A 72,089-nucleotide genomic window follows, 5' to 3' on the forward strand; every position below is an offset into this window, starting at 1 on the left:
AATCAGTCTTGACCCTGTGCCTCATGGGAACAGTCCAGCCCGAACTGCCAAGCCATGTCTTCCCTGGACCGGAATCAAGCATCCTAGGACCGGTTTCTGGCTATCAGCCGTCATCAGCCAGGATAGCTTGACTCCAGTGGCTTAGTGAGCACGGGTCCCACGTCTGGGAATACCCATCCCACTTAGGGCGAAAAGCGTTACAACAAACAAATGATGGACGGAATGCTGACAATGCAGACATTCTACCCCAGTCTGGGTTAAATCCATCGTTCTTTTGCCCACTACGCCACCCCAGTTCAGACATGGCCATATGCAAATCAGTCTTGACCCTGTGCCTCATGGGAACAGTCCAGCCCGAACTGCCAAGCCATGTCTTCCCTGGACCGGAATCAAGCATCCTAGGACCGGTTTCTGGCTATCAGCCGTTATCAGCCAGGATAGCTTGACTCCAGTGGCGTAGTGAGCACGGGTCCCACATCTGGGAATACCCATCCCACTTAGGGCCAAAAGCGTTACAACAAACAAATGATGGACGGAATGCTGACAATGCAGACATTCTCCCCCAGTCAAGAGATCTGGGTTAAATCCATCGTTCTTTTGCCCACTACGCCACCCCAGTTCAGACATGGCCATATGCAAATCAGTCTTGACCCTGTGCCTCATGGGAACAGTCCAGCCCGAACTGCCAAGCCATGTCTTCCCTGGACCGGAATCAAGCATCCTAGGACCGGTTTCTGGCTATCAGCCGTCATCAGCCAGGATAGCTTGACTCCAGTGGCGTAGTGAGCACGGGTCCCACGTCTGGGAATACCCATCCCACTTAGGGCGAAAAGCGTTACAACAAACAAATGATGGACGGAATGCTGACAATGCAGACATTCTCCCCCAGTCAAGAGATCTGGGTTAAATCCATCGTTCTTTTGCCCACTACGCCACCCCAGTTCAGACATGGCCATATGCAAATCAGTCTTGACCCTGTGCCTCATGGGAACAGTCCAGCCCGAACTGCCAAGCCATGTCTTCCCTGGACCGGAATCAAGCATCCTAGGACCGGTTTCTGGCTATCAGCCGTCATCAGCCAGGATAGCTTGACTCCAGTGGCGTAGTGAGCACGGGTCCCACGTCTGGGAATACCCTTCCCACTTAGGGCGAAAAGCGTTACAACAAACAAATGATGGACGGAATACTGACAATGCAGACATTCTCCCCCAGTCAAGAGATCTGGGTTAAATCCATCGTTCTTTTGCCCACTACGCCACCCCAGTTCAGACATGGCCATATGCAAATCAGTCTTGACCCTGTGCCTCATGGGAACAGTCCAGCCCGAACTGCCAAGCCATGTCTTCCCTGGACCGGAATCAAGCATCCTAGGACCGGTTTCTGGCTATCAGCCGTCATCAGCCAGGATAGCTTGACTCCAGTGGCGTAGTGAGCACGGGTCCCACGTCTGGGAATACCCATCCCACTTAGGGCGAAAAGCGTTACAACAAACAAATGATGGACGGAATGCTGACAATGCAGACATTCTCCCCCAGTCAAGAGATCTGGGTTAAATCCATCGTTCTTTTGCCCACTACGCCACCCCAGTTCAGACATGGCCATATGCAAATCAGTCTTGACCCTGTGCCTCATGGGAACAGTCCAGCCCGAACTGCCAAGCCATGTCTTCCCTGGACCGGAATCAAGCATCCTAGGACCGGTTTCTGGCTATCAGCCGTCATCAGCCAGGATAGCTTGACTCCAGTGGCGTAGTGAGCACGGGTCCCACGTCTGCGAATACCCATCCCACTTAGGGCGAAAAGCGTTACAACAAACAAATGATGGACGGAATGCTGACAATGCAGACATTCTCCCCCAGTCAAGAGATCTGGGTTAAATCCATCGTTCTTTTGCCCACTACGCCACCCCAGTTCAGACATGGCCATATGCAAATCAGTCTTGACCCTGTGCCTCATGGGAACAGTCCAGCCCGAACTGCCAAGCCATGTCTTCCCTGGACCGGAATCAAGCATCCTAGGACCGGTTTCTGGCTATCAGCCGTCATCAGCCAGGATAGCTTGACTCCAGTGGCGTAGTGAGCACGGGTCCCACGTCTGGGAATACCCATCCCACTTAGGGCGAAAAGCGTTACAACAAACAAATGATGGACGGAATGCTGACAATGCAGACATTCTCCCCCAGTCAAGAGATCTGGGTTAAATCCATCGTTCTTTTGCCCACTACGCCACCCCAGTTCAGACATGGCCATATGCAAATCAGTCTTGACCCTGTGCCTCATGGGAACAGTCCAGCCCGAACTGCCAAGCCATGTCTTCCCTGGACCGGAATCAAGCATCCTAGGACCGGTTTCTGGCTATCAGCCGTCATCAGCCAGGATAGCTTGACTCCAGTGGCGTAGTGAGCACGGGTCCCACGTCTGGGAATACCCATCCCACTTAGGGCGAAAAGCGTTACAACAAACAAATGATGGACGGAATGCTGACAATGCAGACATTCTCCCCCAGTCAAGAGATCTGGGTTAAATCCATCGTTCTTTTGCCCACTACGCCACCCCAGTTCAGACATGGCCATATGCAAATCAGTCTTGACCCTGTGCCTCATGGGAACAGTCCAGCCCGAACTGCCAAGCCATGTCTTGGCAGTTCGGGCTGGACTGTTCCCATGAGGCACAGGGTCAAGACTGATTTGCATATGGCTGTGTTCAAACTGGAATGGCATGGTGAGCAAAAAAACGATGGATTTAGGCCCAGATCTCTGTACTGGGGTGAATGCATGACATTTTTCTGCATTCTGTCCATCAACTGTTGTTTTTGCATTAGTCACCCCGAGTGGGACGGGTATGCTCAGACGTGAGTCCCGTGCTCTCCATGCCACTGGAATCAAGCTATCCTGGCTGAAGAGGGGTGAAACCCCGAAACCGGTCCTAGGATGCTTGGTTCCAGTCCAGGGATGACCTGGCTTGGCAGTTCGGGCTGGACTGTTCCCATGAGGCACAGGGTCAAGACTGATTTGCATATCGCTGTGTTCAAACTGGAATGGCATGGTGAGCAAAAAAACGATGGATTTAGGCCCAGATCTCTGTACTGGGGTGAATGCATGACATTGTTCTGCATTCTGTCCATCAACTGTTGGTTTTGCATTAGTCACCCCGAGTGGGACGGGTATGCTCAGACGTGAGTCCCGTGCTCTCCATGCCACTGGAATCAAGCTATCCTGGCTGAAGAGGGGTGAAACCCCGAAACCGGTCCTAGGATGCTTGGTTCCAGTCCAGGGATGACCTGGCTTGGCAGTTCGGGCTGGACTGTTCCCATGAGGTACAGGGTCAAGACTGATTTGCATATGGCTGTGTTCAAACTGGAATGGCATGGTGAGCAAAAAAACGATGGATTTAGGCCCAGATCTCTGTACTGGGGTGAATGCATGACATTGTTCTGCATTCTGTCCATCAACTGTTGTTTTTGCATTAGTCACCCCGAGTGGGACGGGTATGCTCAGACGTGAGTCCCGTGCTCTCCATGCCACTGGAATCAAGCTATCCTGGCTGAAGAGGGGTGAAACCCCGAAACCGGTCCTAGGATGCTTGGTTCCAGTCCAGGGATGACCTGGCTTGGCAGTTCGGGCTGGACTGTTCCCATGAGGCACAGGGTCAAGACTGATTTGCATATGGCTGTGTTCAAACTGGAATGGCATGGTGAGCAAAAAAACGATGGATTTAGGCCCAGATCTCTGTACTGGGGTGAATGCATGACATTGTTCTGCATTCTGTCCATCAACTGTTGTTTTTGCATTAGTCACCCCGAGTGGGACGGGTATGCTCAGACGTGAGTCCCGTGCTCTCCATGCCACTGGAATCAAGCTATCCTGGCTGAAGAGGGGTGAAACCCCGAAACCGGTCCTAGGATGCTTGGTTCCAGTCCAGGGATGACCTGGCTTGGCAGTTCGGGCTGGACTGTTCCCATGAGGCACAGGGTCAAGACTGATTTGCATATGGCTGTGTTCAAACTGGAATGGCATGGTGAGCAAAAAAACGATGGATTTAGGCCCAGATCTCTGTACTGGGGCGAATGCATGACATTGTTCTGCATTCTGTCCATCAACTGTTGTTTTTGCATTAGTCACCCCGAGTGGGACGGGTATGCTCAGACGTGAGTCCCGTGCTCTCCATGCCACTGGAATCAAGCTATCGTGGCTGAAGAGGGGTGAAACCCCGAAACCGGTCCTAGGATGCTTGGTTCCAGTCCAGGGATGACCTGGCTTGGCAGTTCGGGCTGGACTGTTCCCATGAGGCACAGGGTCAAGACTGATTTGCATATGGCTGTGTTCAAACTGGAATGGCATGGTGAGCAAAAAAACGATGGATTTAGGCCCAGATCTCTGTACTGGGGTGAATGCATGACATTGTTCTGCATTCTGTCCATCAACTGTTGTTTTTGCATTAGTCACCCCGAGTGGGACGGGTATGCTCAGACGTGAGTCCCGTGCTCTCCATGCCACTGGAATCAAGCTATCCTGGCTGAAGAGGGGTGAAACCCCGAAACCGGTCCTAGGATGCTTGGTTCCAGTCCAGGGATGACCTGGCTTGGCAGTTCGGGCTGGACTGTTCCCATGAGGCACAGGGTCAAGACTGATTTGCATATGGCTGTGTTCAAACTGGAATGGCATGGTGAGCAAAAAAACGATGGATTTAGGCCCAGATCTCTGTACTGGGGTGAATGCATGACATTGTTCTGCATTCTGTCCATCAACTGTTGTTTTTGCATTAGTCACCCCGAGTGGGACGGGTATGCTCAGACGTGAGTCCCGTGCTCTCCATGCCACTGGAATCAAGCTATCCTGGCTGAAGAGGGGTGAAACCCCGAAACCGGTCCTAGGATGCTTGGTTCCAGTCCAGGGATGACCTGGCTTGGCAGTTCGGGCTGGACTGTTCCCATGAGGCACAGGGTCAAGACTGATTTGCATATGGCTGTGTTCAAACTGGAATGGCATGGTGAGCAAAAAAACGATGGATTTAGGCCCAGATCTCTGTACTGGGGTGAATGCATGACATTGTTCTGCATTCTGTCCATCAACTGTTGTTTTTGCATTAGTCACCCCGAGTGGGACGGGTATGCTCAGACGTGAGTCCCGTGCTCTCCATGTCACTGGAATCAAGCTATCCTGGCTGAAGAGGGGTGAAACCCCGAAACCGGTCCTAGGATGCTTGGTTCCAGTCCAGGGATGACCTGGCTTGGCAGTTCGGGCTGGACTGTTCCCATGAGGCACAGGGTCAAGACTGATTTGCATATGGCTGTGTTCAAACTGGAATGGCATGGTGAGCAAAAAAACGATGGATTTAGGCCCAGATCTCTGTACTGGGGCGAATGCATGACATTGTTCTGCATTCTGTCCATCAACTGTTGTTTTTGCATTAGTCACCCCGAGTGGGACGGGTATGCTCAGACGTGAGTCCCGTGCTCTCCATGCCACTGGAATCAAGCTATCCTGGCTGAAGAGGGGTGAAACCCCGAAACCGGTCCTAGGATGCTTGGTTCCAGTCCAGGGATGACCTGGCTTGGCAGTTCGGGCTGGACTGTTCCCATGAGGCACAGGGTCAAGACTGATTTGCATATGGCTGTGTTCAAACTGGAATGGCATGGTGAGCAAAAAAACGATGGATTTAGGCCCAGATCTCTGTACTGGGGTGAATGCATGACATTGTTCTGCATTCTGTCCATCAACTGTTGTTTTTGCATTAGTCACCCCGAGTGGGGCGGGTATGCTCAGACGTGAGTCCCGTGCTCTCCATGCCACTGGAATCAAGCTATCCTGGCTGAAGAGGGGTGAAACCCCGAAACCGGTCCTAGGATGCTTGGTTCCAGTCCAGGGATGACCTGGCTTGGCAGTTCGGGCTGGACTGTTCCCATGAGGCACAGGGTCAAGACTGATTTGCATATGGCTGTGTTCAAACTGGAATGGCATGGTGAGCAAAAAAACGATGGATTTAGGCCCAGATCTCTGTACTGGGGTGAATGCATGACATTGTTCTGCATTCTGTCCATCAACTGTTGTTTTTGCATTAGTCACCCCGAGTGGGACGGGTATGCTCAGACGTGAGTCCCGTGCTCTCCATGCCACTGGAATCAAGCTATCCTGGCTGAAGAGGGGTGAAACCCCGAAACCGGTCCTAGGATGCTTGGTTCCAGTCCAGGGATGACCTGGCTTGGCAGTTCGGGCTGGACTGTTCCCATGAGGCACAGGGTCAAGACTGATTTGCATATGGCTGTGTTCAAACTGGAATGGCATGGTGAGCAAAAAAACGATGGATTTAGGCCCAGATCTCTGTACTGGGGTGAATGCATGACATTGTTCTGCATTCTGTCCATCAACTGTTGTTTTTGCATTAGTCACCCCGAGTGGGACGGGTATGCTCAGACGTGAGTCCCGTGCTCTCCATGCCACTGGAATCAAGCTATCCTGGCTGAAGAGGGGTGAAACCCCGAAACCGGTCCTAGGATGCTTGGTTCCAGTCCAGGGATGACCTGGCTTGGCAGTTCGGGCTGGACTGTTCCCATGAGGCACAGGGTCAAGACTGATTTGCATATGGCTGTGTTCAAACTGGAATGGCATGGTGAGCAAAAAAACGATGGATTTAGGCCCAGATCTCTGTACTGGGGTGAATGCATGACATTGTTCTGCATTCTGTCCATCAACTGTTGTTTTTGCATTAGTCACCCCGAGTGGGACGGGTATGCTCAGACGTGAGTCCCGTGCTCTCCATGCCACTGGAATCAAGCTATCCTGGCTGAAGAGGGGTGAAACCCCGAAACCGGTCCTAGGATGCTTGGTTCCAGTCCAGGGATGACCTGGCTTGGCAGTTCGGGCTGGACTGTTCCCATGAGGTACAGGGTCAAGACTGATTTGCATATGGCTGTGTTCAAACTGGAATGGCATGGTGAGCAAAAAAACGATGGATTTAGGCCCAGATCTCTGTACTGGGGTGAATGCATGACATTGTTCTGCATTCTGTCCATCAACTGTTGTTTTTGCATTAGTCACCCCGAGTGGGACGGGTATGCTCAGACGTGAGTCCCGTGCTCTCCATGCCACTGGAATCAAGCTATCCTGGCTGAAGAGGGGTGAAACCCCGAAACCGGTCCTAGGATGCTTGGTTCCAGTCCAGGGATGACCTGGCTTGGCAGTTCGGGCTGGACTGTTCCCATGAGGCACAGGGTCAAGACTGATTTGCATATGGCTGTGTTCAAACTGGAATGGCATGGTGAGCAAAAAAACGATGGATTTAGGCCCAGATCTCTGTACTGGGGCGAATGCATGACATTGTTCTGCATTCTGTCCATCAACTGTTGTTTTTGCATTAGTCACCCCGAGTGGGACGGGTATGCTCAGACGTGAGTCCCGTGCTCTCCATGCCACTGGAATCAAGCTATCCTGGCTGAAGAGGGGTGAAACCCCGAAACCGGTCCTAGGATGCTTGGTTCCAGTCCAGGGATGACCTGGCTTGGCAGTTCGGGCTGGACTGTTCCCATGAGGCACAGGTCAAGACTGATTTGCATATGGCTGTGTTCAAACTGGAATGGCATTTTGAGCAAAAAAACGATGGATTTAGGCCCAGATCTCTGTACTGGGGTGAATGCATGACATTGTTCTGCATTCTGTCCATCAACTGTTGTTTTTGCATTAGTCACCCCGAGTGGGACGGGTATGCTCAGACGTGAGTCCCGTGCTCTCCATGCCACTGGAATCAAGCTATCCTGGCTGAAGAGGGGTGAAACCCCGAAACCGGTCCTAGGATGCTTGGTTCCAGTCCAGGGATGACCTGGTTTGGCAGTTCGGGCTGGACTGTTCCCATGAGGCACAGGTCAAGACTGATTTGCATATGGCTGTGTTCAAACTGGAATGGCATGGTGAGCAAAAAAACGATGGATTTAGGCCCAGATCTCTGTACTGGGGTGAATGCATGACATTGTTCTGCATTCTGTCCATCAACTGTTGTTTTTGCATTATTCACCCCGAGTGGGACGGGTATGCTCAGACGTGAGTCCCGTGCTCTCCATGCCACTGGAATCAAGCTATCCTGGCTGAAGAGGGGTGAAACCCCGAAACCGGTCCTAGGATGCTTGGTTCCAGTCCAGGGATGACCTGGCTTGGCAGTTCGGGCTGGACTGTTCCCATGAGGCACAGGGTCAAGACTGATTTGCATATGGCTGTGTTCAAACTGGAATGGCATGGTGAGCAAAAAAACGATGGATTTAGGCCCAGATCTCTGTACTGGGGCGAATGCATGACATTGTTCTGCATTCTGTCCATCAACTGTTGTTTTTGCATTAGTCACACCGAGTGGGACGGGTATGCTCAGACGTGAGTCCCGTGCTCTCCATGCCACTGGAATCAAGCTATCCTGGCTGAAGAGGGGTGAAACCCCGAAACCGGTCCTAGGATGCTTGGTTCCAGTCCAGGGATGACCTGGCTTGGCAGTTCGGGCTGGACTGTTCCCATGAGGCACAGGGTCAAGACTGATTTGCATATGGCTGTGTTCAAACTGGAATGGCATGGTGAGCAAAAAAACGATGGATTTAGGCCCAGATCTCTGTACTGGGGTGAATGCATGACATTGTTCTGCATTCTGTCCATCAACTGTTGTTTTTGCATTAGTCACCCCGAGTGGGACGGGTATGCTCAGACGTGAGTCCCGTGCTCTCCATGCCACTGGAATCAAGCTATCCTGGCTGAAGAGGGGTGAAACCCCGAAACCGGTCCTAGGATGCTTGGTTCCAGTCCAGGGATGACCTGGCTTGGCAGTTCGGGCTGGACTGTTCCCATGAGGCACAGGGTCAAGACTGATTTGCATATGGCTGTGTTCAAACTGGAATGGCATGGTGAGCAAAAAAACGATGGATTTAGGCCCATATCTCTGTACTGGGGTGAATGCATGACATTGTTCTGCATTCTGTCCATCAACTGTTGTTTTTGCATTAGTCACCCCGAGTGGGACGGGTATGCTCAGACGTGAGTCCCGTGCTCTCCATGCCACTGGAATCAAGCTATCCTGGCTGAAGAGGGGTGAAACCCCGAAACCGGTCCTAGGATGCTTGGTTCCAGTCCAGGGATGACCTGGCTTGGCAGTTCGGGCTGGACTGTTCCCATGAGGCACAGGGTCAAGACTGATTTGCATATGGCTGTGTTCAAACTGGAATGGCATGGTGAGCAAAAAAACGATGGATTTAGGCCCAGATCTCTGTACTGGGGTGAATGCATGACATTGTTCTGCATTCTGTCCATCAACTGTTGTTTTTGCATTAGTCACCCCGAGTGGGACGGGTATGCTCAGACGTGAGTCCCGTGCTCTCCATGCCACTGGAATCAAGCTATCCTGGCTGAAGAGGGGTAAAACCCCGAAACCGGTCCTAGGATGCTTGGTTCCAGTCCAGGGATGACCTGGCTTGGCAGTTCGGGCTGGACTGTTCCCATGAGGCACAGGGTCAAGACTGATTTGCATATGGCTGTGTTCAAACTGGAATGGCATGGTGAGCAAAAAAACGATGGATTTAGGCCCAGATCTCTGTACTGGGGTGAATGCATGACATAGTTCTGCATTCTGTCCATCAACTGTTGTTTTTGCATTAGTCACCCCGAGTGGGACGGGTATGCTCAGACGTGAGTCCCGTGCTCTCCATGCCACTGGAATCAAGCTATCCTGGCTGAAGAGGGGTGAAACCCCGAAACCGGTCCTAGGATGCTTGGTTCCAGTCCAGGGATGACCTGGCTTGGCAGTTCGGGCTGGACTGTTCCCATGAGGTACAGGGTCAAGACTGATTTGCATATGGCTGTGTTCAAACTGGAATCGCATGGTGAGCAAAAAAACGATGGATTTAGGCCCAGATCTCTGTACTGGGGTGAATGCATGACATTGTTCTGCATTCTGTCCATCAACTGTTGTTTTTGCATTAGTCACCCCGAGTGGGACGGGTATGCTCAGACGTGAGTCCCGTGCTCTCCATGCCACTGGAATCAAGCTATCCTGGCTGAAGAGGGGTGAAACCCCAAAACCGGTCCTAGGATGCTTGGTTCCAGTCCAGGGATGACCTGGCTTGGCAGTTCGGGCTGGACTGTTCCCATGAGGCACAGGGTCAAGACTGATTTGCATATGGCTGTGTTCAAACTGGAATGGCATGGTGAGCAAAAAAACGATGGATTTAGGCCCAGATCTCTGTACTGGGGCGAATGCATGACATTGTTCTGCATTCTGTCCATCAACTGTTGTTTTTGCATTAGTCACCCCGAGTGGGACGGGTATGCTCAGACGTGAGTCCCGTGCTCTCCATGCCACTGGAATCAAGCTATCCTGGCTGAAGAGGGGTGAAACCCCGAAACCGGTCCTAGGATGCTTGGTTCCAGTCCAGGGATGACCTGGCTTGGCAGTTCGGGCTGGACTGTTCCCATGAGGCACAGGTCAAGACTGATTTGCATATGGCTGTGTTCAAACTGGAATGGCATGGTGAGCAAAAAAACGATGGATTTAGGCCCAGATCTCTGTACTGGGGTGAATGCATGACATTGTTCTGCATTCTGTCCATCAACTGTTGTTTTTGCATTAGTCACCCCGAGTGGGACGGGTATGCTCAGACGTGAGTCCCGTGCTCTCCATGCCACTGGAATCAAGCTATCCTGGCTGAAGAGGGGTGAAACCCCGAAACCGGTCCTAGGATGCTTGGTTCCAGTCCAGGGATGACCTGGCTTGGCAGTTCGGGCTGGACTGTTCCCATGAGGCACAGGGTCAAGACTGATTTGCATATGGCTGTGTTCAAACTGGAATGGCATGGTGAGCAAAAAAACGATGGATTTAGGCCCATATCTCTGTACTGGGGTGAATGCATGACATTGTTCTGCATTCTGTCCATCAACTGTTGTTTTTGCATTAGTCACCCCGAGTGGGACGGGTATGCTCAGACGTGAGTCCCGTGCTCTCCATGCCACTGGAATCAAGCTATCCTGGCTGAAGAGGGGTGAAACCCCGAAACCGGTCCTAGGATGCTTGGTTCCAGTCCAGGGATGACCTGGCTTGGCAGTTCGGGCTGGACTGTTCCCATGAGGCACAGGGTCAAGACTGATTTGCATATGGCTGTGTTCAAACTGGAATGGCATGGTGAGCAAAAAAACGATGGATTTAGGCCCAGATCTCTGTACTGGGGTGAATGCATGACATTGTTCTGCATTCTGTCCATCAACTGTTGTTTTTGCATTAGTCACCCCGAGTGGGACGGGTATGCTCAGACGTGAGTCCCGTGCTCTCCATGCCACTGGAATCAAGCTATCCTGGCTGAAGAGGGGTGAAACCCCGAAACCGGTCCTAGGATGCATGGTTCCAGTCCAGGGATGACCTGGCTTGGCAGTTCGGGCTGGACTGTTCCCATGAGGCACAGGGTCAAGACTGATTTGCATATGGCTGTGTTCAAACTGGAATGGCATGGTGAGCAAAAAAACGATGGATTTAGGTCCAGATCTCTGTACTGGGGTGAATGCATGACATTGTTCTGCATTCTGTCCATCAACTATTGTTTTTGCATTAGTCACCCCGAGTGGGACGGGTATGCTCAGACGTGAGTCCCGTGCTCTCCATACCACTGGAATCAAGCTATCCTGGCTGAAGAGGGGTGAAACCCCGAAACCGGTCCTAGGATGCTTGGTTCCAGTCCAGGGATGACCTGGCTTGGCAGTTCGGGCTGGACTGTTCCCATGAGGCACAGGGTCAAGACTGATTTGCATATGGCTGTGTTCAAACTGGAATGGCATGGTGAGCAAAAAAACGATGGATTTAGGCCCAGATCTCTGTACTGGGGTGAATGCATGACATTGTTCTGCATTCTGTCCATCAACTGTTGTTTTTGCATTAGTCACCCCGAGTGGGACGGGTATGCTCAGACGTGAGTCCCGTGCTCTCCATGCCACTGGAATCAAGCTATCCTGGCTGAAGAGGGGTGAAACCCCGAAACCGATCCTAGGATGCTTGGTTCCAGTCCAGGGATGACCTGGCTTGGCAGTTCGGGCTGGACTGTTCCCATGAGGTACAGGGTCAAGACTGATTTGCATATGGCTGTGTTCAAACTGGAATGGCATGGTGAGCAAAAAAACGATGGATTTAGGCCCAGATCTCTGTACTGGGGTGAATGCATGACATTGTTCTGCATTCTGTCCATCAACTGTTGTTTTTGCATTAGTCACCCCGAGTGGGACGGGTATGCTCAGACGTGAGTCCCGTGCTCTCCATGCCACTGGAATCAAGCTATCCTGGCTGAAGAGGGGTGAAACCCCGAAACCGGTCCTAGGATGCTTGGTTCCAGTCCAGGGATGACCTGGCTTGGCAGTTCGGGCTGGACTGTTCCCATGAGGCACAGGGTCAAGACTAATTTGCATATGGCTGTGTTCAAACTGGAATGGCATGGTGAGCAAAAAAACGATGGATTTAGGCCCAGATCTCTGTACTGGGGCGAATGCATGACATTGTTCTGCATTCTGTCCATCAACTGTTGTTTTTGCATTAGTCACCCCGAGTGGGACGGGTATGCTCAGACGTGAGTCCCGTGCTCTCCATACCACTGGAATCAAGCTATCCTGGCTGAAGAGGGGTGAAACCCCGAAACCGGTCCTAGGATGCTTGGTTCCAGTCCAGGGATGACCTGGCTTGGCAGTTCGGGCTGGACTGTTCCCATGAGGTACAGGGTCAAGACTGATTTGCATATGGCTGTGTTCAAACTGGAATGGCATGGTGAGCAAAAAAACGATGGATTTAGGCCCAGATCTCTGTACTGGGGTGAATGCATGACATTGTTCTGCATTCTGTCCATCAACTGTTGTTTTTGCATTAGTCACCCCGAGTGGGACGGGTATGCTCAGACGTGAGTCCCGTGCTCTCCATGCCACTGGAATCAAGCTATCCTGGCTGAAGAGGGGTGAAACCCCGAAACCGGTCCTAGGATGCTTGGTTCCAGTCCAGGGATGACCTGGCTTGGCAGTTCGGGCTGGACTGTTCCCATGAGGCACAGGGTCAAGACTAATTTGCATATGGCTGTGTTCAAACTGGAATGGCATGGTGAGCAAAAAAACGATGGATTTAGGCCCAGATCTCTGTACTGGGGCGAATGCATGACATTGTTCTGCATTCTGTCCATCAACTGTTGTTTTTGCATTAGTCACCCCGAGTGGGACGGGTATGCTCAGACGTGAGTCCCGTGCTCTCCATGCCACTGGAATCAAGCTATCCTGGCTGAAGAGGGGTGAAACCCCGAAACCGGTCCTAGGATGCTTGGTTCCAGTCCAGGGATGACCTGGCTTGGCAGTTCGGGCTGGACTGTTCCCATGAGGCACAGGTCAAGACTGATTTGCATATGGCTGTGTTCAAACTGGAATGGCATGGTGAGCAAAAAAACGATGGATTTAGGCCCAGATCTCTGTACTGGGGTGAATGCATGACATTGTTCTGCATTCTGTCCATCAACTGTTGTTTTTGCATTAGTCACCCCGAGTGGGACGGGTATGCTCAGACGTGAGTCCCGTGCTCTCCATGCCACTGGAATCAAGCTATCCTGGCTGAAGAGGGGTGAAACCCCAAAACCGGTCCTAGGATGCTTGGTTCCAGTCCAGGGATGACCTGGCTTGGCAGTTCGGGCTGGACTGTTCCCATGAGGCACAGGGTCAAGACTGATTTGCATATGGCTGTGTTCAAACTGGAATGGCATGGTGAGCAAAAAAACGATGGATTTAGGCCCAGATCTCTGTACTGGGGTGAATGCATGACATTGTTCTGCATTCTGTCCATCAACTGTTGTTTTTGCATTAGTCACCCCGAGTGGGACGGGTATGCTCAGACGTGAGTCCCGTGCTCTCCATGCCACTGGAATCAAGCTATCCTGGCTGAAGAGGGGTGAAACCCCGAAACCAGTCCTAGGATGCTTGGTTCCAGTCCAGGGATGACCTGGCTTGGCAGTTCGGGCTGGACTGTTCCCATGAGGCACAGGGTCAAGACTGATTTGCATATGGCTGTGTTCAAACTGGAATGGCATGGTGAGCAAAAAAACGATGGATTTAGGCCCAGATCTCTGTACTGGGGTGAATGCATGACATTGTTCTGCATTCTGTCCATCAACTGTTGTTTTTGCATTAGTCACCCCGAGTGGGACGGGTATGCTCAGACGTGAGTCCCGTGCTCTCCATGCCACTGGAATCAAGCTATCCTGGCTGAAGAGGGGTGAAACCCCGAAACCGGTCCTAGGATGCTTGGTTCCAGTCCAGGGATGACCTGGCTTGGCAGTTCGGGCTGGACTGTTCCCATGAGGCACAGGGTCAAGACTGATTTGCATATGGCTGTGTTCAAACTGGAATGGCATGGTGAGCAAAAAAACGATGGATTTAGGCCCAGATCTCTGTACTGGGGTGAATGCATGACATTGTTCTGCATTCTGTCCATCAACTGTTGTTTTTGCATTAGTCACCCCGAGTGGGACGGGTATGCTCAGACTTGAGTCCCGTGCTCTCCATGCCACTGGAATCAAGATATCCTGGCTGAAGAGGGGTGAAACCCCGAAACCGGTCCTAGGATGCTTGGTTCCAGTCCAGGGATGACCTGGCTTGGCAGTTCGGGCTGGACTGTTCCCATGAGGCACAGGGTCAAGACTGATTTGCATATGGCTGTGTTCAAACTGGAATGGCATGGTGAGCAAAAAAACGATGGATTTAGGCCCATATCTCTGTACTGGGGTGAATGCATGACATTGTTCTGCATTCTGTCCATCAACTGTTGTTTTTGCATTAGTCACCCCGAGTGGGACGGGTATGCTCAGACGTGAGTCCCGTGCTCTCCATGCCCCTGGAATCAAGCTATCCTGGCTGAAGAGGGGTGAAACCCCGAAACCGGTCCTAGGATGCTTGGTTCCAGTCCAGGGATGACCTGGCTTGGCAGTTCGGGCTGGACTGTTCCCATGAGGCACAGGGTCAAGACTGATTTGCATATGGCTGTGTTCAAACTGGAATGGCATGGTGAGCAAAAAAACGATGGATTTAGGCCAAGATCTCTGTACTGGGGTGAATGCATGACATTGTTCTGCATTCTGTCCATCAACTGTTGTTTTTGCATTAGTCACCCCGAGTGGGACGGGTATGCTCAGACGTGAGTCCCGTGCTCTCCATGCCACTGGAATCAAGCTATCCCGGCTGAAGAGGGGTGAAACCCCGAAACCGGTCCTAGGATGCTTGGTTCCAGTCGAGGGATGACCTGGCTTGGCAGTTCGGGCTGGACTGTTCCCATGAGGCACAGGGTCAAGACTGATTTGCATATGGCTGTGTTCAAACTGGAATGGCATGGTGAGCAAAAAAACGATGGATTTAGGCCCAGATCTCTGTACTGGGGTGAATGCATGACATTGTTCTGCATTCTGTCCATCAACTGTTGTTTTTGCATTAGTCACCCCGAGTGGGACGGGTATGCTCAGACGTGAGTCCCGTGCTCTCCATGCCACTGGAATCAAGCTATCCTGGCTGAAGAGGGGTGAAACCCCGAAACCGGTCCTAGGATGCTTGGTTCCAGTCCAGGGATGACCTGGCTTGGCAGTTCGGGCTGGACTGTTCCCATGAGGCACAGGGTCAAGACTGATTTGCATATGGCTGTGTTCAAACTGGAATGGCATGGTGAGCAAAAAAACGATGGATTTAGGCCCAGATCTCTGTACTGGGGCGAATGCATGACATTGTTCTGCATTCTGTCCATCAACTGTTGTTTTTGCATTAGTCACCCCGAGTGGGACGGGTATGCTCAGACGTGAGTCCCGTGCTCTCCATGCCACTGGAATCAAGCTATCCTGGCTGAAGAGGGGTGAAACCCCGAAACCGGTCCTAGGATGCTTGGTTCCAGTCCAGGGATGACCTGGCTTGGCAGTTCGGGCTGGACTGTTCCCATGAGGCACAGGTCAAGACTGATTTGCATATGGCTGTGTTCAAACTGGAATGGCATGGTGAGCAAAAAAACGATGGATTTAGGCCCAGATCTCTGTACTGGGGTGAATGCATGACATTGTTCTGCATTCTGTCCATCAACTGTTGTTTTTGCATTAGTCACCCCGAGTGGGACGGGTATGCTCAGACGTGAGTCCCGTGCTCTCCATGCCACTGGAATCAAGCTATCCTGGCTGAAGAGGGGTGAAACCCCAAAACCGGTCCTAGGATGCTTGGTTCCAGTCCAGGGATGACCTGGCTTGGCAGTTCGGGCTGGACTGTTCCCATGAGGCACAGGGTCAAGACTGATTTGCATATGGCTGTGTTCAAACTGGAATGGCATGGTGAGCAAAAAAACGATGGATTTAGGCCCAGATCTCTGTACTGGGGTGAATGCATGACATTGTTCTGCATTCTGTCCATCAACTGTTGTTTTTGCATTAGTCACCCCGAGTGGGACGGGTATGCTCAGACGTGAGTCCCGTGCTCTCCATGCCACTGGAATCAAGCTATCCTGGCTGAAGAGGGGTGAAACCCCGAAACCGGTCCTAGGATGCTTGGTTCCAGTCCAGGGATGACCTGGCTTGGCAGTTCGGGCTGGACTGTTCCCATGAGGCACAGGGTCAAGACTGATTTGCATATGGCTGTGTTCAAACTGGAATGGCATGGTGAGCAAAAAAACTATGGATTTAGGCCCATATCTCTGTACTGGGGTGAATGCATGACATTGTTCTGCATTCTGTCCATCAACTGTTGTTTTTGCATTAGTCACCCCGAGTGGGACGGGTATGCTCAGACGTGAGTCCCGTGCTCTCCATGCCACTGGAATCAAGCTATCCTGGCTGAAGAGGGGTGAAACCCCGAAACCGGTCCTAGGATGCTTGGTTCCAGTCCAGGGATGACCTGGCTTGGCAGTTCGGGCTGGACTGTTCCCATCAGGCACAGGGTCAAGACTGATTTGCATATGGCTGTGTTCAAACTGGAATGGCATGGTGAGCAAAAAAACGATGGATTTAGGCCCAGATCTCTGTACTGGGGTGAATGCATGACATTGTTCTGCATTCTGTCCATCAACTGTTGTTTTTGCATTAGTCACCCCGAGTGGGACGGGTATGCTCAGACGTGAGTCCCGTGCTCTCCATGCCACTGGAATCAAGCTATCCTGGCTGAAGAGGGGTGAAACCCCGAAACCGGTCCTAGGATGCTTGGTTCCAGTCCAGGGATGACCTGGCTTGGCAGTTCGGGCTGGACTGTTCCCATGAGGCACAGGGTCAAGACTGATTTGCATATGGCTGTGTTCAAACTGGAATGGCATGGTGAGCAAAAAAACGATGGATTTAGGCCCAGATCTCTGTACTGGGGTGAATGCATGACATTGTTCTGCATTCTGTCCATCAACTGTTGTTTTTGCATTAGTCACCCCGAGTGGGACGGGTATGCTCAGACGTGAGTCCCGTGCTCTCCATGCCACTGGAATCAAGCTATCCTGGCTGAAGAGGGGTGAAACCCCGAAACCGGTCCTAGGATGCTTGGTTCCAGTCCAGGGATGACCTGGCTTGGCAGTTCGGGCTGGACTGTTCCCATGAGGCACAGGGTCAAGACTGATTTGCATATGGCTGTGTTCAAACTGGAATGGCATGGTGAGCAAAAAAACGATGGATTTAGGCCCAGATCTCTGTACTGGGGTGAATGCATGACATTGTTCTGCATTCTGTCCATCAACTGTTGTTTTTGCATTAGTCACCCCGAGTGGGACGGGTATGCTCAGACGTGAGTCCCGTGCTCTCCATGCCACTGGAATCAAGCTATCCTGGCTGAAGAGGGGTGAAACCCCGAAACCGGTCCTAGGATGCTTGGTTCCAGTCCAGGGATGACCTGGCTTGGCAGTTCGGGCTGGACTGTTCCCATGAGGTACAGGGTCAAGACTGATTTGCATATGGCTGTGTTCAAACTGGAATGGCATGGTGAGCAAAAAAACGATGGATTTAGGCCCAGATCTCTGTACTGGGGTGAATGCATGACATTGTTCTGCATTCTGTCCATCAACTGTTGTTTTTGCATTAGTCACCCCGAGTGGGACGGGTATGCTCAGACGTGAGTCCCGTGCTCTCCATGCCACTGGAATCAAGCTATCCTGGCTGAAGAGGGGTGAAACCCCGAAACCGGTCCTAGGATGCTTGGTTCCAGTCCAGGGATGACCTGGCTTGGCAGTTCGGGCTGGACTGTTCCCATGAGGCACAGGGTCAAGACTGGTTTTCATATGGCTGTGTTCAAACTGGAATGGCATGGTGAGCAAAAAAACGATGGATTTAGGCCCAGATCTCTGTACTGGGGCGAATGCATGACATTGTTCTGCATTCTGTCCATCAACTGTTGTTTTTGCATTAGTCACCCCGAGTGGGACGGGTATGCTCAGACGTGAGTCCCGTGCTCTCCATGCCACTGGAATCAAGCTATCCTGGCTGAAGAGGGGTGAAACCCTGAAACCGGTCCTAGGATGCTTGGTTCCAGTCCAGGGATGACCTGGCTTGGCAGTTCGGGCTGGACTGTTCCCATGAGGCACAGGTCAAGACTGATTTGCATATGGCTGTGTTCAAACTGGAATGGCATGGTGAGCAAAAAAACGATGGATTTAGGCCCAGATCTCTGTACTGGGGTGAATGCATGACATTGTTCTGCATTCTGTCCATCAACTGTTGTTTTTGCATTATTCACCCCGAGTGGGACGGGTATGCTCAGACGTGAGTCCCGTGCTCTCCATGCCACTGGAATCAAGCTATCCTGGCTGAAGAGGGGTGAAACCCCGAAACCGGTCCTAGGATGCTTGGTTCCAGTCCAGGGATGACCTGGCTTGGCAGTTCGGGCTGGACTGTTCCCATGAGGCACAGGGTCAAGACTGATTTGCATATGGCTGTGTTCAAACTGGAATGGCATGGTGAGCAAAAAAACGATGGATTTAGGCCCATATCTCTGTACTGGGGTGAATGCATGACATTGTTCTGCATTCTGTCCATCAACTGTTGTTTTTGCATTAGTCACCCCGAGTGGGACGGGTATGCTCAGACGTGAGTCCCGTGCTCTCCATGCCACTGGAATCAAGCTATCCTGGCTGAAGAGGGGTGAAACCCCGAAACCGGTCCTAGGATGCTTGGTTCCAGTCCAGGGATGACCTGGCTTGGCAGTTCGGGCTGGACTGTTCCCATGAGGCACAGGGTCAAGACTGATTTGCATATGGCTGTGTTCAAACTGGAATGGCATGGTGAGCAAAAAAACGATGGATTTAGGCCCAGATCTCTGTACTGGGGTGAATGCATGACATTGTTCTGCATTCTGTCCATCAACTGTTGTTTTTGCATTAGTCACCCCGAGTGGGACGGGTATGCTCAGACGTGAGTCCCGTGCTCTCCATGCCACTGGAATCAAGCTATCCTGGCTGAAGAGGGGTGAAACCCCGAAACCGGTCCTAGGATGCTTGGTTCCAGTCCAGGGATGACCTGGCTTGGCAGTTCGGGCTGGACTGTTCCCATGAGGCACAGGGTCAAGACTGATTTGCATATGGCTGTGTTCAAACTGGAATGGCATGGTGAGCAAAAAAACGATGGATTTAGGCCCAGATCTCTGTACTGGGGTGAATGCATGACATTGTTCTGCATTCTGTCCATCAACTGTTGTTTTTGCATTAGTCACCCCGAGTGGGACGGGTATGCTCAGACGTGAGTCCCGTGCTCTCCATGCCACTGGAATCAAGCTATCCTGGCTGAAGAGGGGTGAAACCCCGAAACCGGTCCTAGGATGCTTGGTTCCAGTCCAGGGATGACCTGGCTTGGCAGTTCGGGCTGGACTGTTCCCATGAGGCACAGGGTCAAGACTGATTTGCATATGGCTGTGTTCAAGCTGGAATGGCATGGTGAGCAAAAAAACGATGGATTTAGGCCCAGATCTCTGTACTGGGGTGAATGCATGACATTGTTCTGCATTCTGTCCATCAACTGTTGTTTTTGCATTAGTCACCCCGAGTGGGACGGGTATGCTCAGACGTGAGTCCCGTGCTCTCCATGCCACTGGAATCAAGCTATCCTGGCTGAAGAGGGGTGAAACCCCGAAACCGGTCCTAGGATGCTTGGTTCCAGTCCAGGGATGACCTGGCTTGGCAGTTCGGGCTGGACTGTTCCCATGAGGCACAGGGTCAAGACTGATTTGCATATGGCTGTGTTCAAACTGGAATGGCATGGTGAGCAAAAAAACGATGGATTTAGGCCCATATCTCTGTACTGGGGTGAATGCATGACATTGTTCTGCATTCTGTCCATCAACTGTTGTTTTTGCATTAGTCACCCCGAGTGGGACGGGTATGCTCAGACGTGAGTCCCGTGCTCTCCATGCCACTGGAATCAAGCTATCCTGGCTGAAGAGGGGTGAAACCCCGAAACCAGTCCTAGGATGCTTGGTTCCAGTCCAGGGATGACCTGGCTTGGCAGTTCGGGCTGGACTGTTCCCATGAGGCACAGGGTCAAGACTGATTTGCATATGGCTGTGTTCAAACTGGAATGGCATGGTGAGCAAAAAAACGATGGATTTAGGTCCAGAACTCTGTACTGGGGTGAATACATAACATTGTTCTGCATTCTGTCCATCAACTGTTGTTTTTGCATTAGTCACCCCGAGTGGGACGGGTATGCTCAGACGTGAGTCCCGTGCTCTCCATGCCACTGGAATCAAGCTATCCTGGCTGAAGAGGGGTGAAACCCCGAAACCGGTCCTAGGATGCTTGGTTCCAGTCCAGGGATGACCTGGCTTGGCAGTTCGGGCTGGACTGTTCCCATGAGGCACAGGGTCAAGACTGATTTGCATATGGCTGTGTTCAAACTGGAATGGCATGGTGAGCAAAAAAACGATGGATTTAGGCCCAGATCTCTGTACTGGGGTGAATGCATGACATTGTTCTGCATTCTGTCCATCAACTGTTGTTTTTGCATTAGTCACCCCGAGTGGGACGGGTATGCTCAGACGTGAGTCCCGTGCTCTCCATGCCACTGGAATCAAGCTATCCTGGCTGAAGAGGGGTGAAACCCCGAAACCGGTCCTAGGATGCTTGGTTCCAGTCCAGGGATGACCTGGCTTGGCAGTTCGGGCTGGACTGTTCCCATGAGGCACAGGGTCAAGACTGATTTGCATATGGCTGTGTTCAAACTGGAATGGCATGGTGAGCAAAAAAACTATGGATTTAGGCCCATATCTCTGTACTGGGGTGAATGCATGACATTGTTCTGCATTCTGTCCATCAACTGTTGTTTTTGCATTAGTCACCCCGAGTGGTACGGGTATGCTCAGACGTGAGTCCCGTGCTCTCCATGCCACTGGAATCAAGCTATCCTGGCTGAAGAGGGGTGAAACCCCGAAACCGGTCCTAGGATGCTTGGTTCCAGTCCAGGGATGACCTGGCTTGGCAGTTCGGGCTGGACTGTTCCCATCAGGCACAGGGTCAAGACTGATTTGCATATGGCTGTGTTCACACTGGAATGGCATGGTGAGCAAAAAAACGATGGATTTAGGCCCAGATCTCTGTACTGGGGTGAATGCATGACATTGTTCTGCATTCTGTCCATCAACTGTTGTTTTTGCATTAGTCACCCCGAGTGGGACGGGTATGCTCAGACGTGAGTCCCGTGCTCTCCATGCCACTGGAATCAAGCTATCCTGGCTGAAGAGGGGTGAAACCCCGAAACCGGTCCTAGGATGCTTGGTTCCAGTCCAGGGATGACCTGGCTTGGCAGTTCGGGCTGGACTGTTCCCATGAGGCACAGGGTCAAGACTGATTTGCATATGGCTGTGTTCAAACTGGAATGGCATGGTGAGCAAAAAAACGATGGATTTAGGCCCAGATCTCTGTACTGGGGTGAATGCATGACATTGTTCTGCATTCTGTCCATCAACTGTTGTTTTTGCATTAGTCACCCCGAGTGGGACGGGTATGCTCAGACGTGAGTCCCGTGCTCTCCATGCCACTGGAATCAAGCTATCCTGGCTGAAGAGGGGTGAAACCCCGAAACCGGTCCTAGGATGCTTGGTTCCAGTCCAGGGATGACCTGGCTTGGCAGTTCGGGCTGGACTGTTCCCATGAGGCACAGGGTCAAGACTGATTTGCATATGGCTGTGTTCAAACTGGAATGGCATGGTGAGCAAAAAAACGATGGATTTAGGCCCAGATCTCTGTACTGGGGTGAATGCATGACATTGTTCTGCATTCTGTCCATCAACTGTTGTTTTTGCATTAGTCACCCCGAGTGGGACGGGTATGCTCAGACGTGAGTCCCGTGCTCTCCATGCCACTGGAATCAAGCTATCCTGGCTGAAGAGGGGTGAAACCCCGAAACCGGTCCTAGGATGCTTGGTTCCAGTCCAGGGATGACCTGGCTTGGCAGTTCGGGCTGGACTGTTCCATGAGGTACAGGGTCAAGACTGATTTGCATATGGCTGTGTTCAAACTGGAATGGCATGGTGAGCAAAAAAACGATGGATTTAAGCCCAGATCTCTGTACTGGGGTGAATGCATGACATTGTTCTGCATTCTGTCCATCAACTGTTGTTTTTGCATTAGTCACCCCGAGTGGGACGGGTATGCTCAGACGTGAGTCCCGTGCTCTCCATGCCACTGGAATCAAGCTATCCTGGCTGAAGAGGGGTGAAACCCCGAAACCGGTCCTAGGATGCTTGGTTCCAGTCCAGGGATGACCTGGCTTGGCAGTTCGGGCTGGACTGTTCCCATGAGGCACAGGGTCAAGACTGGTTTTCATATGGCTGTGTTCAAACTGGAATGGCATGGTGAGCAAAAAAACGATGGATTTAGGCCCAGATCTCTGTACTGGGGTGAATGCATGACATTGTTCTGCATTCTGTCCATCAACTGTTGTTTTTGCATTAGTCACCCCGAGTGGGACGGGTATGCTCAGACGTGAGTCCCGTGCTCTCCATGCCACTGGAATCAAGCTATCCTGGCTGAAGAGGGGTGAAACCCCGAAACCGGTCCTAGGATGCTTGGTTCCAGTCCAGGGATGACCTGGCTTGGCAGTTCGGGCTGGACTGTTCCCATGAGGCACAGGTCAAGACTGATTTGCATATGGCTGTGTTCAAACTGGAATGGCATGGTGAGCAAAAAAACGATGGATTTAGGCCCAGATCTCTGTACTGGGGTGAATGCATGACATTGTTCTGCATTCTGTCCATCAACTGTTGTTTTTGCATTATTCACCCCGAGGGGGACGGGTATGCTCAGACGTGAGTCCCGTGCTCTCCATGCCACTGGAATCAAGCTATCCTGGCTGAAGAGGGGTGAAACCCCGAAACCGGTCCTAGGATGCTTGGTTCCAGTCCAGGGATGACCTGGCTTGGCAGTTCGGGCTGGACTGTTCCCATGAGGCACAGGGTCAAGACTGATTTGCATATGGCTGTGTTCAAACTGGAATGGCATGGTGAGCAAAAAAACAATGGATTTAGGCCCATATCTCTGTACTGGGGTGAATGCATGACATTGTTCTGCATTCTGTCCATCAACTGTTGTTTTTGCATTAGTCACCCCGAGTGGGACGGGTATGCTCAGACGTGAGTCCCGTGCTCTCCATGCCACTGGAATCAAGCTATCCTGGCTGAAGAGGGGTGAAACCCCGAAACCGGTCCTAGGATGCTTGGTTCCAGTCCAGGGATGACCTGGCTTGGCAGTTCGGGCTGGACTGTTCCCATGAGGCACAGGGTCAAGACTGATTTGCATATGGCTGTGTTCAAACTGGAATGGCATGGTGAGCAAAAAAACGATGGATTTAGGCCCAGATCTCTGTACTGGGGTGAATGCATGACATTGTTCTGCATTCTGTCCATCAACTGTTGTTTTTGCATTAGTCACCCCGAGTGGGACGGGTATGCTCAGACGTGAGTCCCGTGCTCTCCATGCCACTGGAATCAAGCTATCCTGGCTGAAGAGGGGTGAAACCCCGAAACCGGTCCTAGGATGCTTGGTTCCAGTCCAGGGATGACCTGGCTTGGCAGTTCGGGCTGGACTGTTCCCATGAGGCACAGGGTCAAGACTGATTTGCATATGGCTGTGTTCAAACTGGAATGGCATGGTGAGCAAAAAAACGATGGATTTAGGCCCAGATCTCTGTACTGGGGTGAATGCATGACATTGTTCTGCATTCTGTCCATCAACTGTTGTTTTTGCATTAGTCACCCCGAGTGGGACGGGTATGCTCAGACGTGAGTCCCGTGCTCTCCATGCCACTGGAATCAAGCTATCCTGGCTGAAGAGGGGTGAAACCCCGAAACCGGTCCTAGGATGCTTGGTTCCAGTCCAGGGATGACCTGGCTTGGCAGTTCGGGCTGGACTGTTCCCATGAGGCACAGGGTCAAGACTGATTTGCATATGGCTGTGTTCAAGCTGGAATGGCATGGTGAGCAAAAAAACGATGGATTTAGGCCCAGATCTCTGTACTGGGGTGAATGCATGACATTGTTCTGCATTCTGTCCATCAACTGTTGTTTTTGCATTAGTCACCCCGAGTGGGACGGGTATGCTCAGACGTGAGTCCCGTGCTCTCCATGCCACTGGAATCAAGCTATCCTGGCTGAAGAGGGGTGAAACCCCGAAACCGGTCCTAGGATGCTTGGTTCCAGTCCAGGGATGACCTGGCTTGGCAGTTCGGGCTGGACTGTTCCCATGAGGTACAGGGTCAAGACTGATTTGCATATGGCTGTGTTCAAACTGGAATGGCATGGTGAGCAAAAAAACGATGGATTTAGGCCCAGATCTCTGTACTGGGGTGAATGCATGACATTGTTCTGCATTCTGTCCATCAACTGTTGTTTTTGCATTAGTCACCCCGAGTGGGACGGGTATGCTCAGACGTGAGTCCCGTGCTCTCCATGCCACTGGAATCAAGCTATCCTGGCTGAAGAGGGGTGAAACCCCGAAACCGGTCCTAGGATGCTTGGTTCCAGTCCAGGGATGACCTGGCTTGGCAGTTCGGGCTGGACTGTTCCCATGAGGCACAGGGTCAAGACTAATTTGCATATGGCTGTGTTCAAACTGGAATGGCATGGTGAGCAAAAAAACGATGGATTTAGGCCCAGATCTCTGTACTGGGGCGAATGCATGACATTGTTCTGCATTCTGTCCATCAACTGTTGTTTTTGCATTAGTCACCCCGAGTGGGACGGGTATGCTCAGACGTGAGTCCCGTGCTCTCCATGCCACTGGAATCAAGCTATCCTGGCTGAAGAGGGGTGAAACCCCGAAACCGGTCCTAGGATGCTTGGTTCCAGTCCAGGGATGACCTGGCTTGGCAGTTCGGGCTGGACTGTTCCCATGAGGCACAGGTCAAGACTGATTTGCATATGGCTGTGTTCAAACTGGAATGGCATGGTGAGCAAAAAAACGATGGATTTAGGCCCAGATCTCTGTACTGGGGTGAATGCATGACATTGTTCTGCATTCTGTCCATCAACTGTTGTTTTTGCATTAGTCACCCCGAGTGGGACGGGTATGCTCAGACGTGAGTCCCGTGCTCTCCATGCCACTGGAATCAAGCTATCCTGGCTGAAGAGGGGTGAAACCCCAAAACCGGTCCTAGGATGCTTGGTTCCAGTCCAGGGATGACCTGGCTTGGCAGTTCGGGCTGGACTGTTCCCATGAGGCACAGGGTCAAGACTGATTTGCATATGGCTGTGTTCAAACTGGAATGGCATGGTGAGCAAAAAAACGATGGATTTAGGCCCAGATCTCTGTACTGGGGTGAATGCATGACATTGTTCTGCATTCTGTCCATCAACTGTTGTTTTTGCATTAGTCACCCCGAGTGGGACGGGTATGCTCAGACGTGAGTCCCGTGCTCTCCATGCCACTGGAATCAAGCTATCCTGGCTGAAGAGGGGTGAAACCCCGAAACCAGTCCTAGGATGCTTGGTTCCAGTCCAGGGATGACCTGGCTTGGCAGTTCGGGCTGGACTGTTCCCATGAGGCACAGGGTCAAGACTGATTTGCATATGGCTGTGTTCAAACTGGAATGGCATGGTGAGCAAAACAACGATGGATTTAGGCCCAGATCTCTGTACTGGGGTGAATGCATGACATTGTTCTGCATTCTGTCCATCAACTGTTGTTTTTGCATTAGTCACCCCGAGTGGGACGGGTATGCTCAGACGTGAGTCCCGTGCTCTCCATGCCACTGGAATCAAGCTATCCTGGCTGAAGAGGGGTGAAACCCCGAAACCGGTCCTAGGATGCTTGGTTCCAGTCCAGGGATGACCTGGCTTGGCAGTTCGGGCTGGACTGTTCCCATGAGGCACAGGTCAAGACTGATTTGCATATGGCTGTGTTCAAACTGGAATGGCATGGTGAGCAAAAAAACGATGGATTTAGGCCCAGATCTCTGTACTGGGGTGAATGCATGACATTGTTCTGCATTCTGTCCATCAACTGTTGTTTTTGCATTAGTCACCCCGAGTGGGACGGGTATGCTCAGACGTGAGTCCCGTGCTCTCCATGCCACTGGAATCAAGCTATCCTGGCTGAAGAGGGGTGAAACCCCGAAACCGGTCCTAGGATGCTTGGTTCCAGTCCAGGGATGACCTGGCTTGGCAGTTCGGGCTGGACTGTTCCCATGAGGCACAGGGTCAAGACTGATTTGCATATGGCTGTGTTCAAACTGGAATGGCATGGTGAGCAAAAAAACGATGGATTTAGGCCCATATCTCTGTACTGGGGTGAATGCATGACATTGTTCTGCATTCTATCCATCAACTGTTGTTTTTGCATTAGTCACCCCGAGTGGGACGGGTATGCTCAGACGTGAGTCCCGTGCTCTCCGTGCCACTGGAATCAAGCTATCCTGGCTGAAGAGGGGTGAAACCCCGAAACCGGTCCTAGGATGCTTGGTTCCAGTCCAGGGATGACCTGGCTTGGCAGTTCGGGCTGGACTGTTCCCATGAGGCACAGGGTCAAGACTGATTTGCATATGGCTGTGTTCAAACTGGAATGGCATGGTGAGCAAAAAAACGATGGATTTAGGCCAAGATCTCTGTACTGGGGTGAATGCATGACATTGTTCTGCATTCTGTCCATCAACTGTTGTTTTTGCATTAGTCACCCCGAGTGGGACGGGTATGCTCAGACGTGAGTCCCGTGCTCTCCATGCCACTGGAATCAAGCTATCCTGGCTGAAGAGGGGTGAAACCCCGAAACCGGTCCTAGGATGCTTGGTTCCAGTCCAGGGATGACCTGGCTTGGCAGTTCGGGCTGGACTGTTCCCATGAGGCACAGGGTCAAGACTGATTTGCATATGGCTGTGTTCAAACTGGAATGGCATGGTGAGCAAAAAAACGATGGATTTAGGCCCAGATCTCTGTACTGGGGTGAATGCATGACATTGTTCTGCATTCTGTCCATCAACTGTTGTTTTTGCACAGATTACATGTGCATCACGGCACACTGGATCTCTTTTGCGGGGGTTAGAGATAAACTATCTGCACGAGGTGTTGTTGACACAGCTGCGGTTTTTGAAGGTACTCGGAAACATGCAACTGTAGCCATGTTCGCCATGGAGAAATCTCATACGGCTGAAAACATTTTACACAAGTTTCGCAGCAAGGTTTTGGAATGGCTGCGGCCCAGAGGGCTTGGTATTGGTTTTGTTGCCACAGACAATGGCAGTAATGTACTTAAGGTCATGGAACTTGGTTCCTATTTCAGGGTTCCGTGTTTGGCGCACTGCATAAACATTATAGTTCAAGACTTTCTGAAAAAAGAACCCATAGTCAGCAATTTACTGGCCATCTGCCGAAGAATATGCACTCATTTCAGCCATTCTTTTAAAGCTCGGAAGCAGCTGAGGATCATCCAACGTGAACTTAGGATGCCAGTCAAGGCACTCATCCAGGAGGTGGCAACACGTTGGAACTCAACGTATTACATGCTTGATCGTCTGTACGAACAGCACAGGTCACTCCATGAATATGTCTGGTACAGAAGCAGGGATGCTAGTGTTATAGGCATGAACCTTGAGAGGGATCAATGGACCCTAATTAAATGCCTGACTGAGATGCTGTCTCCTTTTGAGGTCTTCACACGTGAAGTCACCAAGGAGGACTGTACAATGGGCCAAGCTATCCCATTATTGTAAATGCTAGAGCATGAGCAGAATAATGTGTCTGAATCATACAAAGGTGTAGAGGACAGAAGGCAAGCCCATGACTTGGTGGATAACTTATCCCGGCGCTTAGCTGAAAATGTAAGGATACAAAATAAAATTTTGTCACAAGAACATTACGTTTGTGCCACAATTCTGGATCCACGTGCAAAATTAGGACTACTGAAGACATTCTTTGCTTTTTCCGACATTGATGTTGCCCGCTACAAAAGTTGTATAGCTGAAGCAGCCAGTAAGTTGGAAAACGAAGGGCTGCTAATTAAAAGCCCACAAGATCAACCCACAACAAGTACTGAAGCAGGCCATGCAGGATCAAGTGCAACTTCGTCGGCTGAGGGCAGTGCGTTTGGCTCACAATCACAACACTCACCATCACTATCGACTACAGAAACAAAAACTGGATCATTAGGCCGAGTACAATCATTATCATTACAGGATTGGTATGTAAAGATAGGCCTTTGTAAGCACAGTGCTGATGCACAGAAAAAACAGCACGAAAGCTTACCAGCAGCAACCCTGAACATTGAGCTGATGGTCCAGGCCTATCTGGACGACCCAACAAAGGTGTACGTTGATCAAAACCCATTGCAGTATTGGTATAGGAAAAGGTCTGAATGGCCACAGCTCAGCAGGCTGGCGATAAGCTATCTGGCTTGCCCTGTCGCAAGTGTCTCTTCCGAACGTGTTTTCAGTGCTGCTGGTTCCATTGTAACATTTAGAAGGACCAGTCTATCTCCAAAAACGTGGAGAGGTTAACAATGATCAAAATGAATCAGCACTTCATACCACCAAATTACACAATACATGAATCAACGGAGGAAGATGAGGACAGCGGCTCAGGTGACGGAAGTATTGTGTCAGATGATTACCTACTACTGGCTGAACCCCCAGAGTTTGAGGACGAGCTATACTTCCCTGACAATTAGGCTCGCACTTACTGTCTTCCTCCCTTTTTCCCCCCTTTGTTTATGTGTCTGTCGTTCCGGTTATAAACTTGTGAATCACAACAAATCCACTACCACCATCTTCTACTCTTCTAATTTAATTTACAAGTTTCAGGTGTCTGCTATTTGACAGTACAGTCCTCCGAATCCAGCTCCTCCGCTCCATCATACTGAATCTCCTGCTCAATTCCATTTCCCTCATGAATGATGATTGGATGATGGTAACAACAAATTCAAACTTTCCTAGTCCTTCCAAAAGAAGTGGAGCATGAATCAGATGGCTACTATAGCTATCCTCCTTTCAGAGCCGAGAGAGACTGGCCATTAACTGAAAATAAGATGGAACAGGTAATGATTGATGCCATGCATTGGACGCAGAGTCGCAGACTGAATGATTTAGATTTTGTTGTGTTTGTTGTGCATGAATTTATGTAATTGTGCACTGCCACTAATCACCTTTCTACAGAACACACTAAACTTAACTCAAGGTGAATTAAATTTTCCCCTTCTTTCAAATAAGAAATGTGTACTTCTCCTGCAGCTTGGTGATACATTGCTTTTAATTCAATACAGGAAGGGCACTCACTCAATCAGCGCAATGAGTATGATTGATACAACAGACCCGTCCATCATGATGATGGCGAAATAGACGGCCTGTTAACTTAAGATGAGAAGGAACAGCTAATGATGACAATTAATGGCATGCATTGGACACCTGACTCTGAGCGATTGGTCTTTGTGTTTCCGTTGTTTGTTTGTTGTGCACAAAGTGATGTCAAAGTGTACTAGTAATCTATCTTTCTGTACACAATAAAGAATGACTCAAGTCAGTAATATTTATATTTCTACTCTTGTTGTGTCATAAAAATTTTACTTATACTGAAGGCCGATCTTCACAGTCAGTCAGTAAAGTATCTGAGATGATGATGAAGTCAGGAGGACGTTTCATGAGTGGCATAAAACGGAAAAGCATAAAGGTAAACACGCCAACAACAACCACAGCAGACACAAATGTCTGTGTAGAAGTGGAATAGAGTGTAGCGGTGGGATGACTGCAGTGCATTGATTTTACTAACTGAAACTGTAAAATGCAATGTTTGAAATGGATAATGCACTTTGCGTTTGTCCAACTCTTTGAGAGAAAAAAAAGGACTCTAAACTGTTAACGTAGGATGTGCTACTGCTAAGCACTGTGGGCCTGCTCTCTCCTGTTACTGTTGAAGGTCAATGCTGTAAACAGACTAGAGTAGTAGAGATGATGCATACATGCCACCTCGGAAAGTGTTCTTGTTGCACTACACCATCACTTGTGCATTTGTTTTAACTTTCTTTCTCAATATCCCCTTTGGTTTTCCATCTACAATTACAGGCCGGGCCTTGCCCTAAACTTTGTAAAACATTATAATGCATATTAATTACCTTACCAACAAATCACCTTTTTTTTTCCAGCCGGGCAGTGGCGAGTGGCGAGGCGACACACCCAAGATTGATGGACGAGAGGAGCAAGAGGAATGCCGAGATGCAAATCCAGTCCACATTTTTGACCAGGATAACACAGTAACAGTATCCACTTTTATCTTCTTTTAAATATTTGGTATACAATCTTTACAACAGTGTGTTCTTGGAGTTGTTATTATCATCATTAGGTTTGCTCTGTGTTTACGATTCTTCCCTACCAATATTTAAAATTTCTATTTGCTATCTGTAAAAGTATTAAGGCCGGAACAGAACAAGAACTAGAAGTGTATGTAATCCGGATCTCTCATTATCATGCATGCATTGCCTTTTTCTCCCTTAACATATGGATATGGTAGTCTTCAATGATTGTCGTTTGTTTGTCTATGTATGCATACTGTTTTTCTATGTCAAACCTTTCCCAAAAACCCCCTTCCCATCCATTCAACAAACCCTAACCCTCTTCCCCCGGGCTGTGTGACTTATTGTCGAGGTGTAACTAAATTAAATGTACACCAATACTTAATCACACACTTGCTGGGGCGGATGTGGTGAAAGCAACACTACTTCAATTTCAAGGCAGAGCGATGATCTTCTTCTGCTTGCCCACCCATGAGTAGGATATTTCAGAGGTTATTTTATTTAACAAAGGGACACATACCTCAGCATGAATTGCCAGCATTGATTGGATTTGTTTGTTCTCATTCCTCATATACAGCACTAACTGTTAGGCTGTAGGCCTAGTCAAGTGACTCGACACAACTATAGTTTGTAACTCTGTCTAGTAGGCTATCCCAAACCACCATTCTGTTTTTTTGTCAAATATTTGAGCATATTATTGTTGCTCGGTAAGTTCTGTACTGTACTTCATTCAACCACTCCTCTAACAGTCTCTCAAAGGCGATTGACTGTCTCCTTTTCTTTTTTTGCAAATGCTGCCGCCCTGCCAGTGTCTACTACTACTACTATGCTACCACCACCACCACCCCAATCATGGCATGTATGAAAAAGGAAACCATCTTCACCATGCAGCCAGTGCTGTGCCACAGTTGGACATAAACATCAAGCACCGGTAAGAGAGAAGTTTGGGGTAGGCAGAATTAATAATGGACATGTTGTCAATGATTTCATTTTCACACACCAGTACAAAGAATGCATAGACTAGAGGACAGACTGAAAGTACTAGAAGGACCAGTCAATGAGTGAGGTGTGTCGCATCTATCTGTTTGTGTCTTATACAGTCAGCCAAATATTGAAATCAAACACAGGCTATGGGCGGCCATGCACCAGCACGGAAACAGTGTGATGTAAAACAGTTACCCCACCTACAAAACATTAACAACATTGCATGTAACATATAAAAATATATTTAATTTACCCTAACAAAAATAAACTAAAACCACAAAAGCTGACCCACCCCCCTCCCTAACCCCAACCAATGTCCATAGAAGTCCGTAACGCCCAAACAAGATTCCACCCACCCACCCAAACAAGAATTAAAAAAGGGGCAGAACAGGATGACAGGGACTAAGTGGTGGAGCGGGACTCAAGGAGAACACGCGGCGTCTAAGGGCGCGGCAGTTGCAGCCACAGTGGGGGGGCACCGGAGATGGCATGGTGGCGGCGGGCAGCCGCCAGATGGTGGCGCCGTACCACTGGAGGGCGGTGGCTGGGGCCCGGGCCACTGGAGGAGGCTTCAACAATTGCAGCCGCAGTCTCCTCCTCCTCCTCGGCTAAGACCACCAGCCGCCGGTATTCTCGCTGGATTGCCTCCAGCTTCCGGCGCCGTGCCTTGGCGGCCAACTCCTTCCGATTTTGTTTCGGAGTAGCTGTGTATCAAAAAGAAAAAAACAAGGCAATTGTAAAATATACTCTTAGAAAAACAGTAGGACAAGGTAATTATTTATACACATAGTGGCATGGTAGATTAGCACTATAAAATAAAGCACAGTAGTACATAACATTCTAAATGTCGCCCGTCCTTCTTCCTTCCACCCGTCTTTCACTTTTTAGTTGAAGAGTGCACCAGGTGCTCTTCTCCATAAAACTTTCAAAGCGGAGTTGAAATCAGATAGATGAGGCCATTGGTTACTCAATACTCCCGCTCCTATGCCAATTAAAGGGAATTCTAGTCTTCTAGTTCACTCTTCAAACGTCCCCAACAACTCATACTTACTTACGACATCGGATAGCGGGCGGACTTTGTCCGCCCGCCATCCGCATGCTAAAAAGGGTGGGGGTCCCGTGGGGACAATTAATTAGGATGATGCGCCCGGCACAGTGGTGGGCGCATCCTGTTTTTTTTTACATTCTGGTTGGCTTTGCTGAAAGCAATGCTAAAATGTTGTGCTGCTTTTCCAAGCACAACATGACGGGCCCCGCACGGAGCCTGTCACGTTTTGCTTTGAAAGGCGGGGGGGTACATAGCATAGGTAGGTACCCTCCATGGGGGCACCCACGCAAAGGCATTCCAAAATGCAGATTATATGGCTGGCGGTGTGTTCAGAGAGACACCACCGGCATATTGAACCCTTTTCCGCCTGGTCGACATGTGGGGGCTCTGAATATTTTCTACAGGGATGGCGGGAGGTTTGCCCCTGCAGTGTCGGCAGTGAATTCCAGCCGGCCCGGCGGGGGCAATACGCCCACCATCCTAATGGGGCCCTAAGTCACAACTGTACAGTATACATATACATACAGTACACCCTTGCAGTGAGTGTACTGTCAAGTTCAACAATAGTTAAGGATTATGAATCTAACTTACCACCGCCTGCAACTGGTGCTGCCACTCCCCCTACCGCTCCATCATCGGTATCGGCAGCAACTGCCGCATCCTCGCCCTCCGCGTCGCCTTGTTCGCTGGCCCCAGCAATGGTGATCGGTAGTGCGCCTAGAAAACATTACACATTTATTAGGCGTCATATACACCTCCCCCCTATTGATCAGTAGCAAGGTTGAAAAATGAGTTAATACTAACATACATCACTAGTACAAATCAGGTAGTAGTAGAGTAGACACTGATAGTTATATATGATCATTGTAGCCTTTGCTTAATTAGCCCTAGCCATGCTACCATTTTACCGTTGTGTCTTTTATTTTTGCACATGTGACGTTACCTTGCAGCTTCTTAAGACACCTTTGAGCCCACATGACCTGCCTCACACTGCTACTGTCTAGTCTACGCGCTGCGTACAAGCGGTCAACAAACATTAACAAGCCACTTTTTTAGGAAGTACTGGTGTACTACTGTTACTGTTAGTCCATATTGCTTATCCATAAATGCTACACTTTTTGGCACGGCTGAGAAATGCTTGCAAGTTGCAATATACTAACGCACACCATTTCATTTTTCGCATTACAGACGCAAGATTCCCTTCTACGAACCAGAGCTTCTGAATGATGCAACAACTACCAGTACTAGGTTCTTCTAAGGTGAGGGGTCCCTTCACTCACATCTTCATTTATAAATGTATATAAACTAAATTCCTAAGGGGATGGTGGTGCTGCCTTTCACCACTGTTCAGTTATCATGATTTAATTCCCAACTGTATAAGTGTAACAATGTATATTGTTTTAATGTTATTGATTTTCCGGTTGGTGCTGCATTTATAAGAAAACAGTGTACAGACCTTCTCAAATTGAAATAAACATTTTGAACTTACATAGACTTGGTGGTATTTGTTGTGGACTAACTTACACGAGTGAGCAAATTAAAGTATGGGTGTGCATGTGAATTGCTTCCACGACTGAGAGGTTGGGTGTGTTATGTTCTGGGTTGTCTACTTGTTGGGTATCTTGGGGGGAGGGTTCCGAGACCTAATAGTTATGACAAGACAGTACTATAGTCAAGCAGTAGAATTGTGGTGGGTGCGGAATTTCTGATTGAGGTGTGCAAGGAAGGTCCAACCTACCATCACCAACATCCTATTTTCTGGTGCAAATGTCTGTGTATGTGCAAGATCCCTACAACAGTAGTATGTCCTATAGGGTATCATATCAAAATAGTAATAAATCTGGTAGGGCTGTTGTTGCTGTGAATTTTCAAAGCCTCAAGATCAATAAGTGTAAAAGTAGTGCAAGACGACGACCCAATGGATTGGACTCAATGGCTCGAGCTACTGGTGAATATGAGTTTTATATTACAACCTTTCACAAAGAGTGGCACTGGCCAACTGGGCAAGACTAGCTACTACAGTACAGACAGACTGATAGTATGTAGTAGTAGTAGTACTCAGAGTCATCATAGCGGAGGCAGGGATAAGATTTTTGAAACCGTACAGATCGAAGGATAATTGGTGGTAAAAAAATAGCATTTGGAAACAAACAATAGTTCGGGAAAAATATGGGGCAGTAAAAGTTATGGAATAAGAAATATTATTAAAAACAAGAAGACTTACTGGGGCCAGCAGAGGAGCCCTCAGCGGTGTCCTCCTGGTGGCGTTCTGAGTGTCCCGCCGACTGCCCAGTCCCTGTCGGTCTGCCCCTGGGTGCTGATGAACAGGAAAGATATAAGAAAGAGACAAACATTGATGGATGGTGTCAAACAAATACAATATTTTTCAAGAACGGTCAAAAAACACTTATGTAAACAACAATTGCAATAACTAAATTGACCGATCTCATCTGGTCAACAAGTAATATCGGGGGATTCGCAGTTCGACTACTTAAGTTACTATTTATCAACAGTAATCCAGTCTTCCATTCTGATTCCAGAATACTAAGTTACAACTAAGCCTAAGTACAACGTACCACCCAACCTAGCCCACCTATTCCAGGCATGCCAATTGTACATTAAGTATGCATTTCCACTGTATTCCTCAACAATGCATATGGTCAAATCATGGAGGACACATGAACATGACTACATTTTTTGTATACACCAAATTTGGGTTTGATTGATTGATGCTGATCTGCTAGTAACTGCTAAGCCTACCACCACTCATTGAACAAACTAGAAAAGGTTCTAATAAAGACTGCCGTACTAGCAGCATGTCACGTAACTGAGTGAGGGGGCATCACGCATACCACTAACAAATTAGAAGCTCATACAAAGTACCTAAACCTAAGTGTCAATCCGCCCCTATCTATTAGTGACAGGACAAAGTAGGGAGTGGACTAGAGTCACTGTAGCATTACGTAACTTAATTTCTCTAAAATAAACTCGTAAAGAATCACGCTAAGCAAGCGCAAACGCAAAGCTGCAAACAAGTAAGATTAGTAGTAGCGCAGAAGAGCACCTGTGTCAAAAAAAATCACAGACTTTTAAACGTAATTAACCTGGAATGTAAGCAGCAACATTCTAGCTGGTTGGAAGAAAAAAAAGGTATTCGCAATATATAACACAGAGCAGAAGAACAGACACAAAGTAGTAATAATTAAATAGGTACTCACCAAGCCCCGGGACCTCCACTCCCAGCAGGTCCAGCAGGTCCTGCTCACGGTCCAAGATCTTGGACCACCGGTGCGTCAGCTGCGCCTGGGTGCACCGGAAACCAGAGAAGCGTGACACTGCCCGGCGCACCTTCCCCCACCGCTGCCGACGCTCCCGGAGGCCGTACCCAGACCCAGGCCTGCTACCTGCTGCCAGGGTTGAGGGGAGGTGGCGCTGTACAAAGAAAATTAGTGCAGCCAACTCCACCTCCCCAAATAAGGCCCGTGCCTGCACCCCTTGTGGGCGCCGCCTTCCGCAAGGAAGGCGGTCGCGGCTCTGGCTGCGCCGGCGAACAGCCCTACCCTTGGACATGGTTCTGGGGACGGGGCGGGAAAGAAAAGGTAAAATAAATAAAGGAGTAAAGGAAATAAATAGCAGGCAATAGAAAGAGAAAAAGGAGCTAAAAAACAAAAAAAAAGTAGACAAAAACCAAAAATATAGAAGCAGGAAAATAGTTAGAGAAATAATAAGTAATAAAGATCCAAAAAAAGTGGCTATAAACAAAGGATTGAAAAGATTTTGGGAGGATTCAAAATCAGGCCCCAGAACCATGCAATAGAGTGAAAAACAAGATGGTCGCGCCCATTGCGACCACGTGCGCAAGTTCGCGCAATATTTTCTCCCCGAGCAAGCAAAAAGCAACGCGATCAAATAAAAGCGGTCGCGAACAGGAAATATCGACCGCGAACGGGCGCGAACATGCATTGCGCGACCCGGAACAGGAAGTAAGCATCACGAGAGGGCGGGACAAGTGAAAACAAGAGGGCCGCGCCCGTGAGCAAACGCATGGATAAGTTGGCGACCCGCGATCACGCAAAAAATACCGCGACCAGGCGGGAAAAAAACTTCCGCGTCTTCGCGATATTTCCGGCGTGTTTGCGGAGATTTTCAGCATTTTCACGATAATTTGCAAAAGTTAATTTCGCAAATTCCGCCCACCCCTAGTATCTATTAACATTTTCGGTTGGACAGATTACAATCTGGTTCTTTTCATCTTTTTTCTTCTGGAATCCTCTAGAAAGTTCATGTCATAATAATATATCCTAATAATATGTGCTCTGTTTATCTTCCAGTTCCATGTCTGCTCTCTTTCTCTTCACTCCCTTTTTCGCTTGAGCACGTTTGTGTATATCTTAAAGATTACAACCAAGATTAATCCACAAGGAGCAATTATCACTAAGGGTTTCAGAATTCTTCTGACAATTCCCCTACCTAGGTTTGCAAAACATTTGCCTATTACAGAAAATCCATTCCCTATTACTTCCCAAGCATCTGTTGCTGTTAACCCTTTCAAATCCTTCTTCAGGTCAGTAATGTTGCTAATGTAGTTCTTCAGGTCTTTACTCTCGACTGGAATGTAAGTACAACATAGTTGAACTTTTAACATCCGGCAGACTCCACCTTCTTTTGTGAGAAGGACGTCTAAAGCAATTCAATTCTGCAAACCCATAGTTCTAATGGCAACCATTTCTGTATCTATCACAAAAAATTCTCCAGCAGTACTAGTAGACAATTTGTCAACTATAGTAGAAAGCTTTCTATTCTTGTGAGAGTTGAGTATCACTCCTACAGATGGTATCAGAGCATCAAAATTATCTCCTACAATTTCACTAGCACTAGTAACTCTTTTAGTTCTCACATGCTTTTCCCCTATCAAATAATCAATTTGACCACATGGTGAATTTTTGGAAAACTTACTCCCATTTAACATGTCCCATACCATCTTTTGGGTAACCTGTAAAATGAATGTTTCCTACAAATGTAATAAACTCCAGGAAAAAACAGGATCTGCTCCATCTAAGTATTAACCCCAATTTCCTCTAACTTTGAATGTATAGTAACATTCACTAGTCCCTACGGAATTTGTGTCAGTTGTGGCCTTCCTAATGAAAATGCATAATATCGCTCTATGTTGCCAATCTAAAGCTTATGCTGCCATATTTCCCACTGATCTGTGTTCACTTTCGTCTTTAGCCCATTATGCCACCTTTGAATGATTTGTTGCTTTAGCTAAGATGTTTCTCCTTCTAGTCCTCTACTGAATCAATTAATTTATTTTCTGCATCTGTTAAAACGCAAGTCAGATTATGTCTGTGTGCATAAGCAGTGTTCAGTTTCAAGGTGGGTCTAAAGAAATGTCCCACTATTTTAGTGTTTTTCGTATTAGGCTGTTATTCAAGTGCTTCAGCACAAGAACTTCTTAAAAGACCAAGTCATGATTCGAGCAATAGTGCTGAAATTATCTCTCCCATAGAATAAGCTCAGCAATAAACTACAGGTAATTCTATATGTCAAGGGGAGGTTATAGTACGCAATCCCCATAGCAACTGATGCAGCTAGTTGCATACAAACGTAGCAATCCCTAGCATCCATAGTATCAACATATTCATGAAGCAGCTTTGAATAAACATTCAATGAATAATCTCCTCTGGAAGCATTTACATGTAACTCTTTCTCAACTATGAGAGATATACTATTGTCAGAAGAAAGTGGTGGTTGTGGGGCACGTGTAGACTCAGGCTATTCTACCTGTAAATGATGGGGCAAATTCAACATTATGAGTAAATCAACTAGCATTATTGTTACAATAGCAAATATTCCTGCACATATGCGTTTGCATCTAGTAGCGTTTGCTTTAGGCTCCATGAGTTCCATGGTGACAGACCATTGAACTAGAAGATTGCAGCACAGTTCCTTCAGTTAGTTTCCACTTGCGCAAGCAGCAAAGCAAAGTTCAAATGTCCTTTCCAGGACAATGATCTTTGTGAGACTTCCTTAACCCAACTGCATGTTCTTCTAAGGGATAACCTTAGGATCCTTCACCAACTCGGGCCTTTTCTACTCTTTTTGTAGTTGGGAAAAGCTATAAAGTTCTGTCGCTAATAAATGTGCAGTTCAAACTCACTAATGATCACTTCCAAGAAAAATTGACTCAGTCTGTTTAGTGGCAATGCAATTTCAAAACTCAGTTCAGCTGCAATGTTCAGTCCAAGGAGGTTCAATTGAATTCAAATGGTTATAGCAAAATGCTGTAAAATATGAAGAATGCTCTCTCCCGTCATGAATCCACATGTAAACTTTGCTGCTACAATGTGCAATTGCGCATAATCTTTCAATGTGTTTTTTTAAAACTATTGTTTTCTAGTTCTTTGCTGCTTATACAAGATAGTAGTAGTATGATTCTAGCAATTGAATGTACATATGGTCATTTGTACATGTTTAATACTTATGTGCCACCAATGTTCATTAACCGAAAGGAACTTTAGAACATCTTGTGACATCATATCAATAATCTTAATGTTACTAACTGGCACATGCTCTTTACAGCTGATTCCACAATGTAGATTGAAGACTGTAACACGTTGTTTAGCAGAACATTTATTACACGTGTTGCTACAATGTGCAATGGCGCATAATCTTTCAATGTGTTTTTTTTAAATATTGTTTTCTAGTTCTTTGCTGCTTATACAAGATAGTAGTAGTATGATTCTAGCAATTGAATGTACATATGGTCATTTGTACATGTTTAATACTTATGTGCCACCAATGTTCATTAACCGAAAGGAACTTTAGAACATCTTGTGACATCATATCAATAATCTTAATGTTACTAACTGGCACATGCTCTTTACAGCTGATTCCACAATGTAGATTGAAGACCGTAACACGTTGTTTAGCAGAACAGTTATTACACGTGTTGCTACAATATGCAAAGGCGCATAATCTTTCAATGTGTTTTTTTTAATATTGTTTTCTAGTTCTTAGCTGCTTATATAAGATAGTAGTAGTATGATTCTAGCAATTGCATGCACATATGGTCATTTGTACATGTTTAAGACTTATGTGCCACCAATGTTCATTAACCGAAAGGAACTTTAGAACATCTTGTGCCATCATATCAATAATCTTAATGCTACTAACTGGCACATGTTCTTTACAGCTGATACCACAATGTAGATTGAAGACAGTAACATGTTATTTAGCAGAACAGTTATTACACGTGTTTTCAGCCAAGCAGGTGTGACGGAGCCCCCGTGAGAAGCCAACCGGACACCTACCACATGTTGTTTCAATGAAGTGCAACATGCACGGCTCTATAAAAAGGGAACAAAATACACAGGAGCCGCTTGGCCTCGTTTGTCTTGAACTGCACTTACCTGGAGTCCAGCGGCTCTTCGGAATTTTAGCTTCACATCCTTGCTTCAATCGGCATCCCCGTACCTAGTTTTCAGCCACTCCTCTTCCTCCCATCTCCCGGACAGCGTCCTCTAGTGTTCTTCTGCTCTTCCGGAGGTGGGAACTCGTATAGCTAAAAAGGAGAAAAGAGACACAACAATTAAGGTATTTCTCAGCAATCGCGTTTTGCGAGCGAAAAAGTTTTGAACTTTACAAGCAACTGGTACGTACTCAGTTATTATTATTCTTGTATTTGAAAAAGGAGAAAGCAGATTCAGGACTCCAGAGTGTACTCATTTCTTATTATTCTTATTTTAAAAATTTAAAGCATTGAATGCATGAATTCACGACTACAGAACGAGTCTTATCATATTGAGTAAAGGCAAAGTCTGTACTGGACATTTGCTTTCTTTTATTTTGGAAAAACTGGCATTTATAAGAAAATATTGAGTTACAAACAATGTAAGCACGGACAATAAGTACATTTATATGTAATCCATTGAAGTAGAATCCATACATATGTTTGGTATGTTTGATATCCTTGGATGTTAAAAGGGATTTCTTTAGTTCTTTTCTCTTTCTTTCATTCTATTTTTGATAGTTGCCTTGAGACAATAGAAGGTGTGCATATAATAATAAAGAATCCCAAATCTGAATCCCAGCCAGAATTTGAGAATCAGAGCCTCAACCAGAATTTTGAGAGTCAAAATTTGGAATGCTTTCATGTTGTACTATAGAGAAGGCATGAATTTAGAGTAACCAGTTATCATATATAAGTTGTGTATATCCTCTCTGATAATAATTTCTTCTTTTCCTCATTGATAGCCAACACACCCGCTATACTCTTGAGCGCTGGGTCAAGAAACACCATTATCATTTGAAGGCCAGATGTACAATGTCCAGTGCAGTTTGTTTTGTCTCTTCTCTCCCCAAACCCCTTCCCCTTGGAGCCTCCACAGTGTGAAGTTTTGTCATTGTTGTCAGGGTAGAGTCTAGGGGGTTTCGGGTTCAGTCGTCTCACCAAAGGAACAGCCTGGATTTCAGGTGAGTGGCTTCTTAACACTCATTGACAGCTAGGTAAGTCCATTCAGGTGAAGAGAACCTCCAACTAGGTACTCTTGCTCTCTTTGATCTCCTTACTATTGGCCCTTCTTCATCAACCTCACTCAGGCCAAATCCTTCAGTATCTTCCGGGATAGGGTTTGGTATGTGCACTTCAGACTCTCTCCTGTCTTCTTGGCCACCAATCTTAGGTACAACTCACGCTACCACTGCACTAGTCCCCTCAGCAGGTTCTGAATCTGGCACAGTCAACACTACTGGATGAGAGCCTCCTGTACCAACTTCAACTGTTGACTCTCTCAGATCCCCTCAGGCCAAACAAGTGCTGTCCCAGCAACTTGCAGATGCCCAACAGCTTGACTAACCTGCTCCCTCTGTCTCACTGTAACCAACGGCACAGGAACAGGTGCTTCTATATCAAATCAATCAAGTACGTTTATTGTTTAGTTAATTAAAACCACAACAATAGCAACATTAAAACAAATATATATAGTGCTTCTATATCATCAAGGGGGCAGTTAGGGAGACCTCCTCCCTTCACATATATCGTGGTGACCAGAATCACCAGGTAGGTGCCACGCCACCTGGGCTCCAAGCACGATTTGTGCAAGTGCTTCTTCACCATAACCCAGTCACAGGGTCTGAGGTCATGGCACTGATCCTGTTGAGTCGGGGTTGTAGTTCTCCAACCTGGTGAGACACAGAATGCACCACATCAGCCAATCCTTTGAGGTAATCAAGAATCATGTAATCTGTAATGTTCAAAAGCACATACGCAGGCCCAGCTAGCAATCTCATGGCCCCCTCCCCATGATGATTTCATGGGCGACAATCCTGTCCTCCTTTCTGGAGTACTGCAGAGACTCATCAACACAAGAGGCATCAGGCCACTTCAGGGATGTTGAAGCACACACTTTAACCAATCTGGATTTCAACAAGCCATTGACTTGCATCACAATTTCAAAATCTTTTGGTCGGTAACTGCAGTGGAGTCTCTGTTCAACTGGTAATGATGCACATAACATCTTCAGGACCTCATTTTTCAAATGAGTTCCTAGGTCTAACTCCAAAGAAGTTGGGAAACCAAAATGTGGTGTTAACTCCCACCACAACAATTTGGAGACTGTGAGACTATCAATTTTCCTACTCAGGTAAGCTTCAGCCCACCATGAAAAGATGCACACAATCACCAGAACATATCTCAATCCATTGGAAATGGGTATCTGAATGAAGCCTAATTGCATCCTGTCGAAGGGTCCTCCTGATCTCCCTATGTGACTTAGTGTTACTGCTGTTCTTCTGCCTACAATTTGAATCTGGGGTTAGACCATGTCTGTCTTAAGAGACACACCATGGCATCTCTCCCTACATGTGAGAGGCCATGATAATGTCTCACCATTGGAGGCAGCAAACTATCAGGCAACACAGGTCTTCCATCTACTGAAACCCAAATGTCATCCTCAGCCCATTTGACACAACATGCTCTGACCCAACCTTGTTATTCTGTTTTAGGCACTTCCTCCTGTAACCTCTTAACTCCCTCCCAGGTATCAACTGTAGACAATAACAGATTGCAATTGTGTAGCATTCGCAATTTAATTGACGTACTCCCCATTAAAGGTGCATGAATTCAATGCTCGGTATCCTGCAGCCTCATCGGCATATTTGTTACCCACTGTCACATAATAAGTGCCTTGTCGATGAGTGGCGCATTCTACCACAGCAATTTGGGCAGTCAGTTGTAGAGCCTGTAACAGATTTCTCACATTTTCTGCTATACAGATAGGTGACCCAAAAGTGTTCATGAATCCGCGTTGGTACCATAACTGCCCGAAGTCATGAATGACACCAAAGTCATATTGACTATCAGTGAAAATTGTCACCTTCAGCTGGTCTGAAACATAGCATGCCCTAGTAAGAGTAATCAATCCGGCCACTTCTCCTTGACCTTTGACCACACCTGAGACAGTACAGACTGCATAAACCACTCTCAGGTTTCCTTCATGGTCTCTTAAGCAAGAACCATCAACAAACAGCACATAATCTGTTTCGGGTAGTGGCACATCCTGTATGCGTGGATGTGTAGTTAAGTGACCTCAAGATAGTCATGCTCCACTTCACCTTCAACCGTTTCGTTCCCAGGGTAGTAGGATGGCAGTATTTAGTACAGTACATCATTTGACAGAAACATTTTTGGTAGGACGACTATTGGTAAAGTGTTTTGTCCGAATTTGGGTTAGCAACACCTCAATTGAGTGGAGTATGAAGAATGTCAAGGGATGACCCATAACAATGCTGTCACACTGCTCAATGCTTACGCTAGTGGAGGGAACAGTTTTAAGACATCCAGGCAAATCAGCAGCAAGGGGGTCAAGTGTGGCAGACAAAAAAAGGCACAGTTCAGCAAGCATTGCCGTGCATTTGGGTTAGCACAGAAAGAGCACAGCCCTCTCTCTCACTGCAAAACAAAGCAAAACATTTATTATAAATTAATCAGGCATTTCCAGTGCTGGGGAGAAGCAGAGACATACTCTCAGCTCTGAGAAAGCAGGCATGCAGCTGTCATCCCCTGGCACCTGATCTGACATGTCCTTGTGTGTCAGCCTCTGTGAAGGCTTGGCCATCAGGGAAAAGTTGGGAATCCACTGTCAACAGTAGCTCACCAGTCCCAGGAATATCCTGACTTCTCTCTGGGTGGTTGATGGATTAATTCTCAGAATTGCTGATATTCTCTCTTGTGACACCTTCCTTGCTCCTTTCTCAATGTGATGTCCTAGACACAGGGGGCCCGATTCACAGAACTAACTTAAGACAAAATCCTAAACTTACTACCATTTTGGCATTCACAGAAGGCACTTACTCATTTTGGTATTCACAGAAGGCACCTACTCATTTCGGTATTCACAGAAGTTAGGAGTCCTAACTTTAGGACTCCTAAATAGCTTCTGTGAATACCGAAAGTCATAAAGTTAGGATTTTTCTCAGTTTAGGAGTAGTAAAGTTAGGACTCATAACTTTAGGAATCCTAAATGCCTTCTGTGAATACAGAAAGTCTTAAAGTTAGGATTTTTCTCAGTTTAGGAGTAGTAAAGTTAGGACTCCTAACTTCAGGACTCCTAAATGCCTTCTGTGAATACAGAAAGTCTTAAAGTTAAGATTTTTCTCAGTTTAGGAGTAGTAAAGTTAAGACTCCTAACTTTAGGACTCCTAAATGCCTTCTGTGAATACCGAAAGTCTTATAGTTAGGACTTTTCTCAGTTTAGGAGTAGTAAAGTTGAACCATATTCTTTCCCTGTGACTCGACAAATCCACCATTCTGAACCTTATTTCCATTAACCATGTTACCAGCATTAAATCTACATTCACATTTTCAGTGTCCCAACCTATTGCAGATCTAGCATGGGTAGGTTTTCTTCAAAGTCGGAACATCAAAACCTGTCCTGGGATCAAGCAGGACACCTTGTCCTCTGCCCTGTGGTTGAAATCCTTCAACACCTTGCATCTTAGGAACTCCCTGTTGATGCATGGGACCTGTATTCTCAACAAACAACTGATTTTGACCTTGCTGAGAAGCCTTCATTTGTGCCTCCATTAATTTCTCTTTCAACTTTTTTGCGCTTCATCTCCAATCCATCACTGCAATACTTTGCGTATCTTAATATTTCGTCAGTGGGCTTACTCTGCCAACCAATCAAATGCTGGTGAATCATGGAACAAACCTCAGGCTTCAATCCACACACAAATCTGTAAACAAAATGTCCCATATCTTTTGCCTCAATAGTTTTGGTTCCACTGAACTGTCTAAATGCCTGCTACAATCTTTCATAGTAAGCATGTATGGACTCTTTGGTTTCCTGGGTTGTTCTGTCAATCTTGACCCAATCAACCTCTTGAGCAGAGATTTTCGAGTTGAAAAATTGAATCGCCTGATTGTACTTTTTTATTACCAGTGCTAACCGTGCATGCAATTGAGGATGTCTCATTGGCTCCACTTCAGGCCAAGCCACATCAATTTTGCATTCGACCCACAGATCATTTTGAGCCACACTTTCAAATATGGTATATAAATCTTTCCATAAAACCTTTGATATATTTTTACAAATCGATCAACCTGTCTGTACCATTCCACTAGATTCTCTCTCAATTTCGGAAAACCATTTGTGAAGGATGCACGATCTGACCTGCTCCATGGTATATGGACATACCTGTCAGCAAGCACCTCTCTCAGGAGGAGCATGTGTACATCTTCATCTTCCTCCTCTGTTCCAGATGCAGGCATCTGTAACCTGACTTTCTTTGGTTCCTTTTTCTTTAACCATCTACCTTCCCATTTATCTAATTTGTTAGATTTGGGGGTCTCTAGTTGGCAGAGGTAGGTACCTTTGACAAAATAGGGACCCTTGCGTCTAGTCAGGGTAAGGGGGTACACTCCTAAACTAACCCCTGCTCACCTCCTTGGTAGCTTGGCACGAGCAGACAGGCTTATCTCAGAAGCAGTGTGTAAAGCATTTGTGAACACATACAGTAATCCAGTGACAACACTACAGATGGACACCACACCAGTTGTATATTAAAAATAAGTATCTTTTATATAGACTTAACACAAGACCACAAACGACAAAAATCCACAATACTGTACTTTAAAATTGGTAGAAAGAGCTTAGTTCTCTTTAGATGTAAAATGCGACACTTTGAGTTCAATGTACCTTAGGATGCGTAACGCTATACAACAAAAGTGTTGCAGGGAAGGTGATGCGTCGGCTCCTTACATGCAAGAACGGTGATGCGTCGGGTCCCTACTGATGCGTAGGGAATGCATCGGTTCTTCTGTGCGAGGGGAGGTGATGCGTCGGTTTCTTACTGCGCTTCCGTGGCGATGCGGCCCGCAACGCCGTGATGCGATGAAGATTCGGTGCAATGAAACAAAGATGGCATCTTCTTCTTGATGCAACACAATGCATGCGCGCTCGACGGCCGTGCGGCGACTCAATGATTCTTCTGAGCCGCGACAGGCCCTGTGACATGCTTCATGTAATGCGGCAGGATCTGATGTGACATCGATCCTCTTCTCCGGCGATGCGAGGCGCTTCGGCAACGATGCGACAACTGCAGCAGCGACAAGCTTTCGCAGCGATGTGATGACAGCAGCTGCGGCTGCGACATGCTTCTCCGATGATGCGGCGGCATCTGGTGCAATGTTGATCCTCTCTCCGGCGATGCAAGGCGCTTTCGTGTTGTAAAGCGACAGCGGCAGTTCGGTGACACGCTTCTTCTTCAAGCATCGCGCTTCCAGCTCCTTGCGACATGCAGTCCCTCAGAAAGCCCAGCACAGCAGCAGGCACTTCCAAAAGACTCTTGGGGAGCTGGTTGGTGAAGTCTGTTGTCCCTGAGACTTCAGCAGGAGGCAAGCTCTATCTCAAGCCCATGGAGATCCTTCACAAGTTGATGAAAGCACACACAAAGTTCCTCTCTCCTTTCTTTGGCAGTCAGGCAACCACTGCAGGCCAATCCCCCAGACAGCACTCAGCTTAGGGATAGTCTCTTCCTCAGTTTTTCTGGTTCCTCTCCTCAGCAAAGGTTTCTTCTTGTTTCCAAAAAGTGATCTAAAGTTCTGGGGTCTAGGTCCCCCTTTTTATACACAGTTTATCTTTGTTCTCTGAAGGCAGAGAGGCCTTTGCCTAGTCCAAACCAGTTCTGGTCAGTCCTGGAGCACTTTGTTGACAAGACTCCTTCTTTCCTTTCACAGTGCAGGACAGGGACATCCGACGCACCACAGGAGGTGGAGCTAGCATTGTGGAGGGAAGGCACAGCCCTATTCAGGTCCCAGGTGAAACTCCTCCCACCCATCTACATGCAGGTCTCTCTATTCAGCCCTGTGCTGACTCACGCTGTCTCCTGGAATCCCCCGGCCTCTGTCACTCAAATTCCAGACAAAGAATACACAACCTAGCAGAGGCAGGCTTGGATGGTTAGACAAGAAAAAACCTACTTTCTAAAAGTGGTATTTTCAAACACAGAATGTTATAACCAACTTCACTAAAAGATGCATTTTATCATTCTGAGTTCAGGCATTCCAAACTCGAATTTCTACCTAGTTCCCTGAGTCAGTTAGGATTATAAGATGTAATAATCAAACTGCCCATTTTGGCCAATGGGGAACAGCTAGCCTTGCAATAGTGAAAAACGAAAATGGCTGTACTTCACTATTAGGACATGCCACACACACCAGGGCATGTCCTATCTTATACTTACAATTCACCCTGCCCTTGGGCCTACCATAGGGGTGTCTGATATGAAGAAAAGGGAAGGTTTAGGGACTGGCAAGTGGGTGCACTTGCCCAGTCAACATGGCAGTACCAGACTGCACACAGGCTCTGCAATGGCAGACCTGAGACACACTTTTACAGGCTGCTTCTGTGGGTGGCACAACCAGTGGTGCAAGCCCACCACCCGCATTTGGTTTACAAGCCTTGGGCATACTCAGTGCACTGTACTAGGGTCTGACAAGTAAACCAAACCAACCAATCATGGAATCACTAATCCATACATCAATTTACCATAGGGAGAGCCTATGCACTTTAGCACTGATCATCAGTGGTAAAGTGCCCAGAGTCGTAAAACCAACAAAAACAGGTCAGACAAAATAGAGGAAGGCAAAAAGTTCAGGGATGACCCTGCAAAAAGGGCCAAGTCCAACATAATTCATAGGCAATTAATTCCTTAATCTATAATTTCATTAGTTACAGACACATGTTTGCAAGATCTCTGTCACTAAAGCTTAACCTGTAACTTCTTTGAAGGACTTTGGATTTCTGTATATCAATTCCATGTCTCTGACCCAATTCAGACAACTTGTCATGGGCCTGTCCTGCATGTCTGATGACGTCTTTACACAGGAATAATAGTTAATCATCCTGGTATGCATTCAGTTGTGTTAAATCAAGAGTCCCAATTATCATTTATTCTAATTCTACTTTCAATTTGTCCACATCCATAACCCTTTCTATCTTGGGGCTTGAGCAGTTCCCCCCCTCATTCAAGGATTTCCACTACTTGTCTGGTTGTCTATACCTCTGAACCAATCATCGAGTTCTCGGGCAGTAAGACCTGGTTGTACTACTGCAGTATTAAGAATTATCTCTTCACTATAGGTACAACTACGGAAACCAGGAGGTAAATTCAGAAGGAACATGCCAGAAGGTGGGGTTCCCAAAGGCATCTCTGCCCTAGGGTACTGTAATTCAATATTGGTGGGGCGTTTGTGTTGGGCATGAAAAAGGGTGACAGTCTCTGAAGAAATCTCCTGCTCAAGTTGAACCCTGTCTTATTTAATGTAGGGTCTACATTTGCAGCACTTGGGGTATTCCCCTGTGTTGGAACCATAGGAGTCTGAGGAATTGCTAGTCACAGTATTCATTCCTGTAGGAACATCTCAAATATGGGTGGTATTCTTTGCTACTCTAGGTTTATAGAAAGGAACTACAGAACCAATTGTAAGAGGAACAGTCAATGCATCTGGGTCATTTAGAGTATGTGAAGTCAAGGGGGCTATCATTGCTGTAGTCTCTCCCATAGAATTTGAATTCATATTTACTGGTGCTGTAGCCACATCAAAGGTCTCACTCATGGGTGCACTACTCGCTCCACCAGTCCGGGTATCATTGTATGGAGGTGGATGATGTAACAATAATTCAGCTATAAAATCATCATTTATATCGCTGCTGCTGGTGTCAGTTACATTAGCTTTGTCATCTGTCTCTTAATTCTTTTTCTTTTCCTAACATTTGCCTTTCCTGTCTTTATCACATGCCAACGCTGGGTATAGTCTAGCTTCCTCAATCATATATGTTCTCCAGGATTTCTGTTCTGCATCCCATCTAGCATTCACACAAGTGCCTATGGCTTCCTTGAATCTCCCTTGAAATTTCTCTCTCTGTCTAAGATGGGCTGTTTGTTCCCAGGCAGTAAGTGCTTCATATTGTGTAGGTCTAGGAGGCGGTTTCATTTAGTACAGTGACCACCTCAAATGCTAAATAATTCTCAAATTAAATATTCCATAATGAGGACCATCTTGCTCAGTGATCTTATGCCATTGTGCGATCCAGACACATTTGTGAAGACCCACATGTATCGCCATAGTATGTCCTGGTGTACTTTCAGGTGGTGCCTCTTCTCCCTTTCTAACAGGCACAGTCACATCTTCCTTCACTATGCTTTGTAATGCTTTAAAGAATGTCATTTTTTATCAAAATATGCAATATTCACACATTTTTCATTCGAACTATAAAATTCATTTTCACTCACAATTCTCTGTCCGGTGACCGTAGCTTCTCTATTATGAATTCAATCAATCCCAGCATGGCTCTACACCAACTGACCTATACCGGTGCGGCACACTGTGACGTCAATCTCACTCCTTGCAGCAGGTCACATTTTCTCGCAAGCGCTTTCTGTAAGCAAGTTTGCGAAAAACCAATGCAAGCAATTTCAACAACTAACTTTGGGCCTGATTTAGGTCTTGGTGAAATCAGTCTCCCCGCCTTTTTCCCATCAGATTCCCCACCCACCTACTAGGTGGTCCGCCCACTTTATTTAGATGCTGGCGGGTGGATAGACGAAAGACCGTCGGAGTGCTGCCGACTCTGCCAGGTAAGTTCACCCACGTCGATGGCATCATAGGCAAAAGCGGCTGTCAGAGGGAATATAGCCAGTTTGTACCCCAGGCCAATCATGATGTTCCTTCCCGCCAAAGTGACTGTGGCGGGGAAACCTCCACACCTGAGTTCGCAGATTGGAATGGATATAAGACTGAAACTTTCCTTCTTTCTGTTTCACACTACCTTTTCCATCACAGAGCTGATCGTACAAGTTCTGCCTTTGCTGCTGCTACTTGACCACGTAGCAAATCCACACCATCTTCGCCAGAATCTAAGGTAAGCTTCTATTGTAACTTGTTACTTTTGACTTGTCAGTTTACATTTGATCTGGATTCTTGCACGTTGAAACGTCTCTTACAAGCAATATACTAATGCGTAATTCATATGTGTGTAATGTTGTTGTTTAAGAAATTGAAAGGAGCACACCTGTATAATTTTATTGTAATTTAAAATTTGGTGCAAGTTGCCTTCATGATAATGAACACTTACACAAACATGGACATCCATTCAAATATCAAAAACTGACCATAATGGTGTGTTAACCTAATTTTCCTAAACTATAAAATCATAAGCATATGCATTATACATTATTGGGAGAATTCCAATGTAATATAATGTAGAAAATGCACTTGACAAGGTAAAAAGTTTGTTTTAGAATAACTTTAAAAGCAATGTCAGTTCCAAACTTTAATCAATTAATACATTTATTGATTTAACATTTCCCCTTGTCTAGTGCATTCCCTGTATTTAATTGTGCAATGCATATGTGTTTATTTTCTTCACTAATCAAGTACAACACTTTAAAAAAAAAAAGACAAATCCATTTGTTGGTGTAAGTGTCCATCATCAGGATGAATGAATGCACCAAATGTGCAATGCTCATCACATACTTGTATTACTAGTGTATAGAGTTTACAAATTAGACAATGTAAAAACAATTTGCATTTCCTGTCAGAATTTTAAGTTAAAATATGTACATCACATTTTACTCATAAAAGGTTCTAGGAATCAAAAATATTAAATGAAAAGTAATCTCTGGACAAATTTGGCGAAATGAAAGTATTTTTTGTTTATAAATAAGATATTCCTCTCAAATCAATATATATTTTATTTTCAAACATCAAAAATCAAAAAAATGAAATGTCCCAAAGACATTGGAGTGTCGCCCCAAACTTGCCTCCTAAACAGACTGCCAAAGGGGAACCTCCTCAGGAAGGAGCATCCAGTGGGGATAGAGCAGGCTCCTCAAGGATCTTCTTTGGGAGGGGTGGGTTTGGGTTTGGGAGAGGTGGTAGAGGAGGGCTTGGGAAGAAGTGAGGGTTGGGTTTGGGAGGGGTGAGTTTGGGTATGGGAAGGGTGGTTTTGGAAGGGGTCAGGGTCGGAGCAGAAATAAAAGCAGAACTAGGATAAATGGTAGGAGGGGTTGGAGAGAACGGGGTTTTGGAATTAGAGGGTGCTGGAGTGTGTGGTGCGTGTGTGTCTGTCTGTTAAACAGTTGCATGTAGATCTGGTGTATGTTTTGCATGCTTACATGTGTGTATTTTATGGCAGGTGTCTGTTGTTCAGGTAAGTGTTTTCTATTGTTTTGGGTGTAGGTTTGGTTTTGTGTGAGTGTGTTTGTTTAGATGAAAGTTCTGTTGAGGTGGTTGGTCTGGTTGTGGTGCTTGTGGGTGTGGTAGTGGTTGTGGTGGTTGTGGGTGTGCTGGTGGTTGTGGGTGTGCTGGTGGTTGTGGGTGTGCTGGTAGTTGTGGTGCTTGAGGGTGTGCTGGTGCATATGGGTGTGCTGGTGGTTGTGGTTGTGCTGGTGCTTGTGGTGTTTGTGGGTGTGCTGGTGCATATGTGTGCAGGTGATTGTGGGTGTGCTGGTGGTTGTGTTGGGTTGGGTGTACTGGTGGTTGTGGTGATTGTGGGCGTGGTGGAGGTTCTGGTGGGGGTGGTTGCTGTGGTTGTGGGCGTGATGTGGTTGTGGTGGGTGTGGGTATAGTGTCAATAGTGGTGTCAATGGTGTCTGTATGTTGTTTGTGTGTTTGTTTATGTTTAAGTGCTTGTGTTTATGTGTGTGCATGAGTGTGCTGTTTGTGTGTGTTGGAGTGAGTGACTGCAAAGCAGTGAGTGTACTTTGGATAGAGGTAGGAGTTTGGAATTGGGAGGAGGAAGAGACTTGAGTTGGGGCACAATGTTGGGCTGGTTGGAAGGCTGCGGTCAGTGAGGACGCTAGTCATGTAAATGATCTCTGCCAGCCGGACATAGCACTATGAATGCCTTCCAGGAATGCTACCATTTCTTGCATATGGAAACTAAGGCCCTGCATGGCATTCAGGAGTGCAGTCTAGCATACCGAGATGCTGTGTAGGAAGTCAATAGCCTCCTCACTCATCACAGCCGGGGGGACAGAGGGTGAGGTGCCTGTGGCGAAGGAGACCCTAGAACTTTTAGGGGGGTGGGTATGGGCAAGTGGGGGGAGCAAGAGGGAGGGTGGAGGTGGGTCTCTGGGTAGCGGACAAGGGCATCTTTAGAAACCATTTGGTGAGTTTTCTAATTTTCCCATATAGCTTCAATATCATTTTAATCTTTTCGCTTCACCTCTTTAAATTCTCTCCAAGAACTGTTTAACACCTCTCAATTGTTCAGATTTGTTGTACTGAATAGTGAACTTATGTCACAAAATATCTTACAAAGCAAAACTACTGTAGTACTTTAGGAACAAATTGGTACAACATCACAGTAAATATTTCATACACTGATTCATACATAATTTACAAATTAAAAAAAATAAAACAAATCACAAAATGCAGCCATTTAAACCTTGCTGCATTTCTACAATTCTCTCATGAGTCTTGAGTTGAGCCTTATTTTGAGTTTACCTGTTGGGATACCCCAACATATATGTGACGGAACATTCCATCTGCCAAAGTCCCTTTAAGTATCCTATTTTTATTCATCATTGATCTATCATCTGGACATCACAAAGGAAATACAAAAAAAGTTGTGGGGTTTGTGTTACTCTGTCACCAATGTGTACACATTCCTGTCTGTTTTATCAATATAAAGTATGCCTATCACCACTTTTTTTAAAAAACAGACTGGATTACCTGCACATTTGTTAAGGAGTAAGTCAGCATGCAAATCAGTCACTTTTAACGTAAGTTAAAATGTTTTTTTGATGCAAAACATATTTGTGATATACTCATAATAAAAAAAGTAGCCATTTAATCTGATGTTTCTAGTCATGTTGGCTCACATGCCCACTATTGTTTATCTATAATACCAACTCACCAATGTGATGTTCGGAACATCCACTGTATCATAAGTGCATTTTATGCTATATCACCTGTAATAGGGCTAAAGTAACATTATTCACAATAGTGAAGAAGCATGACACCTGACACAATTATAACTTGTGGCTTGTTTCGTAAAAATGTCCCTTATAACATCCCAGATAATCATGTATATTTGTTGTTTGCACAAGCATGTGTCTCCTCAAACAGTCCTTTGGGAGTTATCAGAAATATTGTGTTATCGTTTTTCCACAATTTAATATACAAAACACATCATCATACATCTTGTGCAAAACTTACACCTTCAAGTACTGTTCTTGTGCGTTGGACATGTCAACCTTAATGTTGATGCCATAATTAATTGCTGTATCAAAAAATAGCTTTTTAACATGTTAAACTCAAACAAGAACTTACCTCTTTGATGCTGCTGTTGGGCTCTCAACTGCCTATCAAGCGCCAGATAGGCTACCGCCAGAATGCAGGCCATTAGGGAGGTCGGAGTGAGGCACATGGGAGGACTGCACAGGCTGGACTTCCAATTACTTTTTGGTTCAGCGTTGCGGGTCCTCCCCCCACTTGCGACAATGTATGCTGCACCACTTGTAGACCCCCAAGGTCCACACCTTCCTTGTGATGGCCTTTCATAGTGTTTTCTTCTGATGGGCGTTGACCTGTATGGATACAAGAAATAAAAGCAACAAAAACATTTTGAGACTTTTTGTTTGTCGGTATTGATGTAACACAATTTTCACAAATCAATCACAAGCATTGGTCAAAAGTTACAACACAATATTTTGTTTTCTCATTCTGATAAAAAGTTAAAAAGCACATTGGTAGTAACCTGTTGAGCACCCTTATCCCTTGCCCTGGCCATAATGTCCTAATCTAGGCCTGTCACATCATCTGGGCCAGGGGACTTCATCCTTTTCTGAAGTGAGAGCTACTTGTGATCAGTGAAAATAATTTTGAACTACTGAAGGCTAAACAACTTGCACATTGTTACCAGACACCCCCACGCTCAGCAGCATAGACTTTAAGCCTAATGTCCATAGAGTCAGATACTTTGGATTTAACTAAATATTATGACTAAGGGCACTATGAAAGGGCTGCCATGTGTGTCAGTGAGAGTGCTGTCTTTGGGGATGTATGAACATGTGTGCAAATGAATGGGATATATTTGTATGGGTGACTGAGAGCCTGTGTCGTATGTGCTTGCTGCACAGAACATACCTTTCACCATAAGTGGTACTGTTACATGTATAACACAAACATACAATCATTTTTCTTAAATGAGAGACATTTAAAGTGCAGACAAATATTCAGCCAATAAGTTAATAATATGGAACATTTCTCTGCACTTTAAATTTCTCTCATAATAAAATAAAGGCTGTATTTTTCTATTATACCTATGACAGTGTCTACTGGGAGTAAGGGGCATAAATGTGACACATAGAAATGGTTGAAAATTGAAATGAAGAGTTCACATAATCATGGAGGCAAATTTCCATGCTGAATTTCTTCCATTGAAAAGCATTCAGAAACATCATTGTATTCACAGCTCCAAGATTGAGTCAACAAGGACTTTTATTTAAGAATAAAATATCTCAGTCCTTCACTTGTCAACCTCTGTGACCCAGCCCAGGCCTGCCTCAAAATTCGGATTGAGCACTGCTCATTATCAGGCTCTGCTATCTGCAGCCTGATGATAATAATGTAAAATGATGCAAAATAAGTACAGCCTTCCCTTAACCCCTTCGCCGCGGCGCAAATTCCGCCGCGGCGCTGGGGGGGTGTGGGGTGAGCGCGGCGCCGCCATGCTCGTGACGGAACCACGCCGTCATGAGTCACGGGCGAGCTGTGCTCATGACGGCGTGGTTCCGTCACGACTCCGCCCACTCTTCATTTCGCCCGCACAGGCGGGGAATTAGTGCCACGTAGGCGGAGCGGCCGCAGCATGACGGAACCACGCCGTCATGAGCACAGCTCGCCCGTGACTCATGACGGCGTGGTCCCGTCATGCGCACGCAAGTGGTTAACTGTAAGAGGAAAGCATAACCTTGTGCGTATTTGAAAAAGCACTCAAGGCTGTGAGCTACTCTGAAAACAAATTTTATTTTGTATGTTAAGTAAAAAATAAAAAATAAAAAAAAATATATATATATAATATAAATAATATATATAGATTTATATACATATATATATATATATATATATATATATATTTTTTTTTTTTTTTTGGCAAATAGACCATTATACTATGCACAGCATAACAAGTTGATAATGGACATGTTGGGTTTCTGTTTAGAGAACAATTACTTTATGTTCAAACATCAAATGTTCCAGCAAATTCAAGGCGTTGCTATGGGGGCCAGTTTTTCCCCCAGCTACGCTTGTCTTTTCATGGGCTGGTGGGAGGAGCTGGTCCTCATGAAAACGTATGAGGTGACATACAAAGACAACATCGTATGCTGGTTACGCTATATAGATGACCTATTCATTATATGGCAGGGAACCCAGGATAAAGCCATTGAATTTGTCAAATCGTTAAATATTAATGATGTAAATCTACAGTTCACTTCCAACATAAGCAACACCAGTATAACCTTCCTAGATGTTCAGGTCAACATAGTGAACAATTGCATGAACACTTCACTGCATCGTAAGGAAACGGCAGGGAACACTCTGTTACATGCTTCGAGTGCACATCCTCCACACTTGATATACAGCATTCCGTATGGGGAAATGCTTCGAATTCGCAGAATATGTAGTGAGGATGGGGACTGCAACAATAAACAGCAAGAATGCAGACAGCGATTCCTTGACAGGGGTTATACAAATGCATCCATCCAGAGTGCGATTGACAAATCAAAAAGGCTCGCGAGACATGAGCTCATAAATAATGTGACAAAGAGAAAGGACAAGGGAGAGACTCTAGTTGAGCCCACTAGACTCATCCTTACATATTCCAAGCAGGAACAACAGATAAGAACCATAATAAGAAGGAATTGGCCAATAGTTCATGATGACCCTATAATTGGTACATTTTTGCCTAAACAACCTGCCATTACATACAGAAGAGCGGCCACAATGGCAAAAGCTTTAGTAAGGAAAAACCCTGAGGAAAGTAAGAAAGTGGGTTGGCTGGTGGCTAGGAAAGGTTTTTTCAAATGCTCTGTCTGTAAAGCTTGTAACTATGCTTCAAATAGAACTACTTACCAGACAGCGTTCAATGGTACGACCCGAGAAATCAAACATCACTTGACCTGTCGCACTGACTTTGCTATATATGTGTTACAGTGCTCGTGTAACTTATTGTATATAGGTAGCACCAAGTTACAAGTACACAAGCGTATATTACAGCACATTAGAGCCATTACCAACAGCGACCCCACCTACCCTGTAGCAAGGCATTTCAAGACACAACATGACAATAATTTAAAACATCTTCAGTATTATGTCATTGATACGATACCTCCACTAGACAGAGGGGGAGATCGGGAACAAAAACTTAGGCGCCTTGAAACACGCTACATTTTAGAGCTAGACACCAAGAATCCAGGAGGTCTTAATACTAGCGAGGATCTGTACACATACCTTGACTAGACATACTTTTATCAGCTGTATAAATGACATCAGGTTCCTTTCCTTTATTTCCTAATTACTGCCAGGGATGAATAGAATTCAGTGGGATGATGGTGTGATATGCTAGAATTGGATATTTATGTGGAAGAATAATTTTAAGATTGTATATACCAACATCTAAGTACAAAAATCCTTCTTTTAACATATCTTATATTATATGCTTGTCACACCTCACTATCACTTTTTGAACCGTAACTCTTCTTTCATCATAAATTGTTCAATTGTCTTATGATTTGAGATCTTTTAATTAATTTATCTTTGCACAGACAATAATGATATGTTACAATGTTGGTATTTTACCTACTTTTTTAGGGGAGGTTTTTATAGATCTTATATGTGGATGTTTTAAGAATTTATTTATATTTATATTTATGTATTTATGTATTTAAAACATTTTATACCATTATTTATAAAGGTCTATCAGAGCTAGGAATGTCCAGTAATTATCTAAGCCCCCACAACATATATTTGTCAGTCCATGAGGTAAAAGTTAATATTCTAATTGAGCATACGGCATATAGGTGATTTCAGTCGGCGATATATATTTCTTTAGAACTTATAGCTCAGACATTTTGTCTGTGACACTAGATAGCATCCTTGTAGTTATTACATTTGCACATTCTGGGAGGTTATATATTAATAACCATTCCACCGCGCACACTATTTTATTACCTTTTAAGCACTTGCACTTTACGAAAATTTCAACACCGGTTCTTTTGCTAATTTCTTAAAATTTTCTTTTTTTTAATATTTATTGGATACACGGGTTTAATCATCTTTTTTATCACAAAGGTCCTATGCAAAACAATCAGTCAACAAACGGAAAACACAAAGGCTTTTGGCATTTAGGCCATTATTTTAACCTTTGAAGTGACATGTTGGGTATACAAATATTGAAACATTACATCAACAACAGTCATGACAATCAGGTCCTGTTATAATGAGTGGCATTTAGCGATCAAATAAGCAATTCCTGATGTCTTTCTTTTAAATTATACACTTGTAATTTTACAGTATGTTTTCTATGTTGATGGTATTGAATGTATCATGTGACCTTGCACTATCACTTTAAAAACGAATGTCTCCCGTGTTAGCGCTGTCATGTGATCAAGGCAGAGAAGCTGCCGAAACGCGTCATGGTGGAGAGTGGCTTGTGAATAAAATCTATCAAGCACCTATTTGGGTCCTATCTCGCTTTGTTCCAGCGGAGTGGTATGGAGTTATAGAGTGAGCAGTCTATGATATATATATATATATATATATATATATATATATGGTGATTTGTACAGAAAATGCAGTGTATCTTCTAAAGTAACATAATGTTAATTTAGTAGATTTCACATGAACTTATCAAATATACATATATACACATAGAACTACACACCAAATACAATATAGGGCATCAAACACACAACACACACTAATATTGGGGTGTTGTCTATATATAATGTGTTTAAAAATACACACCATTATTACTCTATGTAATTTAATAAGAACAGAAAGTTCACTTCAATCCCTACACTTCATTCAGGAACTAAAAGGGACATAGTAGCCTGTGTTAAAAAAATAATAAAAACAAGCTAATCAGAATAACATTTTTTTTAAACATGTACATGTTCCTCGGGTGAGCCATAGAGCTGGCTGAACAGGCATAAGACCTCCATAGGCAGCAATTCCAGCTCGTCTGGAGCCCTGTCGCCTGGCATTGTGACTCCCAGAGGTCGGAAACAGCAGCAATAGTTGAGGAGGTGTTGTTGGATGCAGTGTTAGAAGGCAAGTGGGATTTTTTTGCAATGCCGCATACATGTACACAACGCACACGAGCATCAGCGGTGACGGAAACATCTATTGGCTGTCGTACATTGCTTTCACACACGTTAGCCTAAGGCTGGGTCCGTCATGGAGCTTCACACCCACTTGGTGGTTAACTTCCGCCACGGTCATCTAATTCAAAATTGCCTGAGGGCGAGGTCAGACGCCTGTCATTTTAAATGTAGAAATAGTGTGTTTGTTACTGTTAAGTGTGCCACTAGCACTCAAAATGGCTAGTTTGTTTCCTCATACAAATTGCTAACTATTTTTTGAAGAAAAAAAAGTATAATCTAGGGCATTACTGTGTTTAAACGTGATAGTTGCATGGTTTTGTTTATACTTCTGTTGACAGAAGTGTTGATGGGAAAAATAGAAAAAATAGTGTAAATAATACATTTAAAATATATTATTTACACAACAACAAAAAATGTTATTACACATGTAACAAATGTTATTTCAAATTAAAAAAAATGTATTACAGTTCTGTATAATTATGTAATTATAAACATGTATTGACATGGTTAAGTAGTTGAAATTAGTTTTTAAAATTATAAAAATGTTTGCAAACATTTACAACATTTTTTTTTTTAATGCAAACATATGCACCCAGGGAGAGTGAGGAGATGATAGCCTCAAGTGTTCAGACCTTTTCCAGGAAGAATGGTATATCATTACAAAAATCAGATTGAATAGGCAAACAATGCTTGATTTATGTCATCAACTAGAGCCAGATCTTCTGCCTCACAATAGGAATCCCACAGCAATTACACCAACAATTAAACTCATGGCAGTACTACTTTCTGTGGCCAAAGGATCATTCCAATACACTGTGGCAGTATCTGGTGGAATGTCACAACCCACTTTCAGTGGTGTGCTACAAGAAGTTATTTCTTCAATGATGAGACACACCAACAGCTTCATCCAGGTTCCATGAAACCATGATTTTGCCAATGTGAAGGGAGACTTTTTTGTTTGGGTTGCCTACCATATGTGGATGGAGCAATTGATGGCACACATAATGCCTTAGTGCCACCACACCCCAGGGAACAAGTCTACTGCAATTGAAAAAACTTCAGTTCAATCAATGTTCTAGTTGTCTGCTTACCAGATTTGTACATCACAAGCATCTGTGTGCATTTTCCAGGATCAACCCATGATTCCTTTGTACTACGGAAGAGTAGCATACCCCTGCAAATGTCAGAACTGAGACCTGAGAGGGTCTGGTTTGTTGGTAAGTACAATCTGTCAATATATATTGTTTGTTTAATCTCATGTTGCATGATCTAAAATACTGTTGTAATTTTTTGTCTAATATATGTATTTTTTCATATAGGAGACTCAGCTTATCCTGTCTGTGGTTGTTAGCGCCACTGAGGAATCCAAAAACGCCAGGGGACGTCCACTTCAAAGAGGCCCACAGAAGAACATGGATGCCAATGGAGTGGGCTTTTGGCCTCCTAAAGGCCATATTTTGATGTCTGGATAAGACTGTTGGAGTCCTCTACTCACCCGATAAGGTGTGCCAAATCACCATGGCCTTCTGCATGTCGCACAACATATCCCTACGACAGAACATCACGTACATCACAGAGGATGGAGACCATTAAGAGCCACCATATATTGACAGTTTTTAAAACTAAAAGTTAAAACAACTTTTAATCTAATGAAGATGACAGTCTGTGCTGGGCATTTTTTAGAAAGGCAAGTGAAGGAAATTCCTGAGCAAAGATGTTTCTTGATCAAAATGTTGACACATTGACTACTATGTTCATTACATTGTTTATCTTTGATTGATCTCAGAATATATGTCTACAAAATGATTAATTTGTTATGTGCAAATTTTGTTATGTGATCACCTAATGTCTTTTGTTTTTATTCTGTTTTAGGTACCTTCACCATGTCATCTTCATTTAGACATTTCAACATTGTGACATTCGCAATTCTATGCTGCTATTGCAAAGTACAAAGGAAACAAGGGTTGATCATGTGAAAGAGACACACACACGTTGGATGTACATATCTCGTACAAGGACAACTTGTACAGTGATTGAATGGAAGTTGTTAAGATTGCAATGGACTTGTTTTCTGTTGAGTATTGCCACTAAGACAATATGTGCTGCTTTAGTTGCTCCAACCACATGGTATAGGCCACCCAAAGCATGCAAATCTCCCTTCACTTAGGCTAAATGCACATTTTGTGTTAACTGTATGTACCTGTTGATGTATCTCATCATTGAAGGAAGTAACTTTTATAGCAAATCGATTAAACCTGGTTGTGACGTTCCACCAGATACTACAACAGTGTATTGGAATGATCCTGTGGCCACAAAAATGAGCAATGCCATTATTTTCACTTGTGATGTTATTGCTGTGGTTTTCCTATTGTGAGGCTGAAGATCTGACTCCAGCTGATGACATACATCAATTAAGGACGTCATTTGGGGTAAGTCAGTGGTCACGGTTGTGACCTCTAGCTTGCTTCCTGCTACTTCTGGCATTTCCTTTGTGACCCGTGGCCTCAGAGGAGGCAAAGGATTTGCCCCCCTCTGAGGCCAGGAGTCACAAAGGAAGTGCCAGGAGTAGCAGGGAGCAAGCTAGAAGTCACAGCTGCGACCCCCTACTGTTTCCAAATGACCTCCATGCCATAAATCAGAGTTTGCCTATTTCATCATACTTTTATGATTATCTTTATGATTATCTCCTGTTCTGCCATGGTGGCATGGTCTGGAACTGTAAAATAATAGATGTTGTGCATTTTTTTTGCTTAAGCATAGGTTATAATGTATTACTAAATAATTGTGATACCTTTCTTTATTCCAATTAAATCATATCTTAGTTATTGAATTATGGCTTTTGTAAATTTTTATATACTTTTTATTTTTACTTTACAAAATGTACAATGGGAGTAATAAATAGTTAACAAATTGAGAAAAAAAAGATACATGACCCGTCTTCGACTTTGTTTGTTTTGATTTTATTCTACAAATCCAAATTAACTAAAATAGGATAAAAAGAACAAAGCAAACACAAAATCGCATTATCAATCATGGTGAATGAAACTATTGTTGAAAAGCCAAAATTGTTTAAAGGCTAATGTCCAAAATACAGCTGGAATCAGAAAGTTAAATGTGTACAGAAAATAGTCCACAAAGTGAATAGTAGTCACACACTGGAGAAAAGGTTCTGCGTCTCCTACTGGTGCTAGGGGAGGTCTTACCATCCTCTCCTGCTGGTCTAGGTGAATGTATACACCTGTGGGGGGCTGGTAGATCCACAATTGCAGGGACTGAGGTGGGTGCTGGTATTTCCTTGTGTGGCAGGACCTCCCTTACTGTGGCTTAGGCAGATGTAGTTGGACCAGATGTTGATGGACCACATAAAGGGGACAATATAGCTGGAAAACCGCCTGCACATATGGGTACAAATATCATGCAGTACCACAGTCAGGGAGCCAATATTGAAGTTGTGATGTTCCATCTGAACATTGAGCTCCCTCTGCAACTGCTTCATCTCCCAGAGCTCTGTAAGGACATGGCCCATAATGGCTTGGGACAGATGGAGGGATCACAAGACTTGGTGATGGTGGCCTGGGTGACAGTGACCCCAGTGGCCTCACTTGGCTGTCCCACAGAATCCCTCCTATGACCCTTACCCCCACCACCCTCTGCCCTTGACCCAGTGTGGACCATCCCACTGGTTCCTGACTGAACGGGGGTGGTGCTGGTATTGGAACAACAGCAGCCTGGACTGGGGAGCACAAGATTTGGGTGACGTTGGTTTGGACACAGGAAGTAGAGGTGTCCATAGGCTCAGGTGTGGTAACAGGTGGAGTGGGAGGTGTAGGTGTGGGCTGAGTGAGACTCACTGGAGACTCACTGGAGCTGTCTGCCCAAGCAGACCAGATGGACCAAGCAGCTCTGCATCATCCAGACTTCCAGGACTGAAGTCCTGCCTAAAGTCTTGTTCCTCTTCTGGAGTAGAGGTATGCTCAGTGGAAGATGGTTGGCCACATGCTCTGGGTGGCTCTGGGTGGTGGACCTAATATGAATTTAAAAAAAAATTATAAGTCTGGATTAGATTTTAAATATGTTTGAAGCTAAAAATGAAAAAACCTAAAAGGAAAAAGCTAATTAATATAATGATTGTACCTTTCATTGGTATTCTAATAAATTACACAAATTATTCAAATTATACACAATGCTACTTCTTAAAAGGAGGTTAAAAGATGTCCTGGAATGACACAAATATTTTGGCCATATACATTCCATGGCCTAGCAAGCTACTATTCTGACAATTACACAACTTGGAAGGATATATAGCATTAGTCATCATATAAACATTGCAGCATACATTTGCAAAAGCAAAACACTTATATTTAGCATGCAAAATTACCTACCTTTAAAATTTCAAGCCAACAAAATTTGATTTGTGATACAAATAACATCAATTCAATGAAATGACAAGGATAGAACAACATTAAACACAAAACACATTTCAAAACATACATAACACTTTCCCATATGTGAAAATATGATATAAAAGAGACAATAAGCAGAATAACATTGCAATATTATTTTCACTAACCAAAACAAGCTATCATGGTATTTGTAGTCATTCAATTATACATTACCAACACTTGCAAAATTGTGAGTTGAACTTACCAAGTGAAAATATGCAGTAAAAATAAGAAACAACATTTATAATATAAAACACATACATTTGTGTAAAAACACTTATAAGCACCATTAGATCATGTGAAATGTAATGGAGATTTAACCTAATTACAACAAAATACATTCAAACAAACAAGACAAAAATAATTGTACAAATATATATAGGCAAATATGTTTTTAAAAGGTGCAAAACGCATTAGCAATAGGTAAATTAAAGCAAAAATTACATTCAAAAGTGTAACTTACCAGTCTCCACTCTACAAGGAATTCCTCTCAAGCCTTCAGGATGTAGGATTTGCAAAATTGTCTCCTCCTAGGGGAAATAGTTGTAAGGGGAGCTCTGAGAACCACCACCAGTCCTCTGGGCCTCGAGGTGATGCTTAGAGGCCAAGAAACTGACTCTTCCCGTAGGTTGTTCCACCTCATCCTAATTTCCTCCTGTGTGCACAGGATGTTTTCTACAGCATTCACTCTGTCAACTATTCTGGTCCACATTTGCCTTTTCTGAGATACGATTGTATTTTGTACTTGAGCTCCAAACAATTGTGGCTGTACTCTAATAATTTCATCCACCATCACTGAAAATTCTCCCTCTGTAAAAGGGGGATTTTTCCTCCCTGCCATTATCCTCACAATAAGAATAAGATACATTTGATTACCCACAAGAAAAGGAAAAAAAGGAGAAAAAGGGACAACAAACAGGGAAAACAAAAAAAAAAATCCTGACTACACTGACAAACGTTTTTGCTTGCAAATGTTGTGCTGCAGTTGAATGGCCTGAAATGGAGTGTGTTTTATAGGATGGTATGCAGGTGAAGGAAATTAGCCAAAACACATCAGGTGTGTTATGCTAACATTCATCCAATAGCCACAAGAATGGTGCATGGTTGAGAGCATTCCAAGACGGAAACCCTCCATCATAAATCGCTGGTAGGACAACACTAGCACAATTGGGAAATTTAAATATGCTTGGCGCAATCCTGACACCTTGATGGAGATGGAGTAATGTTAGCCAGCAGAGGAGTCCACCTCATCAACAGTGGTGACCTGCTTATGTGACAGAAAACACTCTGTTGATGCAGATAGAGTTTCAGACAGCACACATCTAAATTTGGCGGGTGAGTTTCCGTCAGCTTGGCAGAGTACTTCTAAACTCCGCCACAGAGGGACAACTGGAGTCCCATCAAGATCTAAATCAGGCCCTTTGTCTGCTCCACTAAAAAAAGTAAAGATTATTCATACACACAAAAGGTTAATTCAGAACAATGTTTTCCAACCTATTCTAACATTTATTTCAAGTGAAACCTCGACCAGCAGGATCTCACTTGGGTTGATACAGTTACTCACTGTGCACTGAGACCAACTATGCCAACCCCGCCTCACTATCACAGAAACTAAAGTCCCTAACTCAATAATGCTGTCGACATTTTCTCACAACAAGCACCACAACACAGCAGACAATTACACTCAGTGTCTTCTACATTATTACTTGACTTTACGTCTTTTATCCTGGGAAATTAGGCAACGACGGACCCGATAACCACTTCAACTTCTCTGAATCAAGCGCCACATTCACACATGAGCTTAAATCAACTTCGCAGGAGACCATAGAGCCACTGCAAAACACTGCGATCTAAGCATAAGCAACTGCAATGTGCAACCCTATAAATACTCAAATTCCTCTGCTGCTACAAGTAGTTTCCGAACCGCTCGATCTTCATCAACCCTTTGACCGAATCATGGGCTTTTGGGGTTTGGACTGGACTTGGGCAATTTCTAGATAGGACATCCTAACTCCCGAAAATCAGTGGATAAACCATCCGACATACTACCAGATTTGATACAACTTTTTCTGGGCCCACTTGCTTACCATTGGTCATCCGATGGATCTTTTAATGTGACTGAGAGGTGATGGGATTTAGCATTTACATTCATTCAAAATTCAATTGACAGTGCATCCCATTTAGCTATAAAGTGAGGACTAGGAATCGGTATCCAAGTTCAACAAAGGTTCATTACAAATTAATAATCAAGTTCAAATTGACTGCCCTTAAAACCATGCTGTAAAGGTACAGAATGACAACTGGACATCCCAGCCTCCTGAAGAAATTGAGGCAGACTGGTATTAAACAAGCAAGCAGTTCTGTGAATGTGATACAGAAAAGTAACATTAATATCTGATGCTCAGAAAATAATCTAAGATTCTCTTGCCTATACATCAGTAATCTAGGATTTTAAAGTCCAGAGGATGGTTGGAAGACAAAGAAACTCCCAAATCAGGAAATATCTATGAAGAAAATCAGAACAGTACAAAAGGAGATCAAGCGAGAAAATGTTAGCATCTCAGAAGCTTGGTAAAGAGTTTTCCATGGTTCAGGAATAAATGTTAGCCTAAGCCACACTTAAGAAAGAATCAAAGGGAAGCATTGAGGTATAAACCTCTCAAAGTCCATTCAGGAAGTTGTGAATCAGGGAAGGTGTCTGCAAGGAATCCTTAAAAGAGATCTGCATAGGGGTTCTGTATGAAATCAGGAAAAAAGTATTCTGAATCTCTGGTGGGGTAACAAGTCATAGAGGGTTCTGAGGAAATCTGGGGCAAACACTATATTATGATATACAAAGTCTATAGGTAACACCCCCTTGCTCACACCATCAGGGGTCCATTGTCCTCGTCATGTTACCAAGTTGCAGTCTGTTACATCGATAGATTATCCCACACTGGACATTGGAATGACATCTCTTTTAAAGACACACGTTTATTGTAACATTTGCTCAATAGGGCTTTCAGTTCTCTTCTCGGGCTCTTTCCCCTATCTCTAGTACAGTAATGTATCTATGCTAAACTAACAATGCATGCAAATACCTTCAAGCCATGCCGTGTTAGCTAAACATGGAAAACGATATTTTATGAAATGCTGCATGGTGAAATCCAGGCCTAAACTGTTAGGATAACTTAAACATTAATTCAATGGTGCATATTTAATATGCATGTGCCCATTCAAACACAAATGAAAATAACTTTCAAGTGCATGGTATTTTATTCGTACTACATGGTGCATACAGTAAATCTTTAAACTAAATCAAATGTGAGTATGACTGAGAAGTGTATTTAAATGCATATATGTGTAACGTCAGTGCACGCATTACATAAACTTTGTTGTTTTCAGTAAGATCACATTCTACATATATGTGGTTATTTTTAATCACAGTATCAAGTCATTATGTGTTAATCATAAGCTATAGCACATAGCAAAGTTGGGTTTCTTCTTCAGAGTAAGTACATTATCTAACAAAACAAGGATTCTTTTATATTCATTTATTCATTAAAACATCTTAATTAGCATGGTTAAACACACTTGTGAGTACATTCTCTAATTCTACAATAAATGCACTCTTTAATAGTATTGTTGAGTGAAATATTTTCATTAATCATTGAATCAAATAAGAAATATGTGCTAAGTGCATGTTCATGCCATTTAGCTATTAACATTTTCCGTCATAATTTGTGACATGTAAAGAATGGGCAACTTTGCGTTTCACCGTCCCCATGACCAAGATTGATTGTTGAAACTCACTAATGGTGATTTTGGGTAAATTGTGCTGTCTCTGGTTCACCTAGAAACTTTAGTACTCTACATAGTAACTAATGATGCTACTGGAGCGGGCTGTGATGATTGTGTTTGGTATTTCATTAACATATGGGCTCCTTTTTACTATAGTTTACATGTGCGGCCCTTGTAGGTAAGAGCGGTGGGGCCGGGTTGGGGGGGATTTGATAGACGACCATGAGTGGAAATTAAATAAATAACTGATTTTCCCTCATCGTCGTCTGTCGAATTCCCCAACCCGGTCCCACTGCCTCACCACTCTTACCTGCACAGGCTGTGCCTGATAGTTTTGCTTGAGTGCTCTGCAACCCTATTGTTGAACTCAGACTTTAGAACTCCTTGCCCTAGCTGTGCTCTTCTTCTTAATACTGTGACTTTAGACTTGACACTCAATTTCCTCTGTACGGAATTATGTTCATGTAGCAGCTATTTATATTGCATTGTCTATCTTATATCATGACTGCCTTTTTGTATTATATATTGCATGATGCATGCAAGTGCTTTGGATAAGAGCACTGTATAAATTCATACGCCTAAAACATGTTCTTCTTTCTCTTACAGAAACAGAATAACCATGAGTATATTTTTCTGTGGGACTAAATGTCTTCTCTGTGCATTATTCTGCTGGTTGAAGCGTACAACATACAGAAATTCATTATCTATAGAAATGTGCCTTCTATGAAAACAATATACCTCCTTCATAGATTGTTTTAGTTGATTGTCTTCTATTTGTTATGCTCTTTCACAAGAACTCATCCACGAGTTATTTTCTTATAGTATGTACATTATGATCATTGCAAAACAAAAACATATAATGCACAAAAAATATTATTAACAGATAGGTTAGTAGGTGATTGATAGAATGCCTAAGTGCAGTTCTCCAGGAAAAATAAAAATATGGGGCCTATTCCCAAAGGTGTGATCAAAAATGAATAACTAGGTAAATCTTTTTTTAAACATAAAGAAAAAAGAAGAAACAAGCTTCAGATCATCATCAATTACATTGTAGCAGTACAGGAGGAACATCATCACAGGCATCTCAGAACATGACGAACATCTTTGGCACCCAATAGCTGGCATTAACCGTACAATCTATGAATATAGGAGCCTCTTGTCTCCTTGGCAATAACTGGAGCACCCCCTGTGACATTGTCCACGGACCTCGATATTGCCCCCACGCCCCCATATCTTTTCGGCTTTATGTGGGCAGCCCCGGCTCTGATATATCACCCGCTCCGCTCCCTGACCCCAATCCATATCTTTTTTCCAGGCTTCCAGTGTGGGGGTCGTCGCCACCCCCATGCCTGGGTGATGTTTCTCTTGGCCACCCACCTGCTAAGGCCAGCCAAATCTTGGCCCATTGTGGCCACGTCATCTCTCCCGTTACTCCCAGGATATGCCACCTCGGATTTAGTGGGACACTTTCTCCCACTACCTCTATCATCACACGGGTAATACCATCCCAGTATCCTTGAATTTTGGGGCAGGACCATAAAATATGAAAAAAGGACCCAGATTCACCACATCCCCGAACACACTCATCCGTCGTACAGCTACCCATGCGTACGTGGACCATGCAAGAGGCATACGATCTATGGAGAATACAAAGCTGGACAAGCCTAAAGCGTGCCCAAATGGCGATTTCTCTAGGGCTCTGTAAGGCCTCGGCCCAGTCATCGTCCTCAAGGAGGCCTACGTCCGATTCCCATGCCTCTCACAGAGGGCCAAAGCGGTCTGTGGAATTATTCACAAGCTTCTTATAAGTGAGAGATATCGCTTTATCAGTCATGGGATCATGGGATCTAGGAGGAGGGGGTCCTCAAGTGTTGAATACTCCGGTAGTGGAGTGCCGTCCTTCAGGTGACAATGAAGAGCATGTCGTAGTTGTCAGTATCTGAGGAATTCCCCCCCCCAAGTGAAACTCCTCCCTCAATGTGTTGAAATCTATCATTTCGCCTCTCTTCCATACATCCCCCAGCAAATCGATCCCAATAAGACCCCATTGTCGGAATCCCTTCAGTCGTTTCAGTTCACTCAAACAGACTCCTTCCGATAAAGGGGTCAGCTCCATGAGCTTGGCCTCCCATCTTGTCATTTTATTCACCTTATGCCATACTTCGATGACTGTACGGGTGTGGCTCGGGAGGAGTGGATTGCTTCTTCGTTTTCTATACAGCTCCATCTGATATTTGCCATTGCTCTTTGCTAGCCGATACACTCTGTATGCCGGTTCCTCAAGTGGGGAGAAGATCCATCCGTTAATATTAACGAGTTGGGAAGCTCAGTAATATAGTCTAACATTAGGGACAGCCAGGCCCCCATCGTACACTCCTTTCTGAAGTTTCTTAAGTGCAATCCTGGGGCTGCCACCCCCCACAACAATGTACGCTGTTCGGATTCGACAGATCAGAAAAATGCCTCCGGTATTCAAAACGATGTGTTTTGAACCACACACAGTAGATGGGGGAGAGCCATCATTTTAAAGAGAACTGCTCTGCCTGCTAGGGAAACAGGTAGTTGTCTCCAGTGGGCTGCATCGTCTCATCGAGGATCCAATTGTGTCTGTCTGTTTAATCGCATGAACGAATACTCTGAGTGCGATATCCATATGCCCAAATATTAATGTTCTGAGCATACTGACGTTAGGGAAGGGAGCTCCCCCGCCAACGAGAACACTAGAGATTTGTCCCAATTAACACAATATCCAGAGTATGAATTAGCCAGTGGAACGTTTGGCTTGGCATGTGGGCGTACAGTAGAATATCGTCAGCGTATAAGGATATTCGCTCTTCTCAGCCTCCCCCGAGATCAATTCCTTTAACCGCCTGATCCCCGCGAATCCTGACCGCTAACAGTTCCAATGCTAACGCAAACAGCATCGGTGACAACGTGCAGCCCTGCCTCGTGCCCCGATGGGGCCTAAAGGCTTGGGATATATTCCCATTGACTCTAACTCGCGCCATTGGGGCAATGTATAATATGCGAATCCACTGCCGTAGCTTTGGACCCATCCCAATTTCATCCAGGACAGCGAACAAGTATGTCCATTCGATGCTGTCAAATACCATCTTGGCATCCAGCGATAGGAGGGCGGCAGGCACATCCCGATTACCTTGGGTTATGTGCATGACGCCGTATAGACGTCGCAAATTAAGCCTGGTACTCCTATGCGGCATAAAACCGGATTAATCTGGGTAAACGAGGGACTGGATAACCATGCTCAAACGGGTTGCAATGACCTTGGCCGATACTTTTGCTTCAAAATTCAAGAGGGAGATAGGTCTGTATGAACTACAAAGGTCATGCGGTTTACCTTTCTTCAAGATGACTACAATGGTCGCCATCCTGACATCCTCTGGGAGTTGGCCATTGTCCCTTGCACTGAGGAACATATTGAGCATGTGCGGGGCTAATTTGCTCGCCGCGCACTTGTACATCTCTGTGGGGAGTCCGTTTGGGTGTGCCGCTTTCCCGGACTGCAAAACTCGTATGGCATTTTCTACTTCCTCTACGGTAAAGTCCGAGTCAAGCACCACTCTATCCCCCTTCTCAAGCGTTGGCAGAGCCATATCTTTGAGTAACTCGTAGGGCTCCACCTCCCCCCACGTGATTCGGGATTGGTATATGTTCTCGTAGTACTCAGTAAAGACCTCTGCTAATTCTGTGCCTGTGACACCCCTAGAGCCGTCCTCAGTCCTTATGTCGAAGACCCAATTACGACTCCTGTCCTTCTTTTCTAGCCAGGCAATTAGTTTGTTAGGTGTGTTTCCCAGGTCATAGATCTTCCTCTGTGTAGTGAGCGCGTGTGTGCGAGAGGCGTTTTCCTCCAGATCTTCAAGCTCTTTTTGCTTGAGCTTAAGTATATGACTGCGTCTGGTATCCCCTCTTGGCTCGGAAGCCATTGTCAGCTCAAGATCCAGAAGGTCTCGCTCCAAAGCTTCACACAGAGGACATTTTTCCTTGCGCTTGGTGCCACTCGTAGCCTGCACAAAGTCCCTGGCCACTACCTTATACGCCTCCCAGAGGATGCAGTCGGAACGTACCGAGCCCACATTTTCACCAAAATAATGGTCAGTGTGCTCCACAAACAGGTCTCTAAATTTGTGGTCCTTAAACAGGAAGGGGTCTAACCTCGACAGGACAGACCAATCCCGCCTAGGCCCGCATAGCTGAACCTCCACTGGCGAATGGTCAGATATTCCACGTGCTTTATCGCACCCCCTGAAAAATTCCCACTGATACTGTGTGCATGAAAACATAGTCGAGACGGGAGCCGCTGCTGTGGGCTGCAGAGCTATGCGTGAAGTGTTTCAGGGTAGGATTGTGACATCTCCAAAGATCCGTCAGTCCTAAAGCTCTCGCGAATGTATGTAGATGTTTGGGTTCCCGGGTCCCCGGGAAAAGTGTATCCCTGTCCATGTCAGGATGCATCTTATCATTCATGTCCTCCCCCAGAATCAAGGTCCCCTGCGGTAGACCGAGTAAGAGCTTACTCAGGTCAGGGAGTGTGGTCTCATGAAGGTGTGGGGGGATGTAGACCGAACAAAACATTTACCCCTCAACCCTCCCATATCCCAGACAGGGCAACGAACCGACCCAAGTGATCAGACCAGGTGCAGTGCACATCAAAAGGTACCGAGTTTTTAATGAGTATGGCTGTGCTCCTAGAGGACGTGGTGAAACCAGCATGCGCCTGAAGTGTGTATCCAAAATAATTAAGTGCCAAATAGTTTGTGCCCTGGAGGTGCTTCTCTTGTAAGAGCACTATGTCTGGGGAATGCCTTCGAAGGTACTGTAGAACCATAGTGCATTTTATCTTGCCCCCCAGCCCATTCACATTCCAAGAGAGGATTGTCAATTCACCAGTTAGGTGTGCCGCCATTTGGGAACCATAGACATCTCCTCCCCCACCCGCTAACGTGCCCCCACCTCCCTCGGATAACATGCAGAATGTGGGATCGCAGATCGCAATTTGCCAATGACGGAACAATGTGTCTGAAGTAGAAACAATCAAACAAACGACGAAAAACCCCTTAACAAACCCCCCCTCCCTACCACCCTGCTTAGTAGGCCTGAAACTACCCACATCCCCAATAGCAGAGCGCCTGTCGCCCCAAAGAACAAGAAAGTGTTATAGGGCTGCCTGGCACCAGCACCCAGGAGTGCCACCTCCAGGCCT

The sequence above is a fragment of the Triturus cristatus genome, chromosome 6 (assembly GCF_964204655.1).
Source record: "Triturus cristatus chromosome 6, aTriCri1.1, whole genome shotgun sequence".
Taxonomy (NCBI): domain Eukaryota; kingdom Metazoa; phylum Chordata; class Amphibia; order Caudata; family Salamandridae; genus Triturus; species Triturus cristatus.